Genomic DNA, 72,089 nt, shown 5'->3' with positions numbered 1-72,089 from the left:
ATTTTCTAAAGCAAAATCCTACAGCTAAAATGAAGGAGGGTACAATTACTGATAGCAAAAATTTGTGTTTTATGAGATTGTCTCTTATCATATGTTTCATGGGCAAGGGGTACATTTGTAAGAGACGAAATTAAATATATGTACATATATGTGTAATATATATACACATATGTCCACATAAATATCTAGATATAATACATGTGCATAGATATATTTCATCTCTCAGCAATGCACCGTTTGGCCATACGATATATAGAGAACTGGACTTTTAAAATCAGGTCAGCCCATAAGAAGACACTTGTTTTAAAGACAAGGAAACTGGAATTTAGTTACTCAAAACTTAAATGGTAAATGAGCCCATTAGAACACTGTCCTTCGAACTCATTCCCAGGGATTCTTGTCTTATTAAGGTATTTCATGTGTCCTGAAAGCATTTGATTCAAATTTGTGAAAACGAATGTTGAAATTAGATTGCACCTGTTACCCATTATTCAAACTTCTAATTTCCACATTTGTCAAAAAAAATCACTTTTCATTGACTGATCTTATGAAGCCACATTATAAAATTTAAGCTAAAAAAAAAAAAGTGCATTCACAAAAATAACCCGTTTACTCTTTTATATTTTGAGCACATGCAAATGGGTTCATTTGGCAGCATGTGAAGAATCCAGGAAGACACACACCATCCAAGGTACACGGCTTTCCCAGGGCAGTAATGCTCCCGCTTCTTGTGTAGAGTCATTCAAGACAATAAACTGGAATGTTCAGCTCTGCTTGGGATAGTAGTTACAGCATGGATTGCCCCGAGTCCCCGCAGAGCACTGGGCATTATGTCATGCCATAAACATCTTTTATAAGCCTTGCAGGTGTTTGTCTTGCAGGTGTTAGCACACCAAGTCAAGTGACTGCAAAAATAAATAAAAATTGGGGACTGAGGAACATCATCAATTTCTGCTTGCCATGATCCACTGTTACCGTCTCAAAGCCTGCTTTCAACTGTTTTGGTTTTGGTATCAGCTTTATTGCCATAAAATTCACAAAACATACATTCCACCCATCCAAAGTGTACAATTGAATGGTTTCTAGAATATATGCAGTCTTGTGTAACCACCATCACAACCAGTTATACAACATTCTCATCACCCCCCAAAACACACTCTGCCTCCCTCAATCTCCCTCATTAACCCCCCAACCCTATGCAACTATCGATCTACTTTCCGTGTCTATATGGATTTGCCTGTTCTGTACATTTCATATAAATGGAATCATACAGTACTGTCATGTGACTGACTGCTTTCACTTAGAATAATGTTTTCAACAAGTGTTGGTGAGGATGAGGAGAGAAAGGATCCCTCTTGCACTGTTGGTGGGCATGCAAACCGGAGCAGCCACCCTGGAAAAGAGTATGGAGTCTCCTCAAAAAGTTAAAACTACAACTACCATATATTCCAATAATTCCACTACTGGGTATTACTCAAGGAATATAATAGCCATGAACCCAAAAGATATATGCACCCCATATTTATTGCAGTATTATTTACAATAGCCAAATCATGGAAGCAGCCTAAGTGTCCATCGAAAGATGAATGGATAAAGAAGATATTACTCCACCATAAAGAGAATGAAATCTGGCCATTTGCAACGATATGGGTGGATCTAGAGGATACAATGCTAAGTAGGATAAGTCAGTCAGAGAAAGATAAATACCATATCATTTTACTTATATGTGCAGTTAAACAAAACAAAGAAAAGACAAACAAACAAAAAAAACCCAGACTCTTAACCCTAGAGAGTTAATGGTTACCAGAGGGGAGGTGGGTGGGGATGAGTGAAATAGGTAAAGGGAATGAAGAGTACACTTATCATGATGAGCACTGAGTCATGTACAGAATTGTTGAATCACTGTATTATATACCTGAAACTAATACAACACTGTATGTTAATTGTACTGGAATTAAAAGAATATATCCAAGGTCTACCCATGTTGTAGGATGTATCAGTCCTTCATTCCTTTTTATGGCCGGATACCATTCCGTTGTATGGATACACCATATTATTTACTCATTTGTCCATTGATGGGCATCCAGCTTCAGCAATGTGTTTTGCACTGAGTAGAAATTTGTCCCTGCTGACACAGATCAGCCGTGCCTGGTTGTCATGGCATGGTTCCCCATCAGTCCTCAGAAAAACCCAGAGGGATTTGGCGGTGGATGACGTGAAAGCTACAGTGAATTCTAGGTCAGCTTCCCATTTATGAGCTCTTCATCCCGGTCCACGTGCTCTCACTAAATGAAGGCAACTGCACAGCCATGGGAGGATGGGAGTTCTCTGGACGTGGGTGCTTAAAACAGAATCAGACCTTGAGCACAGAACTTGGCGAGTGTTGCCGGCAGGAGACTGGGGGATGGAAAACAGGACAGAAGGGGAAAGCTAATAAAATAGGCAATGATTTTGAAAACAACATCAACTGGAGGTTGGAAACAATGTGGCTACGCTTCTCACATTTATTCCAATCAAGAAAATAAGAATTAATTCATAAGGTTCCCATGACTCAAGACTAGAGGTATTCTTGGTGGTTATGGGAAAAAAATGCCCTTAGAAAAGCCACTCACCAATGAATATGAAAATTGTATTATCACCCTATCCTTCAGAGTCCTTAGCTGTATCGCCTGCCAGTTCCCCCAAATAGTTGCCATGGACGAATGTTCTGTTGAAAATCCCATCCTCTGCCCAAACCCATCCACTGAAAATTGCATTTTTATTCCACCTATAGTGAATTCGTATTTGCTCTTGAGCAATTTCACTCCACTCCACTTCATGAATATCCCACTTCTTAGCAACTTCTAGAAAATCACTTGAAGCTTTTATCACTTGTGAACATAAGTGTGTTTGTACATACAAATGGAACTCTACACAGATGCATGATGGATCACTTAAAGCAATTCTCTTAAAATAATGGACCAAACTTATGGATCCAAGTGCTATTTGTCAAGGTGCTCTCTACCATTTTTGAAATTCCTTTGGTATAAATTGTTTTAGAAAGACAACATTTCCCATACCCCCCCCAAAAATAAAATCCAGTTTTTTTTTTTTTTGCTTTAAAAATCTCTTGATTTTCACGAAGGCAATATGTTCCAGTTTGCTAAAATTGGTTATACTTATCAGTTGCATTACACTTACGAGCCCCATTATTAATCTTGAGCTTTACCAACTGAACACACTTTTATGTGCATTATTGTGTTGACTCACTAACAGGCATAGAGGGAAACTGAGGCACAAAGCTACTTGCCTAATGTCACATGATAAGTCTTTAACTTGAGCCAGAACTCACAGGCTTTATCTTCCAAATCTCTTCCCATTCTCTCCCTGCTCTGTCATGCTGCCATTTTGGTTACCCTGTATTGACTCACTAACAGGCATAGAGGGAAACTGAGGCACAAAGCTACTTGCCTAATGTCACACAATGAGTCTTTAACTTGAGCCAGAACTCACAGGCTTTATCTTCCAAATCTCTTCCCATTCTCTCCCTGCTCTGTCGTGCTGCCATTTTGGTTACCCACCATATTCACCATAGTCAGCTCTGAGTGAATTTGGCTATTTCCCAGAGACTTAAAGAAAAAGTCATCATCAATGAAGACAGAAAAATAATGAGTTGCTACCTCTGAAAACAATAGTGCTTATATAAAAATATATAGGCCACATGGTGTAAGGGAACTACAATTAGCTGGACAGAGAAGGGCACCCACAGGAGGGTGCCCACAGGAAGTGCTAACTAACTTCTATTTATGCTCTCCATGAACATCAGAACTGCATTTCACTCCCCCTCGTGCTTTTATTTTGAAAATGTCAAAACTACAGCAACGTTGTAATGGTAATACAATGAACACTTATATACCCTTCATTGAGAGTCGCTATTAATATTTACCCTTTTTTCCCACATTTGTTCTCTCTCTACTCTTTTGGATTATGCATGCTCTCAAACATATATATACAAATACGTAAATACATAGGCAAGTATATAATGCACATATATGAATACATATGAAATACATAAACATTGTGTACATATACATATACACACATCCTTCTGAATCCATTGGAAGTAACTACATTTTACTGATAAATACTTTAGTGTGCATCTCCTAAGAACAAAGACATCCTCCCACATATCCATAATACATCTCAGGTATTTAAGATCGATAAAATAACATCCAGTGTTCCATCCCATATTAAAATTGTCCAATTGTCACAAGATTTCATATTTGTATTATATATAATGAGATTACATCTATACTGCAATTACGTACATAAAGACTGTACATCTATCTAATCGGACTCTAGTTAATAATCATGCTTGGCATTTGCTTGTAATGCCTTTTTGCCCTCTATAAATCTAAAATTGCCCCTCTGCCATTTTGGTTCATTTCCAAAAAATTGACATTTTTGAAGAGTCCATCCTGCTTGTTTCATAGACTACTCTTCAATTTGGATTTGTCTAATTGCTTCCTTCTCGTGATTAGATTCAGGTTAAGCTTTTTGGCAAGAATATTGCTTATGTAATTTTGAGCAAATCCTATCAGGAGCCTGATAATGTCATTTCCTGCGTTTGTTCCAAGATCGTACCTTTGATCTAAGATATGTATCGACTCAAACAGGGTAAGAGGGGCTGAGGAAACATTAGTCTCATCACAATTGCTTGTCTTACCATTCCGTCTTTCAAAGAAAAGAAAAGAGACATAATGGAATATTTTAATTAAGAAACACATTGACGTGGTTTAGGTTAATAGCTCACTGACTCTGGAACAAGTTCTGACATTTTCTAATCGAGATCTACAAAATACTAGAGCATTAGCTTAGCTGTGACATGAAGATCCACCCAATGTGTGTGCACTCAGTATTAGAAATCCCAAGTTCTCTGTGTGACTCTAATTGCCCCAAATTGCTGCAATTTTCTGTAATACCTCCATGGCACTTAATCTCACCTCTAATCCTCATACAAGGCAAAATGGGAATTTTCTTATGGCCCAACTGGAAATTAGGCAGGTTTCTGTGAAGGTTGCTGACTTCACTTTACCTTCTGGGGTAGTCAGAAGGAGTTAATCATAAATAAATGAGCATCAAGTGCCTGGCCTAGTCCATCCCTGAAAATTGCATTCAGTGCATACTCATCCTTTCAAACATCCTTGAGCATTTATCCAGGGACATTTAAAAATCTGTAGCAATCACAGAGAGTGTGCATGTTATGATAAAAAGCATCAAGGTGAGAAAGAGAAAGGGACCATTGTTGGTTTTCATAATCAAGGAGTAAAGTTGAGAGCCTATCATTCTCATGTGAACAATGATGTATTAATACATTTAGCAGTGTGCCCATATGTCTGCCAAAACCTTGAATGTTGGACAAGCAAAATCTGGGGATTCATTCACAGTATTCACATCACAAAGAAAGACATCAGAAAACTTAACTATTAAGCAGGTAAATACAGTCTCTGTGTGTGTATGTGTGTGTGTGTGTGTGCGTGCACACACCGAACATCTATATTGTAGCTTTATTACTAAAGCATATATGTAAAATATAAATAATTGCCAGGATACCTTGTGTAACCCTCTGTTTCCATTTTTGGAAAAAAACAAAAGTGTCTAGACTTGCGCATAATTGCATTGTGTCTAGACTTGCCCATAAATACACACTAAAAATGCAGAGATTCCTGCAAGTTGAAACTTACAAAAATTTGTGTGATAGGATATATTCCTCCTAAATACCGATCATCATGCATTTATTTTCGCAACCAATTTTGACTCAGAGATCAGTGGGCATTCATTTAAGTGACACATTAAAATATCCTCTGGACTGAAGACAGCATTGGTTGAATTATGAGAGACCGTGGTAAAGAGAAAATGCATCCTTTCTGAAGCTCATTTCTAGCATCACTGCCTTCAAGCATGTCATAATTTTAAGTCTTCTCTTCTTTTACGATTTCCTCCTGGTGAAAATGTAGAATGCCGGCCACAGGGGGCTCAACAATCCTTGTTAAATCATCTCTCTTCTTCAGGCCACAGATGTGTGATTCATATTCCTGTAGTTTTGGGTTTTCCAGTGTCACTAGGGTAGCGGGGTTCTTGGATTCCTCGTTGGAGGTTACCTTCTTTCCAGAATTAAATAGCCAAAGCAGGTTTCGGTATCTTCATATTTTCATGAAAAAACATTATTTTTTGTCTTTAAAAAATTTCTAATTCCAAGTATAATTAACATAAAAGTTAATGTTAGTTTCAGGTGTGTAATATAGTGATTTAACAATTCTGTACATTGTTAAATGTACTGTACAGTGCTCATCATGATTAAATGTGCTCTTCAACCCCTTCACTTGTTTCTCCCATCTCCCCGCCCACCTCCCCTCTGGTGACCACCAGTGTGTTCTCTAGAGTCAAGAGGCTGTTTCTTGATTTGATTCTTTTTTTCTTGTTCCTTAAATCTCACATATGAATGAAATCATATGGCATTTGTGTTTCTCGGACTGACTCATTTCACTTAGCATTAAATCCTCTAGACCCATCCACGTTGCTGCAAATGGCAAGATGTAATCCTCTTTGATGGCTGAACAATATTGATTTGTATATATATGCCACATCTTTCTCCATTCATCTATAGATGCACACTCTGGCTTCTTCCATAATGCTTCCATAAAGTTATTAACTTCCATAAAGTTATTGTAAATAATGCTGCTATAAACACAAGCGTGCATATCGCTTTTCAGTTTGGTGTTTTTGTATTCTTTGGGTAAATACCCAGTGGTGCAATTGCGGGATGATAGGGTAGTTCTATTTTTAACTTTCTGAGGAGCCTCCACACTGTTTTCCAGAGTGGCTGTACCAGCTTGCATTCCCACCAACAGTGCACGAGGCTTCCCCTTTCTCCACATCCTTGACAACACTTGCTGTTTCTTGTGTTTTTATTTTAGTCATTGAAAAACACTATTTTTTAAGTCACTAGGTTGGAATAAGCTTTTGATCTCGAAGCCATGGGTCTTCAATCTGTATCAACTATAGCAGGTTGATGGCAAACGATGGAGTTACCTTCCCAGGATGAATTCTCTTCCTAAGGCAAAAGCCCTCCCCACCTCCTTTTTTTTTTTTTTCCCCCTCTTTGGGAAATACATTCTCTTACTTTCTATAAGTCTTTTGATTCCCACAATGAGTTTCCACATGGGAAATGTTTTAATATACTTAGACCAGAAATTTTCTTCATTTTAAGCTCCATATCGGTCTCCCTGAGACTTTTTCACCCAATAATACAAAGCCCCCTCTGCTCTCTGAAATAAGACTTTTTCATACATAGATTATATGAGTTAGACTTTATGGAGTGGATCTTTCTATCCCCATGCCATCATTCAGGAATAGATTTGCAGAAAGGTAGAATTTTTGGTGAACTGAAATACACACCTTTAAAGATCTCAAGGAGAACCTTACACGGTGTGATTTTGATCATTCCTTCCAGTACTATCTTTATCTAAACCCCAATCTCCTTTACACTTAAGATTCAAGTGACTCTCTTCTTGTGATGAGCACCGGGTGTTGTATGGAAGTGTTGAATCACTAAATGCTACACCTGAAACTAATATTACACTGTATGTTAACTAACTGGAATTTAAGTAAAAACTTGGAGAAGAAAAAAAAAGATTTGAGTGACTCTCCTTTTCCAGACTGACTTCGGGTTCTGTCTCAAGACAGATCTTGGCTCTGGTCAAACTGGTCAGTTTTCGAAAGCTTCAGTGTGGGTTGAGTTTTCCTTCACCCCATGCATTGAAGCCACCAAATCCTAATGTTCCACTTATCCTAATGAAGGTAGACTGGTTGTTCTGCTGATCCATCGCCATGCATTCATGGAGAGCCAGCTAAGGCAAAATATCAACAGAGCCCACCCAGCTGAGTCTTCTATGCTCTGTATTCATGCATGTGTGTGTACATGCAGTGTGTATGTGCTCTGCATTTGTATGCACACACACACGTGTGCATTTTCCTCTCCACCTTGAAGCCACATCATGCTAGGCATACACGTTGTGGGGTCAAGCAAGCTAGATTTGACGTCACAACTCAGCCATGAGCTGATGTGGCCCCTTCTGTCTGTTTTCTCAGCTCTAAAAAGTAGACCAGTGCACCAACGTTTATGAGACTGTTACGGCTGGAAATCAAATGATATATACATAGGGAAAGAACCTCCTACGTACAAAACATTGTTTCTGTTCCTCCTCCTTGCAGGATTAAATGCCACTCACTTTGTATTAAGTTCAATACTATAACAATAGAAGCTTGATAATTATATGTTGGTGCATTAATTGATTTTTAAAATTGATTAAACATCAACCCAGTTAATTATGCCTCCTCAATTTTCAAACTGCTTAAAATGGCATGTCAACCTGTCATCTCCTTTACCAATTTTAAGACCCAGGTTCCTGGGGCAGAACACAAGACAGCGTTTACAACCCTGTCTTTTGATGATTTCCCTTAAAAAGTCCTTAAATCATCGACAGCCGATAAGTGTATCCTCTTCCATACCCGGACCCCAGATGACTCCCTGCTTCTGACCATGTTTGAGACAATGCTGGTTTTATTCTCTTCTCTTAGATGCACTGTCCCCCGTTTGCCCTCAAGCTACATTGTCTCTTTAAGTAAAAACCAGTCAAGTGAAGAGAGAGAATGAGGTCCCTGTGCCAAGGAAGCCAGGCGCTGGTTGGGAGAGTGGCAGGTTCTCCAGAGTGTATGCAAATAAATTAATTCACTTTACCATTGTGAAAATGGTCTGGGAAGCTTGTTCTTTTTGCCAGCTGGGGAGAGGCCATTAATTTCAGCTCACTGAACTGAGTATTGGATCTTGCTAAGTAGTGAAACACAGCTCGACCTGCCACCCTTTCCCAACACACAATTCTTGAACAGACACAGCAGGTAATTCAGTGGGCGTCGATGGGGAATCAAATCAGTGTGGCCAGAGTTCACGTATCTACCTAATTTCCCCCAAAGTGGGAACCAAATGAGTGATGAATTTCCCACGGATCCGTCCTGGCATTTCGTGCCCTGCTGTCCATTTTAAGGACACTTGTAAACATCACACTTGTAAACAGAATTACATTTGTTTCCATCTGTTGTTTTGTTACTGTTATGAATTAAGTGAGGGCGTAGTAAATTGTTTCTCTTACAACATGCTTAATGTGCTTTCCAAGCAAATGTAGCCTTATTTGTATGTTTATGGTAGGCACAGATACTTTTGGTCGATGGGTCGGAGTCCAAATTCCAATATCCCCTTGGTAAGCTTTTTAAATTCGTCACTTCTCCTTGAGCCTTTGTTCCCAAGATGTCAGAGGAGCAGAGAATACCTGTTATTATTACTGACTATGTTATTGTCAATAAATCTTTTTAAAAATAAAGAATAGACACTGTTACACAACAAAATCAAAGACAGCCACATTAAGAGTTTTAATCGTGAAGGTCTTCTGCTGCACTCCCTGGTGGAGCCATCGTGGTCCTCTGCCATCTGGTTACCCCATCAGCCTTAGATTCCTTTACTTTTTCTCACAAAATCTATGCTTTAGACAAAGGATACTTAGGATTCGGAGAATAAGCTGCAATATGTCCAATATTTCTGACCTTGAACATGACCTTCTCTGTGATATTACAAATCAAGGAATTGTCTTCCCCCAAAGCACATGGTGCATTCACCCCTCTTTTTGGAGACCCGATCAAATGCCTTATCCCAACAGACTTTCCCACTCCCTACAGTGAGAATACACTAGGCTTCTAAAAACACTTGTCAATTTATATGCCTTCCCCTTTTAAACCGCTAGGGTCCTTTTCTTTGTATTGTTGAGATATTTTTGTTCCAAGTTGGGGTAACTGGACCACAAGAATGAACACAACAGTACTCCCTAATTCTTAGAGCCTCAGTTTGGTCAATCACGACACCTTAGGGTTTCTTTTTGGGAAGATGACCTGATGTGTGGCGATGATCTTTCTTCCAAACCAGATTCAGAGCCTTAGGAACTAAGGCTGGAGCCTGGCGGCTTAGGGTCTACTAGTCTAGCGTGATTTAATTCAGCCTAGGTTATATACCCTTTTGGTCACCTTGACCACCTTTATCTATTTTAACTCTGAGCCCTGTTGCAGAACCTAGTGGAAGACTTTGTCCAAGTAGTATGTCTCCCTCATACAGCATTCTCTCTGAATGACATTGACACAGTTACATTCAGGGCCAGAAGCTGAACTATTTATAGGAGCACATTGGAAAATGTAAAGGAGGGACTGTCCACTGTCCTAGCAGATCCACGGGCATCACTCGCATTCATCATCACAAGGGTGGCCAAGTCTCCTGCCTATTGCTATTCCAGGTGCATCCCCTTTTCACCATTAACCTGGTTTTCTGTGCCCATGACTCACCCAGGAGAAGGCTGAGATGTGCAGTAGAATCTTCCAAGATGTTTGAAATGTGTGCACAATAGTACAGCATTTGCCCAGCTCACTGGTGCCCTCCTCCACCTTCAGATGCCAAAGGATAAAGCAACAATATGATACTAACATCTGCTTGATGGATCCAAAGCCCAGAGCTTCTCCCCTACACCACCACAGAGAGAAGTTCTTCCACTTTTGGTACGTTAATTTTGTACTTCATGAACTGTTTCAAGGCAGACAATTCTTATATAATGCCAAGCAGAGGACGGTGAAGGGGTTCTCTGCTGTTCTTCCTGAAGGACCTGAGAAATGGGAAATGCCCATTTATGTTCATTGAACACACTGAAGGTATTGCCTGCCCTGTGTATTATAGGTATTTGCCTAAAACATTGATTTCTTCTATGAAAATGTGAAGCTCATTTCATACTGGGACTGTCTTATTTTATACATTTCTCAGAAGATGCCTTTTGTATAGGGGGGCACTCCTCAACTGTTTATAAAGGGGCAGCCTGTTTCTAAATATCACATGCCATCCATGTCAGAATGAATCATAATTCCGGGCTGTCCTCCTTGTGGAACAGCCTGAGCCATTAATTTGCCATTCCTGAGATGCTCACTTATTTGAGGAAATAACAGGTGTTTGGAGGAACAGAGATGCAGGCAGCACCGAAAGGCAGTTTTCATATAGTTTTAGAACTACCTGCATTTCAATCATAAGGATTCCCCAGATGCAATTTTTACGTGAGAAATAAAGACGTAGAAAATACGCTTCATTCAGCTACATTGGTTTTTTTTTTCCTAGCCTGCGTCTGCAGGACCACAGTGATTATAGTAAGAACAGCTGAAATAAAATGTCTGCTACAGATTGGCTTTGCTCCCCGGTACAGCATTGTGGAATAGAATCCGGAAGCATGATGCTCTTCATCTTGAACAATGCAAGTAGTGTAGGCTGATGTGCTTTATATTCTAACCACAAAAAAAAAAAAAAAAAAAACAAAAAAAAACAGAAGAAATACATGCCAACAGTTAAGTTAGCATAATCACTTGGTGGGATTTATCTTAAAAACCGCATCGTCCACAAAGGATAAAAACGGCTTCAACGAATCAGTCCTACATGAAACATATTTTGATACTAAAATTTAATGAACTTATATATGCAATTTTTCTTGCTTTGTGCTTTCACTCTGAAAACCTGGGAGATGCCTGCTAATACGTAATCCTTTTCGTGCACGGGAGCCATGAATCAACTGAAAAGGCGCCGTACCAAGAATCCGATGGGTTCCTGGTTCCATAAGCTTCAAGATCATTGCGGGGACTTCAGCCATTCCCTTCAGTTCTGTCTTCTTTTCTGGTTTGTCCTAAGAGGCTGCTAGGATTAGTCCGTGCTTCTGATAGTAAATAAAGGCAGATTTCTATCACCACCACCTAGTGAAAGTTGAATTAGCTCTTTGTTTTTAAGTTCTGCTTTTTTGTAGTTGACACACAATGTTATATTAGTTTCAGGTGTAACACATAGAGATTTGACAATTCTGTGTCTTACTCTGTGCTCACCATCATAAGGATAGTCCCCATTTGCCACCATGCAACACTATTCTAATACCATTGACTATCTTCCCTATGCTGGGAAGACTTAATTATTTTACAATTGGAATTTTACAATTTATACTCCTCAATCCCCGTCACCCCTTTTGCCCATATCACCCCCCACTCAGCAGCCACAAGTTTGTTCTCTGTATTTATAGGTCTATTTCTGCTTTTTCTCTTTGTTCATTTGTGTGTTTTGTTTGTTTGTTTTTTTAGATTCCACATGCAAGTGAATTTTTATGGTATTTGTCTTTCTCTGTCTTATTTCACTTAGCATAACACCCTCTAGGTCCATCCATGTTGTTGCAAATGGCAAGATCTCATTCTTTGTTATGGCTGAGTAATATTCCATTTTGTATATATAGACCCCATCTTCTTTATCCATTCATCTATCAGCAAACACTTGGGCTGCTTCCATATTTTGGTTCTTATGAATACTGCTGCAATAAACATAGGGGTGCATGTAGCTTTTTGAATTGATGTTTCTGTTTCCTTTGGGTAAATACCCAGTATTGGAATTACTGGATCACATGGTAACTCTACTTTTAATTTTTTGAAGAACATCCATACTGTTTTCCACAGTGGCTGCACCAGCTTGCATTCCCACCAACAGTGCACAAGGGTTCCTTTTTCTCCCCACCCTCATCAACACCTGTTGTTTCTTGTGTTTCTGATTCTAGCCATTCTGACAGGTGTGAAGTGATATATCCTTGTGGTTTTGATTTGTGTTTCCCTGATGATGAGTGATGTTGGGCATCTTTTCATGAGCGTGTTGGCCACCTGGATGTCTTCTTTGGAAAAATGTCTGTTCGGGTCCTGTGGCCATTTTTAAAATCAGATTATTTGATTTGTGGTTTTGGTGTTGAGTTGTATAAGTTCTTCATATATTTGGGATATTAACCCCTTATTGAATACAACATTTGCAAATATCTTCTCCCATTCCATAGGTTGCCTTTTCATTTCTTCTCAGTTCATTTTGATTCGCTGAGCAAAGCTTTTTTATTTCGATGAAGTCCCAGTAGTTTATTTTTGCTTTTGTTTCCCTTGTGTCTGGAGACATATCCAGAAATATGTTGCTACGGCCAGAGTCAGAGACATTCCTGCCTATATTTTCTTCTAGGAGTTTACGGTTTTAGGCCTCACATTTAAATGTCAGCTAATGTTAGCTAATAGTCAAGTTAGCTCATGACTTACATTTTCTCTCTTAACCCCTCAGAAAGTGTATGAGGTAAGAATTGTGAGTCCATTTTACAGATGAGGTATAGGGCTGTAAAGCAGGTGTTGGTGAGGTCACATGGTCTATATTGAGACCGCTCGATTCTGCTTCGTTGGGCCAGCAGCCATAGAAGATGCTAAATGAATGGGCGTGTCTGTGTTCCAATAAATCTTTATTTATAACAACAGGCAGTGGGAAGGATTCAGTTCATGGCTCATAGTTTACAGACCCGTTTTCTAAACGATCATAAGTCATAACCTTAGTTGGGTTGCTAAGCAAGGTTTTGAGCATTCCTGAGTATGTGTTTTTATTTATTACATAAGATCCACGGTGAAAATGTTGGAAACCACAGAAAACTCTAGAAAATGGCAGTCATGCATCTTCCAGAGACAGTCCCTCATAACAGGTGTATTTCTGTCTCATCTTGGTGGTACTGCTGGTAGATTCCTGTATATACATTGGTTTTGCTTCACACACATCATATCATTTTTCTTTGCCATTAAAATCCTTCATGAATATGGTCTCCGTGTGGATGCCACCATCACCCGCTGCCTTATGCCTGCATCCAATGACATGCTGAACCCTAGATACAGAAGGCTGTCTCTTTTGCCTCAGGGTGCGTGCTATAGACTCAATATTGGTGGTTCTTCACAACCCTGCAAAAAAAAAAAAAAAAAATCCATATGCTAGAATCTAATCCCCAGTGGAATGGTACCAGGAGGTGGAAGGTGATTAGTTCTCACAAATAGGATTAGTGTCCTTATAAAAGAGATCTCAGAACCTCTGTTACCCCTTCCTCCATGTGAGGACACGGCAAGAAGATGGCCATCTATGAACCAGGAAGCATGTCTCACTGACCAGGAATCTGCCAGCACCTGGATCCTGGACTTCCAGCTTCCAGAGCTGAGAAATCAATGTCTACTGTTTATAGACATCTCCCTATCCCCCCCTAAGTCCCCTGTTAGAGCAGCATGAACGGACTAACACAGTGGTACTGAGTGACGTGTGGGTCATGCTCCAAACCTCCCCATGGGATCAGGTTGAAGTAGACGTACATTGAGATCACATCAACCTTGCTTCTCCCACCCCAGCCCTATCCTCCTCTCCTGAGAGCTTGTCTTCCAAAATTCACATGCACACGTGAGAATAATCCTCACATGCTCTTCCAGAAAACCTGACCTAAGATACTGGTTTTATATATATATATAGAGAGAGAGAGACAGACACCTATTTGGATCTTGGCCTTAAAAACCTCATTTTAAAAGATCCTAGGTCTAAAATTCTAATTCTTAATTCCCATTGTTTTGTATATTTTGAAAACGAACAGGAAAAAAGATCCCTGTGATTTCCTAAGAAAATCTAACAAGGTGTTATAAAAGCTTACAATGCTAATCACTTGTCTTTAGGTATGAGATAATCCATTTGCTGAGTAAGATAACGGGTCTGTCTTCTGAGTATTCAACATCATCTCAAAGTACAGTGGTGAGCTGAAGGCTTTACAGTTGGGAAAAATAAACCAGGGGATTAAAATAAATATAATAGCCGGAGACCAACGTAATTTAAAAGTTCTCCCTGGGAGGGACATAAAAGTAAAATGTTTAGTTTTGATCTTCGGTATAGAATTCAAAGAATGTTACATGTGTGGGAAGGAAAGAACACATTTCTACTGATAAAAAAAAACAAATCATGGGTCTAGCTACTGTACTCAAGTCACCATGCGATCAACCCTCGGAATCCATTGCCCCAACTCCAAAGAACTTCTTAAAACCACCGTTTCCCTTGCTTTTCCCTCAAGCCATCCAGGCTGTGTCTCTGTTACTGATGTGGGTGTGTTTGTTTGAATGTTCCCAAGCAACTATTTTCACCAACATTCTAAACAAAATGGAGGAATAATCTAACTCCTTATCATCTTTCTTAAGGGTTTTGTTTTCTTTTTAAGTCACCTGAATACACGTTTAAAGTAATAGAAACATGACTTTTTTTCTTTTCCACAACAAACACAAATGCTTGTCTTGAGGCAGAATTTTCCCCTAAGGCATAAAAAGCTGGAAGCGTTTCAAACCTGTTTGTTTTTCATGAATGCCCCGATCTACTCCGTGAAACCTTAGTAGGGTTTACTTGAGCATGAATTACCTTATCGTTTGCCTCTCTGTCACTGTAATTCTAGTAGACAGCTATAAGGCTGTCAGCACTTCATTCATTTCCGTGATCGCAAGTGCCAACAACTTCTTGGCATCAGAAACGCTGTGGATCTCCCACGAATCCACGCTGGTGGGTGTTCGCTACCAGAACCGACCCCGGTCCGTAGGATTCTACGCTGTGTCAGCCGTGTTTTTTGTGTGTCCAAATCATATACCGACACACTCAGTGTAGAACCTCCTGGTCCTAACTTTAGTGGAGTCATTAATATAAATTGTGCAGGCTTCTTAGACTTCCGTGTGTTTTGGAGTGAGCCTTACAGACAGGTGCTATGCTGTTTGACTTCAGTCAGCAATGCCTGGTATTGCTTTACGTTCAGTGAGCACTGGAGCTGGCTCCCAGAAATGCAACAGGGTGCATCTCTTCCCATTTCCCCACTGAGTGACATCACATGCATAGCTTGACATCAGCCCCAGTAGGACTACTTACACCCCAGAAATTGGTAAGCACGACGAATCCGAGTTCTCCCCCAGCTCCTTTGGAGAGTCTGTTTTGAAGCGCTTGCTAGTCTTCTGCTGTCTAAACCTCTGACACAGCAAGAATGATTAAGAATAAGGCCAAAAGCATATTTTGCATTATTTGTTTCAGAGGTACAGATCTGAGATTCAACAGTCTTGCACAATTCACAGCACTCACCATAGCACATACCCTCCCCAGTGTCCATCACCCAGCCACCCCATCCCTCCCACCCCTCCCCACTCCAGCAACCCTCAGTTTGTTTCCTGAGACTAAGAATTCCTCATATCAGTGAGGTCATATGATACATGTCTTTCTCTGATTGACTTATTTCACTCAGCATAACACCCTCCAGTTCTATCCACGTCGTTGCAAATGGCAAGATCTCATTCCTTTTGATGGCTGCATAATATTCCATTGTATATATCTACACCACATCTTCTTTATCCATTCATCTGTCGATGGACACCTTGGCTCTTTCCATAGTTTGGCTATTGTGGACATTGCTGCTATAAACATTGGGGAGCACGTACCCCTTTGGATCACTACATTTGTATCTTTGGGGTAAATAACCCAGTAGTACAATTGCTGGGTCATATGGTAGCTCTATTTTCAACTTTTTGAGGAACCTCCATACTGTTTTCCAGAGTGGCTGCACCAGCTTGCATTCCCACCAACAGTGTAAGAGGGTTCCCCTTTCTCTGCATCCCCACCAGCATCCGTCGTTTCCTGACTTGTTAATTTTAGCCATTCTGACTGGTGTGAGGTGGTATCTCATTGAGGTTTTGATTTGGATTTCCCTGATGCCGAGTGATGTTGAGCACTTTTTCATGTGTCTGTTGGCCATTTGGATGTCGTCTTTGGAAAAATGTTCATGTCTTCTGCCCGTTTCTTGATTGGATTATTTGTTCTTTGGGTGTTGAGTTTGATAAGTTCTTTATAGATTTTGGATACTAGCCCCTGTCATTTGCAAATATCTTCTCCCATTCTGTCAGTTGTCTTTTGGTTTTGTTGACTGTTTCTTTTGCTGTGCAAAAGCTTTTTATCTTGATGAAGTCCCAATAGTTCATTTTTGCCCTTGCTTCCCTTGCCTTTGGCGATGTTTCTAGGAAGAAGTTGCTGTGGCTGAGGTCGAAGAGGTTGCTGCCTGTGTTCTCCTTTAGGATTTTTATGGATTCCTGTCTCACCTTTAGGTCTTTCAACAATTTGGAGTCTATTTTCATGTGTGGTGTAAGGAAATGGTCCAGTTTCATTCTTCTGCATGTGGCTATCCAATTTTCCCAACACCATTTGTTGAAGAGACTGTCTTTTTTCCATTGGACATTCTTTCCTGCTTTGTCGAAGATTAGTTGACCATAGAGTTGAGGGCCCATTTCTGGGCTCTCTATTCTGTTCCATTGATCTATGTGTCTGTTTTTGTGCCAGTACATACTGTCTTGATGACAGCTTTGTAATAGAGCTGGAAGTCCAGAATTGTGATGCCACCAGCTTTGCTTTTCTTTTTCAACATTCCTCTGGCTATTCAGGGTCTTTTCTGGTTCCATAAAAATTTTAGGATTATTTGTTCCATTTCTTTGAAAAAAGTGGATGGTATTTTGATGGGGATTGCATTGAATGTGTAAATTGCTCTAGGTAGCATTGACATCTTCACAATATTTGTTCTTCCAATCCATGAGCATGGAACATTTTTCCATTTCTTTGTGTCTTCCTCAATTTCTTTCATGAGTATTTTATAGTTTTCTGAGTACAGATCCTTTGCCTCTTTGGTTAGATTTATTCCTAGGTATCTTGTGGTTTGGGTGCAATTGTAAATGGGATCGACTCCTTAATTTCTCTTTCTTCTGCCTTGTTGGTGTATAGGAATGCCACTGATTTTTGTGCATTGATTTTATATCCTGCCACTTTACTGAATTCCTGTATGAGTTCTAGCAGTTTTGGGGTGGAGTCTTTTGGGTTTTCCACACAAAGTATCATATCATCTGCAAAGAGTGAGAGTTTGACTTCTTCTTTGCTGATTTGGATGCCTTTTATTTCTTTTTGTTGTCTGATTGCCGTGGCTAGGACTTCTAATACTATGTTGAATAGCAGTGGTGATAGTGGACATCCCTGTCGCATTCCTGACCTTAGGGGGAAAGCTCTCAGTTTTTCCCCACTGAGAATGATATTCGCTGTAGGTTTTTCATAGATGGCTTTTATGATATTGAGGTATGTACCCTCGATCCCTATACTCTGAAGAGTTTTGATCAAGAAAGGATGCTGTGCTTTGTCAAATGCTTTTCCTGCATCTATTGAGAGGATCATATGGTTCTTGTCCTTTCTTTTGTTAATGTATTGTATCACATTGATTGATTTGCGGGTGTTGAACCAACCTTGCAGCCCAGGGATAAATCCCACTTGGTCGTGGTGAATAATCCTTTTAATGTACTGTTGGATCCCATTGTCTAGTATTTTGGTGAGAATTTTTGCATCCATGTTCATCAAGAATATTGGTCTGTAATTCTCCTTTTTGATGGGGTCTTTGTCTGGTTTTGGGATCAAGGTAATGGTGGCCTCATAAAACAAGTTTGGAAGTTTTCCTTCCATTTCTATTTTTTGGAACAGTTTCAGAAGAATAGGTATTAGTTCTTCTTTAAATGTTTGGTAGAATTCCCCTGGGAAGCCATCTGGCCCTGGGCTTTTGTTTGTTGGGAGATTTTTGATGACTGTTTCAATTTCCTTAATGGTTATAGGTGTGTTCAGGTTTTCTATTTCTTCCTGGTTCAGTTTTGGTAGTTGATACATCTCTAGGAATGCATCCATTTCTTCCAGGTTATCTAATTTGCTGGCATATAGCTGCTCATAATATGTTCTTATAATTGTTTGTATTTCTTTGGTGTTGGTTGTGATCTCTCCTCTTTTGTTCATGATTTTGTTGATTTGGGTCATTTCTCTTTTCTTTTTGATAAGTCTGGCCAGGGGTTTATCAATCTTGCTAATTCTTTCAAAGAACCAGCTCCTAGTTTCGTTGATCTGTTCTACTGTTCTTTTGGTTTCTATTTCATTGATTTCTGCTCTGATCTTTATTATTTCTCTTCTCCTGCTGGGTTTAAGCTTTATTTGCTGTTCTTTCTCCAGCTCCTTTAGGTATAGGGTTAGGTTGTGTACTTGAGACCTTTCCTGTTTCTTGAGAAAGGCTTGTATTGCCATATACTTTCCTCTTAGGGCTGCCTTTGCTGCATCCCAAAGATTTTGAACAGTTGTGTTTTCATTTTTGTTGGTTTCCATGAATTTTTTAAATTTTTCTTTAATTTCCTGGATGACCCATTCATTCTTTAGTAGGATGCTCTTTAGCCTCCGTGTATTTAAGTTCTTTCCGACTTTCCTCTTGTGATTGAGTTCTAGTTTCAAAGCATTGTGGTCTGAATATAGGAAGGGAATGATCCCAATATTTTGGTACTGGTTGAGACCTGATTTGTGACCTAGGATGTGATCTGTTCTGGAGAATGTTCCATGGGCACTAGAGAAGAATGTGTATTCCGTTGCTTTGGGATGGAATGTTCTGAATATGTCTGTAAAGTCCATTTGGTCCAGTGTGTCATTTAAAGTCTTTATTTCCTTGTTGATCTTTTGCTTAGATGATCTGTCCATTTCAGTGAAGGGGGTGTTAAAGTCCCCCACTATTATTGTATTGTTGTCAATGTGTTTCTTTGCTTTTGTTATTAATTGCCTTATATAATTGGCTGCTCCCATGTTAGGGGCATAGATATTTACAATTGTTAGATCTTCTTGTTGGATAGACCCTTCAAGTAGGATATAGTGTCCTTCCTCATCTCTTATTACAGTCTTTGTTTTAAAATCTAATTTGTCTGATATAAGGATTGCCACCCCAGCTTTCTTTTGGTGTCCATTAGCATGGTAAATGGTTTTCCACCCCCTCACTTTCAATCTGGGGGTGTCTTTGGGTCTAAAATGAGTCTCTTGCAGACAGCATATTGATGGATCTTGTTTTTTAATCCAATCTGATAGCCTGTGTCTTTTGATTGGGGCATTTAGCCCATTTACATTCAGGGTAACTATTGAAAGATATGAATTTAGTGCCATTGTATTGCCTGTAAGGTGACTGCTGTGGGATGAGGAAGGACACTATATGGTGTATTTTAGAGTCCAGCAACATAAACGAATCCCACTTGGTCGTGGTGAATAATCCTTTTAATGTACTGTTGGATCCCATTGTCTAGTATTTTGGTGAGAATTTTTGCATCCATGTTCATCAAGAATATTGGTCTGTAATTCTCCTTTTTGATGGGGTCTTTGTCTGGTTAGGGTTAGGGTTAGGGTTAGGGTTAGGGTTAGGGTTTGGGTTTGGGTTAGGGTTAGGGGTTAGGGGTTAGGGGTTAGGGGTTAGGGTTAGGGTTAGGGTTAGGGTTAGGGTTAGGGTTATTCACATATTTAGTTTCCTTTTTACCCATGAGCCTCTTGTGAACAGCCCAAGGAGCCCTACTCATCTTTTTAATCCCTGAGCATGATACCGTGCCTGGTACCTGCTGTTAAGTGCGTGACAGGAGTTTGATTAATAAATAAAATCATCTTTATGACTCATCTGCCATCTTGTTCATAGGGAAACAGAAACAAAACTCAAGAGACTAAATATCACTCAGTATGTGGAAGAACCAAATTTAACATCAACTCTCTGAGTGTTACACTATCTCCAGAGAATATTAACATTCATGGTGATGAATTCTGGAGCAAACCATCCTATAAAGAAACACATCTGGATCTTCAATATTTGAAGAAAAGATAATTATCATTGGGAAGTTCACTCAATTTACGATAGAACTTTTCAAGAGAACATAAGATACACAAAATGTTCTTATTTCCTTTTCCGTGGGTCCTTTTAGCATTAGATCCTCAGTTCATTGCAGGTCCCTCTGAGAAAGAATGGGACGAGCCAGAGAAACACTTAGGCATGGATTGTTATAATGTGTCTTGGTATTCATATTGAATTTCACTTTATGATACCTTCTTTTAACCCAAATTAGTACATAATGATTTAAATACACACAATTATATGTTTTTATTCAAAGTGCTCATTTCCTTTCTAAATTGAATTCCGTTCATCCAAGCACTGGCAGAGTGTTTATTTTCAATATGTGTGATTATTCCAAATTCTGCTTTCTCTTACAACCAGTTTTTTTGTGAACATAAAGTAAGTCCTACACAGTTTCCTGGAAAACCAAATTAGTTGTCTGTTGGTGAAGTTGTAAACCATAGATATCTGGAAAGAAAAAAAGTTGTATTTGTCAAATTAAATGCAGCTATTCAAGGCAATATCAAAGTTTGTTATGTGTTCTGGAAAGCTGTGAAAAAATTGTGAAAGTTGCATAATGATGTAGGTTTACAAAGTCCTTCATAAAATGACATGGATTATTTGCACTGCATGCTCACAATTTTAAAATATATATATTTTTAAATTTCATTAGTTTTTTTGACAAATAATAAAAGGTACGGGTAGAAAGGCATTGACAGGAGAGCATAAAGAACAGAAAACACAATCCCCATGACTCCTGAATTTCTTGAAATAATGTCAAGTATCTTTTGGCTTATTTCAAGTATCTTTTTTCTATGTTCGTTTTCGGTTATTTCATTTCATTATTTTATACATTTCATTGTTAAATACACAGTGTCTAACATTCTCATTAAATAGAATGTAATCTAGTGATTGTGATTTCAATCCTGTGTATTTTTAAAATCTTCATTGCTTGTGGCTGTCCAGTTCTCCCAACACCATTTATTGAAGAGACTGTCTTTTTTCCATTGGATAGTCTTTCCTGCTTTGTCGAAGATTAGTTGACCATAGAGTTGAGGGTCCATTTCTGAATTCTCTGTTCTGTTCCACTGATCTATGTGTCTGTTTTTTGCCAGTACCATACTGTCTTGATGATTATAGCTTTGTAATCGAGCTTGAAGTTCAGAATTGTGATGCCTCTAGCTTTGGTTTTCTTTTTCAACATTCCTTTGGCTATTTGGGGTCTTTAATGGTTCCATACAAATTTTAGAATTATTTGTTCCAGTTCTGTGAGAAAAGTTGGTGGTATTTTTTTTTTTTTTAAGCGTCCGAAGTTGGTGGTATTTTGATAGGGATTGCTTTGGATGTGTAGATTGCTCTAGGTAGCATAGACATTTTAACAATATTTGTTCTTCTAATGCATGAGCATGGAACGTTTTTCCGTTTCATTGTGTCTTCCTGGGGAGGGTATGTGTTGTAATGATCACTTGGTATTATAAAAGACAGATGAATGACAGACCTGTACCCCTGAAACAAATAATACATTGTATGTTAATTAATTGAAAAAAATTTTATTGCTTAGTTATTTCTTCCCAGAATCAAAACCGTGACTTTCGAATATATGAAAATTTAGTACTTTTAAAGGGGACCTTACATTAAGTATGAGTCAGATTTGGAAGCAAAGTTACTCACCTGAGCACTGAGTGTCCAAGGACTTCTGCTTTTCAGGTTGTCAGATTGTACAAACACCCCTTCGGGACACCTGTCCCTCTAGACTATAATCTCCTTCCTGGGCTAAAGTGTGTCCTTCTTTGTCATGACATTGGACAGATCAAGTTAATTCTAGAACATGTGATTATTATGCAGTCTTAGTCTCTAGCATAGATTCCATGTCTCCCTTCTCCACTTCTGCCCCCTCCCATCAGAAACTGCCTATTTTTATCTGTTTCCCCCCACTCTTCCTGCTCTGTCTGAAAGGGCCCCTATGTCCATTTGAGTATTTCAGTTCAGATATTTCCATGGCCAACCAAGGCACTGAGTGGGCATTTTGAAAGACACCAAGGCAAGCAAAAAAAACTGCAATCAAGGGGTTTAAATCGAGAAGGAGATGAAATAGAAGATTGCCTTATAAATAAATGATGGGAGTATGCCCCTCCTTTTCATCTCCATGTAGCTTACCCTAATTAATGTGCATGTTGTCACTATTCATCATTCAGTAAAGATAAGGATTTGATTCCCAATAATGAGTAGAATGTCCATGTGATATCCATGTTTATAATTGACCCTAGGCTGATTAGTATTGTAGCAAATTAGTAACAATATATTATTAATGACTTAGTGCTAACCGATGGAGAAGGTCGGTCTAAATTAGTGAAAATCATTTATTTCTAGAGTACTCATTTACAAATTAAGTGCTTGCAGATTTTGTCCACACTGCTGACGGATAATGAACAAAATATGCTCATTTGTCATATGAAATTAATTATGGCTGAATATATAGCCTTTTTTTTCCCCCTCACCCAACCTAGGCTGATTTAGCCACTTAGCAATGCCCTCATACTTTGGATAGATATCAGGACTTTCTGGCCCTCCAAAGCAGCCCAGCAACTTGGCTGTCAGGTGGTAGGATTCCAATGAAGGCCAACTCTGCCAACAATATGAATATTTATAGACACATTTTGATGAACTCAAGAAACCCTCTACTCTCTGTTTCTGGACACAAACCCTCTTCACGAAAGATGAACAGAGAGATAGAATGATACTCCAAAGGCAGGATTAAGCAAGCATTAGGGTTGGTTTGGACAAAGTGTCCCTTTGAAATGTGAAGGATGGGGACACATGACACAAGACATATGGGACTGTAGATCAAGAACATTGTCCCAAAGGCATTGGGGGGGAGATGGCTAGTTTCCCTTAACCATGTAAGCTTGCTGTGTGTATTCGTTCTTCGTGGCAGCTGAAGCATATAGCCACACTCATGGTGGCTCCAAACAACGCAGATTCACTTATCTTAGAGTTCTGTAGCTCAGCTGTCCACCATGGGCCTCAGGGGGCTGATAGCAAGGCATCTGCGGGGCTGCGATCCTTCTGGAGGCTCCAGCAGGGAATCTGTTTCCTCGTCCTTCCATCCTCCAGAGGCTCCTACATTCCTTACTTGTGGCCCTTTCCTTCCCCTTCAAAGACAGGAATAACAGTTGGAGTCCGCACAACTCAAGTCTGATCTGTTCTATGTCCGTCTTTAAAAGTGGGTGATTCCATTTTTTATTCCAGTGAGCCCACCTGGATAAACCAGGATAATCTCCCTATTTTAAGGTCAGCTGATAGGCTTTAACACCATGTACAGCCTTAACGATGCCTTGTCAGGCAAAGGAACATTTTCACAGGTGCTGGGAATTTCAGTATGTAAACAGGTGGGAGCAGGGCATTATTCTGACTACCATACTCTAGAAGCACATGTCTTGTCTACACCCATCACCAGAGAAAAAGTATTTCTTATATCCCCTATAAATAAGGAATCTCTGTTGTAGATTTCAAAAAGGACGTTTGGAATATATCCTTTATGGGTACTTGTGGATTTCCGATTAGTGACTTAGAGCGCTCACTTCTTATACTAGGGAGCAAGTAAAGTTAATTTTCGTACACAAATACATCATTCAGGATATAATGAGGCGATTTAAAGCGAAATGTCAAAAAACGATAAAACACCATGCATGAAATGCAGTTTCTACTAGGAAGTAAGCTGAATGTTATCTCTTCAATTTATTGGGCAAATGCTTTCTGAGTCACAAGTGCCCAAAATACAGGATTAAGAAAGAAATCTCAGAGTAGGAATAGCTCACAGACAGCTTTCGTCCAATTTCCTCATTTTAAAGATGAGATATGTAAACTGAGAGAATTGATGTAACCTGCTGAAAATCACAGATATAGTTAGTGACAGACAGAGGTGTGACCAAGATCCTCTTAATCCAAGTCTGGTTTTAGTAGCAGAAATAAAAGTTCACCCCTCATCTCTGATAATAACCCTCAAGGAATTTTTATTTAGAATTATTTAAAAATTTCAAATTAGAATTATTAAAAAAGGATGCTGAGGGAAAAAAAAGGAGGGAACAAAAGGCCTTTACCAACAAACTCTACTGAATTCAAAAAAATCCAAGTACAACTCAGTAGTTTGTGAATTATTAAAGTCTGTATCATTAATCTTAGGAGCCGTTACATGATGGGCAGGATGGCAATAGATATTTATTTAATAAATATATATTAATTAATAGATATTAATAGATATTAATATTTAATATAGATATTAAATAAATCCTTTGCAGGGAGTTCATCTGTCTCTTAGATTCAAAAATCTCTTTTCCCCTCTTTTGAGCTATAACATGAATGCATCAACTTTCCATGCAAATAGAATGAGTCTACCAAGTTCAGTCTTAAATACTCAAGTGGGTTTCAAAAGGGCTAACCACAGAATTTAAAAGTTGAGACCTGTGAATGAAAGCGGGTAACTGGGCGCCTGAGTGGCTCAGTCGTTAAGCATCTGCCTTCGGCTCAGGTCATGATCCCGGGGTTCTGGGATCGAGCCCCGCATCGGGCTCCCTGCTTGGCGGGAAGCCTGCTTCTCCCTCTCCCACTCCCCCTGCTTGTGTTCCCTCTCTTACTGTGTCTCTCTCTGTCAAATAAATAAAAATCTTTAAAAAAAAAAAAAGAAAGAAAGCGGGTAACTTCATGAACCCTCGTTAAAAATGTAAAATTTCAACAAAAATTCCTACGAAAAGTCTTAATAGCACACAATGAAAAGAGTTTGCTCATGCAAATTGTAAATGTGACTGAGGGGGAAAAGTATAAAAGTGTGTGACGTGTCCCCCAAGTTACGAAATATTTCAAGATAGGTGCTTGTGATAGCATTCTTTATTAAGGCAAAATTTTTACCGACAGATCTTCTGAATGAAAAGACACCCAAATATGTATTTGGACTCTCAGCCTCTTTTCTACAATGTGAAAATTACACCATCATGTAGAAACTGAAATCGCTATTTATATCCTATGTTAGTAGAAACTATATGTTGTTATATCTAGGAAATTCCTGATACAAAAGCAACCCCTCAAAAGGGTAACCATAGATCGAGAATATTTTTGTATGTGTTTTTTTTAATAGCTTTGCTGGGGCATAATGATATATAAACGTTCCACCTCTGATTCAAACAATGACCACCTGATATTATAATACTTATGGCAATGCATATTTCCCAAATATTGTCAAGTATGAACAAGAAACTGTGCACTTTAATTATATTTTTCCACATATAACTCGTACACATCACCTCAAATGTGCTAAACAAACAATATGCATATTCAGTGGGTTCAAAGGAAGAGTGAAGAAGTAGAGATTTATACAGTGATTTGAGAATCTTTCCACTCAACCACTTCAGTAATATAACATCCAAACTATGTTCTCCAGAAAACAGAATGCTAAATTCCAGGCGTTTTCCATGATAGGTGATCATTTTGTGCAAAGTAAGTTTGCTTTCCTCATATGGGAAGCCTCTGAGGCCTGCCCGCTGGTTTAAACTTATAGAAAAATCATGAATAAATTGTGGGTTTCAACTTCTCAGATCCATGTGTCAGTAAAAAGCATAAAAAAAAAAAAAAGGCAGGAAAGCACTCTTGATTCTCCACTTAGCCACTGACATAGAGTGAGCCCGTTCTTTGGGAAACAAAGGGAAAATGGTTTAAAATCCACATCCTCCTAGAAAGGGTAATTTGTTAGGGCAATTAAGAAGGCAAGTGATTCCGGTATTCTGTAGGGTTGAGAGTGTATTAAGGTGAGCCCCAGGTGAGCGGAAGCAATGCACATTGTCCGTGCCCTGCTGCACCTCACAGGATTATTCCAGACTTTCTGTTTGGGTTCTTGGGAACACAGAAACAAATTGACGTTCCTTAACCTGCGTTCATACGCATTGTGAATAGAAAAGAGTTCTTGCCAGCAATGTTCTGCAGGTTGCTGAAAGGGCTTCCCTGTCCCTCCAGCTCACTCCAACCCCCACCAACCCATGCACACACCTCGACTGGTCACATGGGCCGACGTTCATCTCCACCAGTAATTTCTGAATGACAGACTTCTGTTTCACACAAAAGGGCTCCGTTGAGAATCAGTCTTGCAGATTTTTCAGAATGAGATGTTTCTATTCCATAATTTCAAGCTTGGCCAGCTCTGAGCATTATTCTTTCAGGTAAATAGGAGCCCACGCAAGGAACACATGTGGACTCATTATAGACGAAGGGAAGTGAAAAGGATTTTCTCATTTGGAGTTTATCCAGCTGGATTTATAGTTGATCCAATAATTGCTTTAAAAGGGGTGCATGATTCAGAGCACATCTTCAAACATCCCTGTACTTTTGATCATTCCCTGGAACTCGGCCCTTAGAAATCACCTGAGTTGTAATCACCAGGGCTGAACGACGTGAGCAAAGGGTACTCTGGAGACTTGTGTGGTCCCGAGTTAACAAGCGAAGCGTTGGTACTGCTGTGAATATTGGGATGGTAGATTCTAACTTTAAATGAAATTTAAGATCAGTTTGAAGGGCAATTTTTTTAGGGAGCACATTTTTAAGAACAAGTACACAACTGGATAAGGGAATGCGATTGGAGCCCGTTGATGCCTCCAAGAGGAACTCATCGCTTTGTGTGGTAGAAGAAGTCACCGTACTTTATTCAAATCCTTGCAGATAATTTTCAGAGCACTTGTGGGAACTCTTCACTGTCTTCGGACCAGCATTCCTGATGCGTTCTCCAGATTACTATTCCTAGAGTATTAGTCGGTATTTGTTATGGATGGGCTGGATTGTGAGCCCACCCCCTTCCAAATTCAGATGTTGAATTTCTAACCCCAACTACCTTGTTTGGAGGTAGGACCTTTAAAGAGGGGATTAAAGTAAAATGAGGTCAGAAGGGTAGACCCTAATGCAATATGACTCATGCCCTTATAAGAAGAGGAGATTAGAACACAGGGACAGAGGGACGACCATGTGTGGACACTGAGACAAGATGGCATCTACATGACGAGGAGAGGGGCTTCAAGAGGAACCAGCCTCTGCCATGCCTGGATCTCAGACTCCCAGCCCTGAGGATTAAATTGTGAGAAATAACTGTTGTTTAAGCGCCCCCAATCTGCATTCTTTGTCACAGCAGCCCTAGCAAACAAATATCACATAAAAGAAGCAATCCCCATTGCCATGAAAGGTTGGGAAGCCGAAGGGAAATGCAATCCAACACAAGTTCTTCGGGTGAGCATTTTGAACAGCATTGTGTTTTCTTGTGACCCTACAAGAAACAATGATTATATGCAGTGCATTCCAAACTTCTCTGGCCACAGATCCTTTTAACTCTGAGAACTCGGAGAAACCTTTGTTCTGATACATATCCTTTTGGAAACATTGCCCTGCACTGAAGTGCTCTAATTAATAGAAATATCCATTCATCTCCGAATACCCGCTGTTTGCATATCACATTTTGCCAGCATCCCATTTAGTGTTGCTGTGTGGAATTATCAACCAGGAAGAGTCGTCTGAAAAGAGGTAAAGTCCTGATTTCTCTTCCAAGACACATCTTCCGACATAAATGAAAAAAAAATTGCCTGTAAGCATAACTAAAAAAGCAACACCTCTTATTGGCATAGTGGTTTGAAGTTTACTGTGCTTTGACACATCTTCCTCCATCCCGGAAATTGTCTGAAAGAAAGAACTTTCTCTTCTTTCCTTCTCTCCTCCCTTTCTTCCTTCCTTCTTTCGACAGAGAAAGAGATGAGGAATAAATGAAGCAATTTTAGGCAGCTTATTGGAGTATTTAAGACCGTAACTTTGGAGTCCATTCAAGCTGCCTAGAATACTCTGCCTAGGAGAATCCATTAACCCATCTGAATCTCAACTTTACATCTACTCAGTGAGAGAAAATACAGGACACGCTTGGCGCCTCTCCGGGTCAAATTGAGAATTAAATGGGCTGATAAAAATAAGCAAGTAACAAAGAGCCTCGCATAGCAAATACTCAGGAAGCACTAGGTGTTGTCTCTATCAAGTTTATCTTAGCCCACAAAGGAATGGTGCAGATGACTCCCAAATGGTATCCTCTGATATTCCATCTCCTCTGCTTTTCCACTGCAGATAAATCACTTTTTTGAGACTGGCGAATAGGGACTGATTGCCCAGAGCTTAATCAGAGCTAAGTGATCTGATAAAACTACTATTTTTATCCTACAAAGAAAGATAAGCTCATTGGAATGCAAATCAGCAAAACTGTGGGATCCCCCCCACATTTATGAAGAAACTTAGAACTTCAAAACATATCCCCCCAAAATAGTGATGCCCACCAGTGTGTCAGTGAAATATATTAAAGGGGTGTTGGTGAAAACACCAGAGAAAGCACAATTTACACTCAGCATATGAAAGTCGAGCCCCCAATTCTGCTTTATGACCTTCAAAATCTATCATCCAAATAAAGTGCAATTCCACCTTTGTTTTGTTTTGTTTTTTTAATGGGTTTTGGGCATGCGTGTTTGGGTCTTTGATATGAGTTTCTTCTGTCTTGCATCTACAGATCTTGGGTTCCTTTTCATGGCTCCGTGTTTACTTTGTATTAGAGACAATCCCAGCAAGCTAGTTACACACCAGTTAGCACATCGAACACTCACATATTATTCAGTGATGCACAGGTGTGCATGACAAATATGCTTCTCTTTGCCAAATTTAAATTTCAGGCCTTTCATGAGGTCAAGTCATTTTCAAGAATAAACACATGTTGCCACAGGCAAACAAAAGAACACAACCCTATTCCAGCAATTCAACCCACAGTCAACTTTTCATACATCAATGTAACACAAAGGTTGCAGGCTGCCCGGTGTAAGCATGGAGCTGGTCTGCATGGTGTTTTCTTGTATTTGTTTTTTCATTTAAACTTTTTATTTTGAAATAATCATAAATTCACCTGCAATTGCACGAAAGAGTAGAGAGAGATTTTGTGTACCTCGCATCCATTTTTTCCCAAATGTAACTGCTGCTTTTTATTTTTAATTTAAATTCAATTAATTGGGGCGCTTGGGTGGCTCAGTCAGTTAAACATCTGCCTTCAGTTCAGGTCATGATCTTGGGGTCCTGGGATTGAGCCCCATGTCCAGCTCCCTGCTCAGCAGGAAACCTGTTTCTCGCTCTCCCTCTGCCCTTACCCCTGCTTGCTCTCTCTCTCTCTCTCAAATAAATAAAATCTTTTAAAAACTAAATTCAATTAATTAACATAGTGTATTATTAGTTTCGTAGGTGGAGTTTAGTGATTCATCAGTTGCATATAACACCCAGTACTCATTACATCATGTGCCCTCCTTAATGCCCATCACCCACTTACCCATCACCCCTATGTTTATAGCACCAATGTTCACAATAGCCAAACTATGGAAAGAGCTCAGATGTCCAATGACAGATGAATGGATAAAGAAGATGTGGTGTGTATACACACACACACACACACACACACACACACACAATGGATATTACTCAGCCATCAAAAAGGATGAAAGATATTACTCAGCCATCAAAAAGGATGAAATCTTACCATTTGTAACAATGTGGATGGAACTAGAGGGTATTATGCTAATGAAATAAGTCAATCAGAGAAAGATAATTATATGATTTCACTCATATGTGGAATTTAAGAAACAAAACAGATGAACATAGGGGAAGGAAAGAAAAAATAAAATATGATCAAAAGAGAGAGGGAGACAAACCATAAGGGACTTTTAACTCTAGGACACAAACTGAGAGTTGCTGGAGGGGAGGTGGGTAGGTTTTTATTTTTATTTTTTACACACTCATTCATTTAAAGAAAGCAATGATGAACACATTACACATTGTTAATAACATCTTCATATTATGATGAAATTAGTACTGCCCCTGTGGGAGCCCCTAAACTCTGGTTTAAAGTATCAGTTTGTTCCATAATATGAAAGAGCTGATGAAAGATGAGATTTGGAAAGTAAATTTTATTGACCTGATTTATAACACCTAAGTTTGACAAAAACATATAAAATTTATTAAAAATCTTAGTGTTTTCAGTTTTGATGGTTTTATTTCCTTGGTTTATTGCTTATTGCCTTTGCCTACAATATAAAGGATTATTTTTTAGTTTCTGGACAGCAGAGATTCTCTATCTAGCCAGAATAATTTCCTATACTTTATGTTGACTTTATTATATTCTTCATTATTTAAGAAATAAAAAGAACAAAGATTTCCTTTTCCTCACTTGTAAAAGAACTAAGATTCTTTATAATCATGTTACTTTCTTTTTGTATTACTTTACAATGTTTTATTGACATTACCTGTGGTCTTTTTCAAATGTGATTTATTGAACATCTAAAATTGGCTAGATTTAGATTTTAGAATTTGATGTCTTGTTTCCCTTAAAAATTGAAAGATTCAGCCACAGAAGACGTATATTTTCACAGGCAAACAGGGTGTGGTGCTCTGTGATTCCGAATCAAATAGACACAGAGATTTGTCAGATTTTCAGCAAGAAGTATTTGAGTTTCTGTGTGACCCCTAATCTCATGCAGATTGCTTAGGAGAGGGGTCACTAGAGCCCTAGGTGGATCCCTAGCTCCCCAGTCGTGTTCTTTCCCTGCCTAAAGTCTGGCGCTGCGCTTCTGCATGCTTGCCCCATTGACCTTCTCGCACCCAGCTTATTCTTTTTTTAAATTTTTTTAATTTAAATTCAATTAATATATAGTGTATTATTAGTTTCAGAGGTAGAGGTCAGTGATTCATTAGTTGTGCATAACACCCAGTGCTCATTATATCAGGTGCCCTCCTCGATGCCCGTCACCCAGTTACCCCTTCCCCCCACCCACCTCCCCTCCAGCAACCCTCAGACTTACTCTTCACTTATTCTTCATGTCAGTTTTACCCTCTGACCTCACTGGCATTTAAGTATGAGACTCTTGGCTCAAGGTTACTCTGACGTAATTCATAACCAAATGCACATTGGTTATACGTCTGAGAAGTAGAAAGACATATCAAGACTGTTGATTGCCCATCAGAGAATATGTGCTTGATCTTGCGCAAAACGACAGAAATCAGAAAGAGTGAAAGAAAATCACTGGAGAATTTTTGACATTGCCTTTCGGTATGAGACCAGATCTGTGTGTGGGCCCTCGCCATGGCTCAGGTTGCTATGTGTTCTGTTGACTCCACAGGTCGTCCACTCTTCAAACCTGCTCCGGAACAAAAAGAGTGTCCCAGCTGCCTGTTTGGTGGTACAGATATTGAGGATGAGTCTACAGAAGTCCCCTTTAAAGGAGTCAGTATGGAGGACCACTGACCTGCCTCGGTGGTAAGCAAATATCGATGAAGTTGGCTTGGTTTGGGTATGGGCCAAGATAGAACATTTGTCATCACGTGGGACGCAGGTTCCTGGTTTTCATGTTCCAGGATGGGCTCACGTTCTTTGGTGATGGAGATGACGTTGCGAATGCCAACCTTAAGTTCCCCTGGGTCACTGTGGCTTCATCCGCCACAGGTGTACGAACAACCGACTCATTAAGAGCCTTCCCGGATGTAGCCTATTTGAAACGGCTCTGGACCCCCTTTTATGTCCCTAATGCTGGAGGAACTTGTGCCCATCACCTAGAATCAGCAAACCTCTAGTGCCCCCCATTTATAGGGACACTCTGCTATTGCATTTCCTTCCTTTTGCTATATGAGTATCCAACCTCACGGAACTGTGCACCTGACCTGGGGCCAACCTCTGAGCTATTTAGCAGGGAGGTATTTGTGGGTGTGGAGTTCTCTATATATGCATTATATAATATATAATGTAAATATAAATATATATAATTATACAATAATATATATAATATTGTATATAAATATATAATATATAAAACATACACAGGTTGCTTTTCATTCAACCTTTGCTCTTATTCATAATTCATAATCCTCGTCTTGTGGGTTCTGATGGGTATGTGCTGTCCAAACTATCCCTTAGATGATCAGGTCAGACTAAACACATTCATCTCCCTCTTACCATATTGAAGCTCTTTTGAGGCTTAGCTCGGTGTCCTTACAGCCCCATGGCATGTTATTTTTGGTACTCAGTTTGGCAAAATGCTGACACTCTTTGAACTTTAGTATAAAGACATCATGTCTTAATTCTGTTGACAGATTATCTTAGTACATGTAATATTTAATTCGATTGAGCATGTGGAAAAAAAGTATCAATATTCTCAAAATAGAAATAGACTAATATTAACCCTAAATAAAGAAGAAAGGCGTAAAGTATGATTTTTTCTTCCTGATGCAGATGCTTATATTTGTAATTGAAAAATTTAATCTGTCTTTAGATTACCTGAGAGAATTCCAAGAAGTTTTAGCTACTTTAAATAACAATAATTTTATAAAATGCTCTGAAGTATTTGCCAATACACAATAGTAGTAATCAATCTTTCTAAACTTTCGTTAAGTTACTTGGATTCTGGGTCTTTAATTGATGGATATTATAAGCGATAATGCTATTTCATTTGCTCTTCAAAGAATGAAGATAGGAGCGAGATATAGCCCTAAATTCATAATTACTTCCACTTATTTTTTCTAATTTACTTTTAGAATTCAGCATTTTGTATTAGGTAGGAAGTCTTTTTTTTTTTTTTTTTTTTTTGCTGGTGGCAGGAAAATGGATTTCAACCTTTTAATTTACCTCTTTCTTATAAATCTGGACTGCGGGGGACTTAGCATGTTTAATAACTATTTCTAGAAAGAACATGTATGACTTCCCTGGGTTCTTTTTCTTAACACTAAGTAAACATCAATAATAGCAAATCTCGTAATCATACATAAATCCCATTACTGGAATTCAAATTACTTTGTGAAGTTTTGGGAAAGGTGAATGATCATATTTCCCCAAATAATCCACTTTATTATAACTGTGGATTAATTTTTCAGTCAATGCACATTTATTAATTACCATGTTCCTCTTATAAAATATCTTAAATTGACTCAGAGTAGAAATATAGAGAGAAAATTCTGAAAAACAATTAATCTCAGTATAACATATCATATGTACTTATTTATGCACTTTTGTTCCCCATATATTTTCAAAAGGACTTTGCTACCTTTGGGCTTTTGCTAACTGTGGTCGTTAATTTCATCTCAGGGTAGATATATTTTGGTAGGAGCCTACTTATCCAGAATTTACTCTGTTCTGCATTACAGTTTAAAATCAAGTTTGGGCATATCTAATTCCACAGCAATGGTGTTGTATGCACATTTCTTAGAGTCCAACTGTGTGTTTTCTTGAAATAATGTGTGTCGACCCTGTCACTAGAACCTTTTTTGCTTGCATGACCTACATGATAACATGGACCTACATCCCTACCACAGATGGTTTGGGTCTTTTTTTTTTTTTTTTTTTTTAGGGACAAGGAACAGAGAGGAGCACAATTAATTCACTGTTCCCTTGACTAGTACAAGTTCTGTATATCTTAGATTGTAGTTCTTTTGGAGTTGCAGACTATTGCATTTCTGCATGGTTTGCAATAATTATTGAGCTTCCTGAATTCAGTCCTTATGTGGAATCCCTGGAAAGATCATTCTGACAAGGGGTATAGTTTCTCTTACATTGAACTCAAGTTAAGACGCTCCCTGGTGATAGACAATCAAACTTGACTTTACACCTAAAGGAAAAATACAGAGCCCATGCTAAAGTAATGAATGAACATGAGTCACAGAAGTACATTTCAAACCATTATGGGTGATAGCATTTTAAATTTGGGGCTAAGTTAGCAAGACAGATGGCAATCAATGACATATCTTTTTTCCTTGACATTTCACATAATCTCCCTGATACTTTACCTGGAAATTAAATTATATTTTCTTGGATATAAGAAAAGCCACACACACAATGAAATGATAGAAAGCATTTGTGATAGATGGTTGAGGAGTATGGGTTACGGGAGGTGAGCATGGGTAGGCAAAAGGGTAAAAACTATAGAAAGATGCCATCTTCCGTAAAGTATGGCACAAGAGGGACACATAAGATTTCTGACAGATTCCATATTAATTCTATTTGTTGGTATTTTTATAAATGATGCACCCAGGCATGTTTAGCTCAAGGGGACCAGCAGCAGCAGCTTATTCGTAAGGTGGAACTCTTTACAGGGAGGTTACGCATCATGCATTTTGCATATTATGTGAGAGGCTGGGAGGGCGAATCAGAGCAAAACTGAGCTGCTGGGATTTTTGCATCTTTGTGGATCACTCCTTCGCAGCTGAGGTTTTGCTACAAATATTAATGCTTCAAATGGTTTCCCTTCTGCTGAAGGGCATGTTACACTGCAAATTTTCAAGGTAGATAGATAGAATAACAAATGTGCAAAGAGGAAGAAGTCTAGCTCCACAGTGACGGTGGCTGTTGAAAGAGTGGTTCTGCCTAAGGCTCTTTGGAAAGAATACCACTGAGATTGAGCAACACGAATGAAAGGAGAGAATATTGGTATACCTTCCTTCTCTGGTTCTCCAGAAAGAGTACGTCTGTAGTGTGTGAGGTAGGGATTCAACATGGCTGGGCACAAACAGAGACCATGGTCCCTAAAGCACATAAAGAATATATTTTAATTTCTGGATTGGTTAACATTTCTTTCCACACACCAGTTCTCGGATGTGCTTATAGTTGCACTGAATATCTGCATGACATAATGCCCCAATACTGATTTTATTATAGCAGCATGATCATATCTGAGTCATGAACACTATCCTCTTTCTGAGAAAAACAAAATAATGAATCAAAACTCACATGATATTTAAGAGAATGACTCCTAGGCAGGCGGGTGTCAAAACTGAGAAAGTAATGCAAAACTCCCTCTCTCCCTCCCACTCTAGAAATAAAGACATAATTGATCACTGAATGTGTTTATGGAATTAAGCAATGAGGGTCAGAGAATGGAATAAGTTTCAAATAGCTGGATTTAAAAGAAAGGGAATCATTTTGGGGGATTGTATGATAAATAAATGCTTTTAGGCAAGTATATCTCAGGGTGACAGTGGCCCCTAACTGGTTGCTTATGGAAAGTAACTAAGAATCCATGCAAACAGACCATTTCCACAGCAGGAGAAATGAATCTGCCCACCAGGATAAAGACACAATAGTTTGAAAGAGAATTCTTTTGCATCCTCACCTTGAACTTGGCATTTGATGGCTAAATTTGCGGCTTATTTCCAAATCCCTCAAAACAGTTGCCAGACATGGGGTTTGTAAGGTAAATCCCGTATTGTGGAAGCAAGCATAAAAGAATAAAACATATGTACAAAAAGATTTGCTGTATCTGAGTGATCAGCACCCACATCATGGGCTCAGTGGACTGAGATGTAGGCTCAAATGCAGACAGATACAATACCATCCCTGCCATTGAGCAAGGCACAAAAAATTAATGTGGGACAAACGCGCCTAATAGTAGAACCATATATTTATCAACTTGATAACATTTTCTTGATTCACTGTGTTTCACCCATAAAATGAAAGAAGGTGGGACACCTCGGTGGCTCAGTCGGTTAAGCATCCAACTCTTCATTTCAGCTCAGGTCATGATCTCAGGGTCCTGGGATTGAGCCCTGCGTCGGGCTCCACACTGAGCGCGAAGTCTGCTTGAGATTCTCTCTCCCTCTCTCCCTCCCACTCATGCTGTCTCTCTCTAAAATAAATAAATAAATCTTTAAAAGAAAGAATGGACACAGCCCACTTGTAAGATCCTTTGCAACTCTGAAATTCTGTGATCATGAAGGGCCATGATGGGTGCTATGATTATCCTAAGAGCTCAGAAGGGGGGGAAGTAAGGGGAGCTGGTCCAGTTAAAGATGATTTCCGTAGTCGGTGGGTTTGGGGCTAAACCTCAAAGGTGCTTGGCACCCAGGTGGACAAAATGGAAACGGGGAGGGTGATTCTTTGGATGAGAATATTAGCAGAGATTGAGGGAAGGACTGTTGATTGGTGAGACCATAAGACACAGTTTAACACAGAGTGTTCATTGAGAGGCACAAGTTCTAGAAGCAGACACAAATGTGGGAGCAAGACTTAACATGGCCTTGAGGGACACGCCAACAGGTTGCTTTTGGATATGTAGCAACAGCAAGGAAGTAATGCAACATAGAGAGCAATTGGAAAAGACGTGGCTTGGCCAAGTGGCGCAAACAGAAGAAAGACAAACCATGCATTCCTGTGAGGGGTCCTCCTCTCCTGGAAATGCCGTTATAACGAGAAAAAAAAACATGCACATGTGGTCAAAAGGGACAAGATGACCCTCATGTGGTCCAGCCAGCTCTGCCGTGGGGGTGGGGGGGGGGCCTAGAGGGGATTTGGGTGGAAAATGGGATTTCCCTAAGCATGCGTAATTCGCCCCATTTTAGCTTCTGCAAACCTACCTGCTGCATCTGCCGCTGCTAACTATAAAGGATATTGAGATAACCGGTCTACAGCATGGTCCATGCAACTCTCAACAGACCTCAGATTGAGTTTAGATAGTGCAGTGTCATCTGCTAATGTGATTTCCCAAGGCCGAGCTAGCTGCTTCCTGCTTGGTCTGCCCCCGGGTTTCCCCGTCTCGGCACTGATGGTATTTGGGGTCCGATATGTCTTTGCTGTGTGGCTATCCTGGGGAATGTTTAGCAGCATCTCTAGTCTCTACCCACCAGAAGCCAGTAGTGAGCGTCCCAGTCAGGACAGTGAAAACGTCTCTAGACATTGTCAAAATCCCCTAAGGGACCCCATTGCTGCTCCTTTCCCCCTTCTCAGCTAAATGCAGCAAGACACCTCACTTTTGTGTTAATGAATTAAAGACTGCAGGCTCTGAGTTTTCCGTGCTAGGCTCCGCATCTCCCATGCCTTTATGAACCCAGAGATAATTCGGAAAAAGCCTAGGCATTAAAATTTCCGACTAGGTAGCCTCGGTTATGTGCAAAAACCCTATTCCCTCCTTCGATATTTTGGGCGCTAAAACTGCCGGACAGAAAGGCTCTAGTCAAGCTGCTCCTCCTTTCCCTCATAAAGGACATTTTAGAAAACAGTGTCACTTCTCTGAAATGATTGCTTTCATCGTCCCGTGACACTTTGGAAGATGCCTTTCCCAGGTGGTCCCCAGGACTCTGTGCTTTGGGGGCCATGCTTTAACCCAGAGCCTCCGAAGGCCCTTGTGGTCCCCGTGACACGCCAGCCCGGGAATGCAGGCCTGAGCCAAGCAGTGCCGCGCGCTTGCCTCTCCTGTCCCTGGCACCGGGGCGCACACACCCGGAGCAGGCCTCCAAGGCACGTCGAGGGCTGTGGGAAAGCCCGGCTGAATGAGCTCATTGAAGGGCAGTGATTACAGTGAGGACACTCTGAAGCTGGCAGAGCCTTCAAAGGGTTCCACGGGGGCATTCCTCTGCCAGGGAGAGCGAGGAGGTAAGAGACCTAAAGCCCTAGGACCCTCCTGCTTATTAGCAAAGCCCTGGAAAGCGGCAGTCTCTCCTCCCCCATAAAATGAAGTTAGTCGGGATCCTTCACGGGCCAGACAGCACAACAAATCACTTTTCCGAACGTGAGCTTTGAAGTCGAGGACACTCAGCTCCGGAGCGTGCCCTTCTGTGTCTGCTTATCCATCGAAGAGGCTCTGCAATTAGGGTGTTTACCCAAGTGCGCCATACACCCCAGGGTCACAACAGAAGGGGTACGGCAAGCAACAATTAGGCGCTGACTGTCTTCACTGTGCCGAAGGGGATATGGAAATGCTCCTGGAGCTTGGGTCATTTGCATCACACAGTCCATGAATGGGATTCAAAGGGTTTGGATATTTCGAGGTGGAATTCCTTTCACTTTTGGAGATTATGAGCTCTGTCCTCATCAGTCCTTCCCTTGGAAAGAACACCGGGGACGACGCCCAAGCCCTTCATCCTCTGGGCGCCATGGAGACTGGTTAGATTTTCTGGAAGACAATCGAGTTGGGTGCCCTCCTTGCATGTCCCGCTCTGACACTGGGTGAGCACATCTAGCACCCCAAATACTGCTGGCTGACCTTGTTTCTGTAACTCCTCCAGTCCCGGAACCCGCAGTAGGCATCAGTGAGATTGGCAACACTCGCATCTCTGGCTATGGCTCAACGCTCCCATAGTCTGTGGTGCCCCGTCACCCCTGATTCCTTCTGAAGTTACTTTTATACCATCAGGCATCTTGCCCTTCAGCCTGGGTGAATGCATTCCGCCCAACATGTACACATCAGCACTTTGAGTTCTCAGTAGAGAGAACCGCAAACCTCATGTCCCCACCAGACAATTGTTGTCTTGCCTACTGGACAGCATCCCCAAGGCCAGCAGAGCACACCATTGTGATATCTGGATACCAACACGTTTCCAGGGTCAACGGGCAGCCTCGGTTCTAAGGGGAAGCCATTGGCCATTGGGGAAGCCATTGGTCCTTGCAGCGGATGCGCTGTGGAGCTTGAGCTCAGTGGCTCTACCCAAGGATGCTGCAGACTTGAAATCCTACCGCTATTTGAAAACTCCAAATTGCTACTTCCTTCTCCCCAGAGAGTGAGTCCTCTACTCCACTGAGACTGGTATTTGAGGGAACCTCACACAATGCATTCTGTGGACACTGGAGAAACGTAAGACACGGTTTGACTTTCAGAGGCTCCATGGAAGAGCCATGCATAGATGCAGCTTGACAGCACCGAGTTCCTTTTTCGTGTGTTCTTCATGAGTGCTCATCTCCTGAACCTGCAGGAGAAGGAAGCTGTCCTAAATACCTTCCCCTAGGCACATCACTTGGCCTTCAAAAACATAAAGCCAAGGGATAGTAGAACAAAAGTGAAGGATTTGAATCCTGGGAAGGAGTTTGCTTTGGCAGCCTTTTACACCTGTGTTATTAGCATAGGACATAAAGTTAGTTATTTCCAACTTTTGTTTTGTTTTGTTTTTTTAAAGAGCAAGACAGGTATAAAGTCAATAAACACCTGCTAGATCAATACTTGCTTCTCAATGACACCAGATGACAGATCAATATCTCCACAAGATCATTTCTTAAATGTCAAGTGACCAGTTAATTTTCTTGTACTTACTTTTTTGCAGTGAGATTGATGGGAGCATTGTTTTTGTTTTGCTTTAAGAAGTACCTGAACTTAGGTTAATGTTTAAGGAAACCCCCTTTGGGGACACCTGGGTGGCTCAGTCGGTTAAGCATCTGCCTTTGGCTCAGGTCAGGATCTTGGGGGTCCTGAGATTGAGCCCCCAAGTCCAGCCGCATGTTGGCCTCTATGCTCAGCACAGAGCCTGCTTCTTTCTCTACCTCAGCTTCTCCTCCTGCCCATGCTCTGTCTCTCAAATAAATAAATAAAATCAAAAAAAAAAAAAAGAAAGAAAGAAACCCCCTTTGGCATGTCTGTACATGCCCGTCCATCCCCAGAGCTGTGCACAGACTACCTGTGCTTTCTTAGCAGCCTGTGAGCTCGTGAAGTTTGGTCCTGGCCTGCCGTTTTTTCCCAGAAAGCCCAGAGTAATTAGTGGAGAGAGCCTGTTTTGTTAACTGGTGCCAAGAAAAAAGATCAGATAAGGAAAGGTCACTGTGAGGAGGAGGGGTGGGCTGTGGCTTCATTTTTAGCAAACACTGTGCCTTCCTTAACGTCGCTGTCTTCCGACACTGCATCATTTGTCAAACGTTCTTAGAATCAAGGGGTGATTTAAACAAAGCAAAACGTGGCACCAAAAAGAATGTTCCTTTTGTTATTGGTGAGAGTAGCCCCAAGATCAGAGAATGATGGGGTCTCCAAAGGACAGAAAGAAACACAACTAAGTTTATTTTACATTGGACCCAATCTCTGGGTATTTGGGGAGATGCCAATGTGTGTGTGTGTGTGTGTGTGTGTCTGTGTATATATAATTTTTTTTTTTTTTTTGAGAGAGAGCACATGAGTGGGTGATTGGGGTGGTGCAGAGGGAGAGGGAGAGAGAGAATCTTAAGCAGACTCCACGCTCAGTATGGAACTCACTCTGGGCTCGATCTCATGACCCTGAGATCACAACATGAGCCAAAACCAAGAGTCAGACGCTTAACCGACTGAGCCCCTCAGGCACCTCTAATTTTTAAAAAGAAATATTTCTGCTTTGGCACCATTTATGTTTTCCATAGGCATTTCTTTGGAAGACGGAATATAAAGGAAAAGTGAAGGACTAACTGCTAGACCCCAAATATGCCTGGTGTGGGGACTAAGAAAGGACATATAGTATCCTTTTTTTCAGTTACAAGCCATTATCCTTCTCCTTTGTTACAGCTTCCCTGTTCTGAAAAGGCTCACGGGCCATCGCTAAAAATTGGAATTGTTAAAAATAAAATAGGCAGATCAATAGAGGACATAAAGTTGCCCATGTGATCAGGCAGGTTGCTGGGGGTGGCAAGGAGAATCAGAACCTTACCGGTGCGTATACCTAAAATCTAACATACGTTGCCATTTGTAGCATTTCACACGCCTATGTGGCCCCTCCAAGACAAAACGGTGTATGTCATTAAAAAGAAAGGCAAGGAACCACAAAAGTGGAAGAAAGTAGTAGAATGAGAAGATCTCAAAAGAGATGAGAAGATGCAATTTGTGAATCCTGACTGTATCCTGCAGAGGAGGAGGAAGAAGGTATTTTCAGAACAAATGGGTATATTTGGACGAGCACTTGATAGCGCATAATGAGATCAAACTACTGTGATTTTTCATAAGTGAGAAAATGTGGAAGCCAGAGAACATCGTCCTTCCAAGGAGAAGCACACCGCGAGCATGTGAGGCTCACAGCAAAAACATCCGAATGCCAAACCAAAGTCGTCACATTTCACGTGTATCCAGGGTGCATGGTTGGTGTGGCTCCAGGTTGAGCTGGGCATCAGGGACATGTGATGAGCTCTATGGGAAACCCCTGCCCGTCTCCAAGGGATCCATGCAGTACGTGGGTCTGAGTTCACGCCTGATGAACAAGGATACAAGGCTGAGAGAAGCCAAGTAGGGGACACTCCAAACAGATGGACATGGAGGTTCAGTGGCAGGACCGAGAGAGAATGACCCATGTGTGGGGCGCCAAGTAGGCTGGTATTGCTGTGTTCCAGCCAGCACACAGGTTGCATGGCACGGGGTAGCACTCAGCCCATAACTCTTACAAGACCACGAATTCAGCAGATCACCTTGTCCTTGTCTCATCTCCACACCCAAAACTGGAAATCAGGATCCCACCCAAGGTAGGCATCTCCCAGGTCCTGCAGGAGGGGTAGCCACACCGTGCAGTAAAGCTCTGTTGGAAAGCAGGCCAGTGAGACCCAAGGAACAATCATGGCGCATACCCTGCCCCTTTGTGGCCTGTGCCCTTGATGGTTGGGGGTGCCCTGTCTCAGCAGGCATGCCATGCAGACTCACAAGGGATGCCATTCATGGAAATATTTATACCCGGAGTGAAATCCATGCATTGCACGCATTGGTTATCATTCCTGAATGGAACTCTACAAGCATGCATTGGTTATCATTCCTGAATGGAACTCTACAAGCACAAATTGGTTATCATTCCTGAATGAAACCTCTACAAGCACAAATTGGTTATCATTCCTGAATGAAACCTCTACAAGCACGCATTGGTTATCATTCCTGAATGGAATTCTACAAGCATGCATTGCTTATCATTCCTGAATGGAACTCTACAAGCACGCATTGCTTATCATTCCTGAATGGAACTCTACAAGCATGCATTGCTTATCATTCCTGAATGGAACTCTACAAGCACGCATTGCTTATCATTCCTGAATGGAACCTCTACAAGCAGGAAAGACTCCGCACCCTGAAATTATTACCAGGGTGTGGATCTAGTCCCTTACTCCATGAGTCAGGTGCAACCCGCAAACATACATCAAGTAACATTGAGCCCCGGAAGACACTGCAGAAAGCAGAGGATCCAAGAAGACGGAGCCATGCAGAGTTTTCACAGGTGCATGTGGGAATGAGCCAAGCCCACACAAAAAGGTTCCAGAACAATGGGTTTGAACACTGAAATCCAGCATTGGGTGTTGCAGATAAAAAGCCCAGAGCCATTATTTATAAGCACGTTTATGAAGACTTTGATGGAGGACAGACCTCTCCTGCTTTGAAGGCAGACGGCTTTCACTGCAGGCCAGGAGTCCCTCCTTTGTGGGAAGGGACAGGCTTGAGCGCTCCTAAGACGGGGGATAAAATGGAGGGGAGGCATGCAAGGTGGGACTTGGCCGAATGACTGTGAGTCCTGAGAAGACAGAGGTGTGTGTGAGTCGGAAATGCCCGGGAGCCAGGAACGCTGACAGTATCACTCCCAGTGGGAGGGCACGAGAACATCAGTCAGGCAGAGAGCCAATTCAACCTTCCCCTGCCCTTTGGTGTAGACAGACCCTCAACAGATTGCACGAGCCCCACCAACGTTGGGAGGGCCATGTGTTTTATTGGATGCACCAATTCAAATGCTCTTCTCATCCACAAATACCCTCACACACACACCCAGAAATAACACCTGACCAGCTAGCTGGGCATCATGACCCCTTGGGTGGACACACAAAATTAGCGGTCAGCCTGCCAGGGTGGATTCGGACGGTGCCGTATGCCCCCCTCTCTTCCCTGTGATGCTACACGGACATTGCAGAGTTCCCGAAACCCCTTTAAAAAAAAAAAAAAATCACGGATGTCCATTTATAACACTGCGCTGAGACATTGGCCGTCCTGAATCAACAGTTGCTATGGTAACAATTAACAGTTCAGATCAAAATGCTATTAACGTGGAGGCAAAAGAGCATTTCTTTGAAAATTAATAAAAAAGGGTTTCATGGAGTATGAACCATCATTTAGGCTCTGTTCAGAACAGACCTCACTCCGGACCGGCCGCAAGCATACATGATCTAGAAGCTCTCCTTGCAAACTTGCCAAACCTGAGTGCTTTCTCTACAAGTGCGTTGTTTCCGTGGTTGTGTGTGTGTGTGTGTGTGTGTGTGTGTGTGTGTGCATGCACTCATTCTCGGGGTTCAAGTGCAGAGTGATGTAAGAGGTTTATCAACAGGGGCACCTGGGTGGCTCCGTCGGTTAAGCATCTGCCTTCAGCTCAGGTCATGACCTCAGGGTCCTGGGATCAAGCCCTTGCACTGAGCTCTCTGCTCCCCCCGGGAGCCTGCTTCTCCCCCTCCCTCTGCCTGCCACTCCCCCTGCTTGTGCTCTCTCTGTCAAACAAATAAATAAAATCTCTTAAAAAATAAAAAAGAGGTTTATTAACAGATAGGTGTGAATCTTTCAAAATTAGATCTCCCGAAAGGAAGGGACATTTCCTCACAGCCACCTGCATAACGCATCGGTCCTTGCTTAAAAGTGCTCCTGAGTAATTAGAAACTGTCCTGATATTACCCACCACCCTCTTTAGAAAGTTATTAAGCTGATTCCTTAGTAAGAACAGTGTAAATAGCATTAGCAGAAGGACTAAAATTGTTTCCTTCTGAAGACTAACTCCTGGGTAACTAAAGCACTTTACTCGTAATTATTTCAGAGGGAAATTATCACCGGAGCAGAACAAAAGTGAAATTCTTTACGTTACAAAATGTTTTTCATAGGCTGTAGGGGGAAACAAAAAAGTACATTCGCATCCTTGGGGGTTTCCTTTGTAAATCATCCAGTGGCATTGGCCTGATTCTATAAATGCTCAGACTCATTCTGAAATGATTTTTGACCTGGGTGCATGATCCACCCCACCCTCTGGGGTTCTTTATAGAATCTGTTGAGGCCCCCTTTTTTGAATTAAATATACACGTATCAAACCAAAATTGTAAGGCGGGTTTCTGCAAATTTCTTCTTGAAGGGCTACATAGTAAATATTTCAGACTTTCAACTTTTACAAACCAAGAAGCAACACTGGAGAGATTATGTAGTTACGTATGCTATGCAGCCATTTAAAACTTAACCATTTAAAAATGCATCTGACGCTTGAATTCGGCTGAGGTCATGATCTCAGGGTCGTGAGCTTGAGCCCCGAGCTGGTGGACTCTGCGCTGGGCGTGGAGTCTGCTTGTGATTCTCTCTCTCTCCTTCTCCTTCTGCCCCTCCCCTGCTCCCACTCTCTCTCTCTCTCGAAAATAAATAAATAAATCTTTTTTAAAAAATAAAATTTTAACCATTTAGAAATGTAAAGGCCACTCTTAACTCACCAACCATGACAAAAACAAAGAAACATAGATGGCTGGTCAGATTTGGCCCCTGATCTAAAGTATCAAAAATGCCCTAATACAGAGATGTTAGTAGTAATAAAAGTATTAATAAAGTCACTGAAACTTAGAGGTCCAAGCTTATGAAATTATTTCACACATTTTACCTTGTTTAATTTACAGAGTTCCTACTTCCCTACCATCATTTTAAGTGATACCCCCAGGGGGAGTTTTTAGGGAACCGTTTGATTTAATGCCAAGGGGACAGAACCGTCTTTTTTGTCTGAAATGTTCATAAAAGGGACATGATTTGTGGCATCGGCTGGCATGTGAATGAGGGCCAAGCAGCTCTGTATGCTGTTTTATTGACATTGCCCTCAACGAGAAAGGATTTAGAGTAAACCAATAGGTAATGCACAATACCACCAAACCCTTAGAAGGATTTTCAAGGATGAAAGACATGTGATCAGGTTTCCAGTACGGACTTTGGAGTTTTTTTTTTACCTACTTGCATGTAGGGTCCTCTACTGACTAGCCTGTTCCAACCATTGTTGAAGAAATAAAACTTCCATTGTAGACATTTCTGTGTATTTTTTGGAAGCCCCAATGAGAGTCACCCCAACTCAGTTTTGCAGAAATCATCCTAATGTGTGAGACTGTGGACATTGCCAAATTAAGTACTGAGTGTCAAAAAAGAAAGGAAACTGGAAAATGCGTGTCCTGCTCAACCTCGTAAATAATGTTATATAGAAAAATAATGGGCGTCACGTCCAACGTCATCTCAACACTGAGACAGAAGACAGAAATCAGTAAAAATCATGGCAGAAGATGCTTGACTTGCTTCTTGACAATGAAGTAAACTGTAACCGTGGGGTCAGGAGGTCCATCCAGCCTTCTGGCCCTATCACTGACCATTCATCATTCTGTGGTTAGTAACCTGTTTCCCCTTCTCCCCTCGCCCCCACCTCCCGCCAGCCACAGGAATTTGATATCGAACTGAGGAATTCTAACATTCCAGCCGGCTGTAAACATTTCTAGAATGCCTACCTTTTTTTTTTTTTCCCCAACCCATACGTTTGGCTCAAATGCTCCTTGATTCTCAGGACCCGGTCTTGATTCTTGGAATACCATCATGATGACTATTCCACAAAAAAAGTATCTTGAAAAGAAACGATCATTAGAGGATGTAATAGAGAGAGGTGCTAACCAAAGTTACAATGGCAATTCTATTACAGGATATCAAGACATCACACACCCTAAATGTACACAATGCTCTCTGTCAAATATTTTTAAAATTTTAAAAACCTCAGAAAATATCTTGGCAATGGCTATGTTTTTTCTCTTGTGACCCATATAAACCCAGAGCAGTATAAACCACAAGCATGATGGTCCAGCCAGAAAGAGTGCTTCTCCCTCTCCCTCTGCCTCTCCGCCCATCATGTGCACTGTCTCAAATAAATAAACAAAATCTCTGTTACTATTAAAATGAGAGAAGTTTATAAACTTACTTGTGAAATACACATAACATAAAATGTACCGTCTCAGCTATTTTTAAGTGAACAGGTCGGGGGCGTTGAGTACATTCCCATGATTGGGCGATCATCACCCCCCACCCATCGCCACAACACTCTGTATGTTGCTAAACTGGACGTCTGTACCCGTTAAACACTACCTTCCCGTCCGCCCCTCCTCCCAGCCCCTGGCAACCACTGCGAATGTGTCTCTATGGATTTGATGATGTTAAGTACTTCCCATAAGTGGAATCATACTAATGTGTCCTTTTGTGACTGTCTTATTACACTCCAGCATAATGTCCTCAAGGTTAGCAAAGGGAGTTTTTAAAAGCTCGTTTCACAAGGCACAAAACTGTAGAATACAATAACCCCAATTTAGGATCCTTTAGAACAAGCTCGGGTAGAATTAGTGCTTCTGGGATCCAGTGATTGGTTCCTCTGCATGCAAAGATGAACAACATAATTAAAATGCATGTTTCCCTCCTTCCAACAGTGTCCACTTCCTGTAAAGACATGGGGGCAGGTTCAGACTTTAGTCTGGGGATTTAATTAGAAACTTTGTCCTGAGAGGGAATATCTCCCAATTAAAAAAACAGGACACAGGGTAATAACGAATAAAAATGATTTAAAAGTGCATTGGAAACGTACCCTGATCTATCTGTGCAAAGTGATAAAGATGATTTGGGTGTTTATGGGCGGCTGTGTCCGATAATAGCCAAATGTGCTCAATGCTGAGAAACAACATAACGTGCTTTTGATATTGTCGTTTTCTGAAATGGTCATCTTGTTTTGTGGTTATGTAAAGCCTTATTAGGCACTCTGTTTAACAAAGATGGAACGGCTACTGTTTCGCGGCGTTGGGAAGGACTCTTCTTCCCTACGTGTTTTTACATCTTCTTGCTTCATGGCTTCTTACCTGATTATTGATTTTAAAGAGCAGTAGTGCATCCCACACTTGGGTATCAGGAAGAATAATGAGTTTGTTTGGCCTTAATACAGTAGGCCAAACCTGCACGTAAGTGTAAAGGGCACTAATTTCTAACACACCGTGACTCCTGAATTTTACTTCGAGCTTCTTCAGCAATTCTCTAACCTCAGATGAGACGCGCGGCTTTTCATGCACAATGTGAAATGAAGCACCTGGGTAGATCGTGAGTCTTCAAAGGAGATGGTAGCTGAAACTGCAATCCATTAAAAAAAATGGAGACAAAAAGCCAGAAAGTGAGCAATGCATAAAACAGCCAGATAGTATGTCTGCTTCTCATCCCTGCCCCTCCTCACTCCTGGGGGGGCTCAGTACCACCCTTGGGTCTCCAAGCACAGTTTGAAGACTACTGGTAGTCTCTAAAGGGCCACCACACTCGGTTGTAAAACACACACAAAATAATACACAATTATATTAAAATGATGTAAATTAATTTGAAAATGAATGATTAATATTTCTTTTTTAAGATTTTATTTATTTATTTGAGAGAGAGAGCGAACATGACAACAGGGGGAGGAGCAGAGGCAGAGGCAGAAGCAGGCTTCCCACTGAGCAGGGAGCCCGATGTGGGACTCGATCCCAGGACCCTGGGATCATGACCTGAGCCGAAGGCAGACGCTTAACCAACTGAGCCACTTAGGTGTCCCCAGATGATTAATATTTCTAAAAATAAAAGTTACCATCAACAAAGAAGAAAGTCAAGAATGTGAAAGACTATTTGGAACACATAGTTTATAAGTGTTTATAAGTGATATCAAGAATAAAATAATTCGGGGCACCTGAGTGGCTCAGTTGTTTGAGCGTCTGCTTTTGGCTCAGGTCATGATCCCAGGGTCTTGGGTTCAGGCCCTGCATCGGGCTCCCTGCTCACGGGGGAGCCTGCTTCTCCCTTTCCCTCCATGCTCTCTTGCTCTCTCTGTCAAATGAATAAATAAAATCTTTAAAAAATTATTTTAAAAAGAATATAATAATGCAATGTATTATAATGAATTCATATACATAAAAATATGTGTATATTATTATATCATCTACAAAGAGAAAAGCCAGGAATGCACAAAGACTATTTAAAACATGTTTTACTCCAAACATATCAAGAACATAAGAATGTGTTGTATTATAATACCTTTATATACATAAGAATGTAAATGAATATCTGTGTATATAAGAATATATAAAAGTACACACACATATACACACAGTCTGATAAATCCGTAAGAAAAGTGGCGGAAAGGGCACCTGGCTGGCTCAGTTGGTGGAGTGTGGGACTCTTGATCTCAGGGTTATGTGTTCAAGCCCCATGTTGGGGATTACTTAAAATCTTAAAAGGAAGAAAAGTGGGGGAAAACTCCATACAAAGTAGGCAAGAAACCAAATAGCACTTGGAAGAAAAAACCCAAATGGCCAATAACACATGAACAGCTGTCTTTTACTCGCAGACAGAGAAATTCAAGTTAAAACATGAATAAAACTCCCTTAAGTTGAGCAAAAAATTACATCACTGTGTAAAGTACTAAGGAAAACATGAAGCAAAAAAAGAAAAGGATCCTCTTACTGTTAGAGGGAGCATGGATTGACACACCTCTTTGGGAAGCCTTCTGGAAGCTTCCATAGAACTGAAGATGCATTCAGCCTTCCAGCTAGCTGTCTACTTTTGAGAATCTTGTGTGCACAGAATCATGGACAAGAATGTCCCCAGTACTGCTTGTAATAATGAAAAATTAGAAATCAGCCACATTGGAATAATCCATTTTAAGTAAAATGAATGAACTGTGATTGCAGGTATCAATCCAATCCATGTCAAACTTAATTATGAATGAAAGATGACCTTCAGCATACCATTTACATATGTTTTAAAATAGATGTATGGATGGTAGGTAGGTAGGTAGGTAGGTAGATAGATAGATAGATAGATAGATAGATAGATCGATAGATCTAGATGAATGGATGGATGGATAGATAGATGGATAGATACATAGATATATTGGATGATGGATGATGGATGGATAGAGATGATAGATAGATACATAGATTGGGTGGATGGATGGATGGATGGATGGATGGATGGATGGATGGATGAACAGACAGACAGATGCATATGTATTAGAATGATAAGAAAACCCAGGGATCCAAGAGAATGTTAAACCAAACTGATTAAGGTCTGCTGGGAAGAGAGCTAGGGAAATAAAATCAAGGGCATGTACATAGGGGATTTAAAAATATTTCTCAAGGACGCCTGGGTGGCTCAGTCTTAAGGTTAAGCGGCTGCCTTCAGCTCGGGTCATGATCCCAGGGTCCTGGGATGGAGCCCCGCATCGGGCTCCCTACTTGGCGGGGAGCCTGCTTCTCCCTCTGCAGCTCCCTCTTCTTGTGCACGCTCTCTCTCTCCCCCTGACAAATAAATAAAATTAAAAAATCTTTAAAAAATATTTCTCTAACATGTTTTAAGACCCATCATAGAGAAAGCATAAAGGAAATATGGCAAAGCTGTTGACACTGCTCTGTCCTCCGCAATATCAAACCTGCTAACATTATCTCTTCAAAAGTATATTTCTAGGATATGAGGAAAATTACATTATTTTCCTAGTGAGAAATGGTGGCTCATAAGTCTCAAGTGTCTTAAGTAATTTCAAGTGGAATATGCAATTAATAATTGATATGTTTATTTTCCTCGTTCATTCATTTCATGTTTTTCCCCCCTGTTTAAATGTGATTGTTTTTATATATCAGCAAACACTATCAAGCAACAAATAGTTGAGATCTTCCCATTTGAAAATATGAATTTTTTTAAGGAATAAGTTAGCTTGTATGTGTTTTATCGCTAGCCTTGGTTAGTTGCAAGAGTGTAAGTACCAATGTCCCCTGAATGTAGCAAACCTATGCCCCTGTGCATGGTGTCCTCCTGTCCTTGCTGTCTCTTTCTTTCCCGTAATCAGACTTTCTGGTCTGGACTTTGTATCCCTTTCAGCGAGGGAGGCAATCCCGACTGTGGTGCCCCTGAAATCCTCAATGTATCAGAGACCAGAAAGTCGTATACGATTTGATGTTGAGGGAAGCAAGTCTGGGAAGAGAACACCATACTTCCAGGGAGGAGGAGCAGAGGAATAGCGCCAACCCTTATGGAACCTGCTCAGGTCATCCTTGCTTGAAACGGAAGAATATTAGAGACTTGTTGCCAATGTTTTTAACTACACACATCCTTTATACGTATGTGTATGACACACTCACATGAACAAATATGTCTCTATACATGCCCTACATATATGTCTCTCTCTCCCTCTGTCTCTCTGCATACACACAATTATTTATTACGATATGTAATTAAACCTTATATTATGTTATATATTAACATATTGGTTATTAATATATCAACACTAATACATTCATATCTGTAAGAATGCAAATGAATGTTATGCTAATTAACATATTAGTATGTGCATCATATAATAATATGTTACATGGTATATCATATCACATAATATATAATTTATAATATATAATAATATATCAACCTTTATTATATTCAGATAATATATTATTACTTGATATAATAATATAGTTCATATATTTATATGTATCATATTTATATTAATATAGTATTTGTGTATTAAGAAATACTATGTGCACAATAATTTAGAGTGTTTTATGTCACATAGGGTTCTAAATATGCTACATTTGTTGCTTTCCCAATTCAATCTTCACAACAGCCATGAGCTATTATTATACCCATTTTATACAGAGTACTGATACCCCAAGAGGCAAGTTACATGAGGTTCCATGACAAGAAGTGCTAAGGGCGAGCAGTGATTTGATTCCAGCCTGCGTGGCCTAGAGAGATCCCTTCCTAACTGTTGGAAGTTGCCATTGGTTTCCACTTTTGCCAAGTGCATGATGGCACCTCAGAAGATATGAATGACCCATATATCCAGAAATCTGCCATATTGAATTTAGCATTAACAGCTTTAAGTCCTCACCATATGCATTCAACATCCATTGTCACTATTAGAAGTATTGGACCACATCTCCATGTAACAAGTGCATGTCCACCTCCAAAACCAAAAGACGGAGATGAAGCATCCTTGGTAAATTGCGTTTGTCTCGCTGAGGATATGGATGTTGCAAAGGAAAAGTTGTAGATGCATCTAGGTTAATCACCAAAGAGAATCACGAATAGCCCTGGATCTATTTAAGTAGCTCGTGTATGGAACATTCTCTATGTATTGAATATTTTAAGCCCCATTATTATCATTATCATCTACAGCTACATTTATCATCATCCGCAAGTAATGGAAAATGTTTTTGCGAACTCCCAAAGCGCTGTGTGCTCATTTCAGAACGTCCTGTGCTCTTAATGCATTTCTTAATGGTGGTTCCAAGTTGTGATGGGGAGCAGGGGCTTTGGAAGTCAAAATGCCAGTATCTCATTGCAGCCTCTTCTTCAGGTGGAGACAGCCCTGCCCATCTTACAACAGACACCAATAATACACCAAGCTCAAATTACCAAGACTTCACTTACTGAAACCAAATGAAATATCAATAATCCTTTTTAAGGTAATTATTGCACATATAAAATCCACCTCTGGTTTTTGTACAAACAAGCACAAAATGGGAAGATGAAAAGATATTGCAGATGCATTCAGACGTTGAGTTTCTGACCAAGGAGCTTCACCATAAAATAATTAGTTGCAGCTTTAAAGGAGATCTTATCTTATGCTTATCTTAAATTGGAGTTGGTCATCCAGATGAATTGGAATGGCTATCTGTGTGTGAAGAATTGGTAGAAATACAAGAGCCTTGGGTTGGGTTCTTAAGAAACAGAAGCTGAGACAAGAATGTGGGTGCAGTTGATTCGGGGAAGGAAAAACCAGCAAAGAAGGTTGGTGGGCAGGGGTAGGTAATGCCAGGAAGCAGACAGGCATGACAAAGGGACAGCCTCTGCACAATGCAGCCTTGGTCTGACATCATGGTGGGGCTCGATGTCATGGTCCCCATGGTGGAGAGGTAGGGTGTCACTTTCCGGGTAGGGCAAGTCATTGTCAACCAAGGGCAATGCTCTAGGGGGAGACCAGCTGTGAGCCATCGGCACCTAATTCGGACAGCTGAAAGACAAGTGCACTGGCCCGTGAGGGGGCGCTTGGGCAAGGTACCAAAACAGCATCTATCACACCTACCAACTCCTACACATGGAAGTCTCTTTAAGCATTCATTTACAATAATATGTCTCTTCCTGCTGTGACTCCTAACACCTACCACTCAGAAATTCCAACACCTTGAATTCAGATTAAATCATGATTCTTATGCTGGCCAAAATTGTACATAATTTAAGGCCATGGTTTCTAAATCTGTATGTCTATCCCCACTGTAAGGTACAGATTTGTAAATAGCAGGTTGTTGGTTTGTTGTTTTATGAGATTTATTGGCATGATTTCAAAATCTGTGGTTCGTTTTGTACACGTGTTTTCCTGGCTTATAAATCCATATACTTAGCTAGAGCTGATGCTTAGAATAACGATTTCTCAATAAGAAGTTGAACAGGATTTTTAGCAGGTTTTATAAATCAAGTGCAAAATATATAGTTGGAACTTCTAAAAGCAAGGATTTATGTATCCTCACAATAAATCATGAGTCTAAATATCCAGAGAGTCCCACTGATTTTATGTTAATCTGGTCAATTGCTGGGTAAATATTTCATGCCTTTTAATCCAATTCATATTCATAATTAGAACTCATTATTTCCGTAAATATCTGTCGGTTTATGGTTATCCTAAATGCATGCGTTTGGAGGAGGTTGGAAGCTTCCTCGCATATTAACAGTTACCGAGGATAAGAAATGCTATCACCATGAGAATGAATGAAAAATGTACAACAATAATATTAAGTCCCATATGTAAAGGATAAAGCAGAATTTGAAATCTCTCCACTTCCGTTCTCAAAAATACACCATACAGTAATTATTCTTATGTGATATTAATTCAACTTTATAACTATAGAATGTTTTATGATTGACTTAACATTTTTATGCCTACGTCTTTATTTTATTCTGACACTAGGAAATAGGCAGGGTCCGTAGAATTGTCTATTGACTCCAGTTGAGAAACCGAGCCTCAGACACTCCATGCATTTCCGAACGTCACGGAGGCAGTCTGGATATCACGGCTGCTCGCTCTGGGTCCTGCCCTCCAGCTGTCCTCACACTCAACCCCGTGCGCTTTAGCATGGACCCAAATGCTAATCAGGAGGGAAGCCTCTTTATGGAGACTCTCCTCCCTTTCCTCAAAGTCTCTATACTCCAAGAATCATGCAAAAGGTTGGAAAGTTCATTGCTTTATACCCTTCTCCATCACCATGGGAGGGGACAATGTGTCGGCAACTCACTGTCAACATAAGCCACATCTATAATTGTTATTACAACTTACCTCTCAGCATTATATGTGTTGCCAAATGCCAGAGGACACTGACCAGGGCTCACCTGTTATGGTTGACGCACGGACTAACAGTTATGCCCACAGAGAAATCCCATCAGCCTTGCAACTGGGGAGCTGGTTCACTAGCGGTCTTACTGTCATAAAAAAAGAAATATGGATTTAATTTTCAATAAAGAATTAAATACTTTGTTAATATTATTAAACATGAAGGTAATGTCTTAAAATTTTAATCAATGATTAATGTCATGATGGGAAGGCTGTATGCAAGGGGCCTGTCACAGAAAATGTGTTCAGTATTCTATATAAATGACTAAGTGACCATTTAAAAAGATGAAATACAGGGAGGAATTGGAATTTGGGTGTGACTAGGTCAGGAGGATGTTGAACAAGGTGACTATATAATTTCATCATTCATGCAGGACTAGGGAGAAATAGGGACAGAGAAATTTTAGAATTTTATGAATTTTATAATTGTAAAAATATTAATTAAAAAGAAAAATTTGATCAAATTGTTGGAGCTGTGTATTAGTCCTATTTAAAAGTATATGTTAAAAAAAAAAAAGAAGATAGTAGGAAGGGAAAAATGAAGGGGTGGGAATCAGAGGGGGAGACTAACCATGAGAGACTATGGACTCTGAGAAACAAACTGAGGGTTTTAGAGGGGAGGGTGTGGGGGGATGGGTTAACCCGGTGATGGGTATTAAAGAGGGCATGTACTGCATGGAGCACTGGGTGTTATACACAAACAATGAATCATGGAACACTACATCAAAAACTAATGATATACTGTATGGTGACATAACATAATAAAATAAAATTTAAAAAATATATATATGTTTTATTTATTTATTTATCTGAGAGAGAGAGCACAGGCAGGGGGAGAAGCAGGCTCCCCGCTGAGCAAGGAACCAGATGAGGGACTCTATCCCAGGACCCTGGGATCATGACCTAAGCTGAAGGCAGATGATTAACCAACTGAGCCACCCAGGCATCCCTAAAAGTATTTCTTTAGGGGAGCCTGGGTTTCTCAGTTGGTTGAGAATCCAACTCTTGATCTCAGCTCAGGTCTTGATCTCAGGGTCATGAGTTCAAACCCTGAGGTAGGCCTGAATAAATTAAAAAAATAAAAATAAAAGTATTTTTTATCTATATACAGAGACACATGCATCATTAAAAAATATTTCTTGGGGTGCCTGGGTGGCTCAGTTGGTTAAGTATCCAACTCTTGTTTTCGACTCAGGTCATGATCTCATGGTTGTAGGATGGAGCCCCATGTCAGGCTCTGTGCTCAGTGTGGACTCAGCTTCAGATTCTCTCTCTGTCTCCCTCTCATTTACTCTCTCTCAAATAAATAAATAAAATGTTTTAAATATATATATTTCTTGCATCCTGGTTCTGGGTAAGATGTATATTAGCCTGCTTGGGCTACCATAACAAGATACCCCAGAATGGTTGGCTTAAATAACAGATTTATTTTCTCATGGTTCTAGAGGCTGGAAGTCCAAGATCAAGGCGGTGGCAGGGTTGGTACCTTCTGAGGATTCTATCCTCAGCTTGTTGATTGCTGTCTTCCCGTGTCCTCACATGGCCCTTTCTCTGCGTGTGCTCATGCCTGGTGTCTCTTCCTCTTATGCAGACAGCAGTCCCACTGGATTAGGGCCCCACCTTTCTGATTTCCTTGAACCTTAATTAGCTCTTTATATAGACCCCCAAGAACAGTTATACTGGGGGTTGGGTTTCAACACATGAATTTTGAGGAGATACAATTCCATCTGTAAAATGGGGAGAGTGCATTGTATGCTGACTCTCCCTGGACAAGATGCACAAAACAGCAATTTGGAGACTCTGAAGACTGTATGGCCAGTACATGGTCATTAGAATGGCCCAAATCCAACATTAAATGCAGGCAAGGGTGTGGAGAAAAGAGACTCTCATGCATTTCTGGTGAGAACATAAAATGGTATGGTCACATTGGAAGACAGATGGTTAGTTTCTTAGAAAATGAGACATCCTCTCATCGTGCAATCCAGTAATCCTGCTCCTTGGTATTCATTCAGGACACTGAAAACATGTCCACTGGATGCTGATGGCAGATTTATTCATAATTGTCAAAACCACGGTTTGCTAATATCATCAGTCCAATCTGGAAAGATGTTAGGTATGGAAAGCTCTCAGTAGCAGATAAAAATTAGATTTTTCTCTGAAGCCAATGGCTCACTCTGTTCATTTTTGAACTACCTAGGCGGGTGCATCAGACATTCTTTTCATCTGTTCTTCCACGAAAACAGCCGCTACCTCAGTTTGCAACTCAAGTAACTGCACATATGCTTCCCTGCAAGACAGCAATCATACTTCAGTATGTAGAAGACCTTCATGTGCACCTCTTTTCACCATGCAGGTGACTAGCGGACCTGCGGAAGGGTTGAGATTTAATAAAATCAAGTTTTTTTTTATTTCATAAAGGTCGCTCTTAAGTGAAGCTGTCTTCCCCCCCCCCCCCCCCCATTGTCTCTGAGGCTGGAAGGTACTGAATAACACAGTGACTAACAGTACATATTGATGCCATTGCTTTGACTGGTTCTAAGTCAACAGTAGTGTTACTTACTATGTTTTGCATCTTAAGTACAAATATCAACATTGAGAGAAAGGCACAAAACATGATGATGTTCTGAAAATTGTTCTGATCTCCTGTTTTGATCTCCTTCTGATGCTCTTGGGAAATCCAAGGGTCCAGAAACTACATTTTGATCATGGCTGCTTTAGCCCTAGAATGTTCATTTGTAATTATCCACAATCACAGCTTGAATTTTGGTATTTTGATACATTTTGCTAGAGCAGCTGCTCCTGTTGCAATGATGAGTGATTTGTGGACCACAGACGCTGCTGAGGACAAGTCTACCCCATTGCTTTTCCATTTTCTACGAACGTCACCTACCAAGACATGCATGCACTTCCCTAAAATTTGTCTTCATATTATGACAGCAAAACAAACGAGTGCATCTTCCACGTTGAACACAGCATTCATAATACACCAGGTGTTTCAACGAAAACACAACAAACTTGGAAAATCTCTACTGTTATTCCTTGAATTGGCTGAACGATTCGACCAGTGTTAGAATTCCCGGATATTTCAATATTCTCAAGTTGTGAATATAAAACTGATGTCATTCCTCTGCTCAGGAAGGTGAGGCTTTGCCAATAGAACCAGCATGCTAACAATCTTCATGTTACTTTTCGTACATGCACAAGAAAACTGGGGAAAAGGATGGATAATTTCCAAAAGTCATTTGATCTAAATGAAAGATCATGCTTCCCAAAATGGCATGCAAATTCATTTTCTGCAGGTCTACATGTTAAATCCACTTGCAGTCACAGGCTTACAAAATAACTACAAAATTTTGAAATAAATGCTGTTACGTCTACAGATCTGTATCTTCTGCTTTTCATGTGCCTTGTGAGATCCCAACAGCATTCATGCTGAATTGTAGATATTGACAAATTTTTTTCCAGCAGGTTACAACTTCAGCGTCAAATTTCTTGAGAAATGGAAATTTAATTCCTAATTTGTCCTTAATCATGGTCTGTTTTGGAGTTTGTTCTTGTCAAAAGGGTTTATTACAAAATTTTTTATGTTTGATCAAAGACATAAATACTTGTAGATTTATGCTACAATATTGTTAACACCTACTATAACAAAATATTCAGATGACTATTTATACACCCTAAGGCAGGACTACTGAGCCTTCTTTTCCAGCACACATTTGCTATATACTTAACCAATGATGACCTGTTGCCACACTGAACCTTGCCCTGAGGGCTTCACATATATTTTGGGTAGCAGCACCAGCTACGACTCAGTGGATGGGTACACCAAATGGCCAATACCACTGGCCATTATCATCAGAGTATTCAGCTTCTTCTGTTCCAACACTATTTGCATTACCTGTGAGCACCCTGCCATTTGAAGGACAGTGTTAATTACTTAGCACCTAGGAGGGTGCTTGTATTTCAGGTAGAACCACTCACGAAACTACCTGTTTATTGCACACACCACCAGAGAAAATCACAGCAGAATCTGGAACTTCAGAGTGGAAGAATACCCCACCTATCATAGCTTATTTTAATGTAATGATGAGCAATGATGCAATTAACTAAAAATTAAAAATCCACCGTGAATACTAAATTAAAAATGATGCTGAGGAAGTAGACAAAAACATGCACATTTGGAACATGCAAGAGAAGTCCCATGCAAACCAGAAAATGTGGTTACCAGATGTAGAAAGAATTGGGGGAAAAAATAGTCTCAAATGTCATGGAGTACCCATCCTCAGTCGTTCTTGACTTCTGGGAGAAGCGATGATCATCATGATTTGAGAACTTGTTAAAATGTATCGATTGCATGCCCCAGGAGAATGCGCCTATACTTAACATTTTGCCTAGAATTTCAGTGTCCGAGGAGATCCTGATTCTATCGATAGATTCCATAAAACCAACTCTTCAACGGTGGCTATAGATTGAGTTGTTGTGACTGTTGTTATAAGAATTTACTGTCACTATTGTCATTTACTGGACAGAAGCCAGGAATGATAAAAACTTCAGCAATGTACATTGAGAAGAGAAGAAACAAAATAAAACAAAAATGGTACCATTCCCCACACAACTTTGAAATATCCCACCAGGTATTCATTTACATTTTAAAAAAAAGAGCTCCAATAATTATCTGAATCTAGAACCTGACTCGATTTTATATCTAAACTCAAGGAGTACTTTTTTTCACACAGTTTTAATAGGCACTGAACTTTCCAGGAACACAGCTACCAAGTAATTAGGGGGAAAATTGTCATTTATTTGTTTGGAAATGTACCAAGAGTTGTTAACAATTTCAGAAAAATTTCAACACTGCTCATAGTGTTTGAGTCACGGCCATGAGCAACTCACCCACCAGAGCTTTGGGCTACTTCATTATGTCAGTAGTGAAGATATATATTATATTATTGCATTTTTTTTTTTTTAAAGATTTATTTATTTGACACAGAGAGAGAGACAGCTAGAGAGGAAACACAAGCAGGGGGAGTGGAAGAGGGAGAAGCAGGCTCCTGGCTGAGCAGGGAGCCCGATGCGGGGCTCGATCCCAGGACCCTGGGATCATGACCTGAGCCGAAGGCAGACGCTTAACGACTGAGCCACCCAGGCGCCCCTATATTATTGCATTTTGGTTCCCATTTATTGCTTGTGTGAATTAGGGAATTCAACCTCATCATTAATATTATTAAATTAAGTATATAGGTAAGTTATAGCATAATGGGTAAGATTTCATCCTTTATCAGATTTGCAGTCTTGGTCAAGTTGTGTACCTCTCTCTGACTCTGTTCCATCATACGTAGAATGGTGATAAAAAGGACTCCCTTCACAAAGCTTGAGAATTAAGTGAGTTACCACTTTGTGTGAAAAGTGCTTGTGCCTGAGACTTTGTATACACCATATAAAGTTAGCTATCATTAACATCGTCATTATTAGTTATTGCTATACATGTGTGAGCACCAGGGGTATATTTTAAATATTTGATATATAATAAATAGAAAAATATTATTATAGAAGTGGGAGATTTATGTCTCTTAAATCGACAGAAGGAATTTAAGGAGCCCAGTTGAGAGACAATGAAAATTGCCTTCAGTGAGAGACGTGACTTTAGGTCTACCTTTTTAAAAGAGGCATGCTTTACTCCTCTTTCCTGAAATTTATCCTTTTGTTGTTATCATCGAAATGTTCCTCCAAACTAGAGAAGCAATCTTAATTATGCTTGGACCTGTAGATAAATTAAACATTCTATCACTCAGTACTAGAATGCATTTCCTTTACATTCACTAAGCGTTGATTGAAAGGATTTTCTACATATGAGGGAACAGAGTCAGAGAGAGGTATACAACTTGACCAAGACTGCAAATCGATAAAGGATAAAATCTTACCCATTATGCTATAACTTCCCTAATTCACATTTACAGAGATGTCTTCAGACATCTGAATTACATTTTCGCTCCCACAAAAGCAACATCATGGAGTCACACCGCAAACTATGGCCATGCCACCTTCCTTCGTGCGGCTATTCACGAAGTCTTCGCTTGTCATGTCTGCTCAACGCACATCCAACTGATACTGCAACCTAATCTGTCAAAACTTTTCATAATCAACTGATTTCTTCCTCTGTGCTCTCCTAGGTGCCCTGGGCATTCAGCACCACCACAGTGGTGGTAATACTTCAGTGTCTTGGGGTTGCTGAGATGCAAATCTATTTGATTTCTGCTGGTAAGCATTGGCAACCCTAAGACAAAAGAGATTCTGAGAAATGGCAGGGGTTTCATAACTTCTTGTAATACAAGTCAAATCATGCGTGATTTTCTTGGCTCTGTTTTAGGGAGTAGAAGCAGGGACTCTTGCTAGCTGTATGAAAAAATATGATTGCTTACATTTTTTCCCTCATTCTCTGGATCTCCCGAGCTTAACTAATGCCTATTTGCCCTCTGCCCACCCCCAAAATTACTCTTTAAAGTCTTGCAATATTGGATGTGGATACTGCTCTTTGGTTCATGAGCCTTAAAGCAAATAGATCCACTGTCTTTCCATATCAGGAAAGAGCAAACTGCAATGACTTATCAGAAAAAAAAAAAAAAAAAATCCACACTGTCTCCTACCCAAGTTATCAACAAACCCTGTCTGAAGAATTCACTTAATGAAGATTGATGGAAGGAGAAATAGCCCACCTACAATCTAGCTTTGTGAAACATCAGGAGTTTGTGTTCTCTGATTGTTTGCACAACACTGTTTTGGACATGGCCAAATGGCATTCAAATTTGGCTTGGGTGCTCTACCATCTGCTTGGGTTGAGGACGCCACACAAAAATGTCCTTATAGCCCGCCATCTCAGTGGTTGTAGAGATGCTGTGGTCAATGTTGACCCCTTTGTCTTTTAACCTCACCATATTAAAGCCCATCTAAAAAAATTACAGCTTCATGTTGCAGAACACTGTTTGTTTCTGCTAATGAATCCATTGACTCTGTTGTTTTTAATGGAATGGCAAATGCTGAGTTCACTCCGATTAACTTAATGGACTAGATTATGGTTTATTTCTATAATTCTAATTTTTATTTACATGTGTTTTTTTCATTTTTATCATATGTATTATAACAGGTGTAGGAAATATCCCTTTTTTCATGTTGCCCATCCCCAGCCCACCCTCCTCTAGCAACCAACAGTTTGTTCTCTATATTTATGGGTCTGTTTCTGTTTGTGCTTGTTTGTTCATTTGTTTTGTTTTTTACATTCCATATATAAGTGAAATCATACAGTATTTGTCTTTCTCTGTCTGGTTTATTTCACTTAGCATAATACCCCCTAGGTCCATCCATGTTGTTGCAAATGGTAAGACCTCATTTCTTTGGTAAGACTGCATAATATTCCATCACACACGTTCCACTTCTGTACCCATTCACCTATTGATGGACACTTGGGCTGCTTCCCCGTGTTGGCCACTGTTAGAATGCTGCAGTAAACGCAGGGCTACATATATCTTTTCAAATTGGTGTTTTCATTTTCTGTGGGTACATGCCCAGAAGTAGAACTGCTGGGTCACATGACAATTTTATTTTTAATTTTTCAAGGAAACTCCTTACTGTTTTCCACGGTCACTGCACCAGTTTGCATGCCCACCAACAGTGCACAGGGGTTCCTTTTTCTCCACATCATCACCAACACTTGTTATTTTTTGTGTTTTTGATACTAGTCATTCAGACTGGTGTACAGTGATACCTCATTGTGAATTTAATTTGCATTTTCCTCGTGATTAGTGACATTGAACATCTTTTCATGTGTTTATTGGCCATCTGGATGTCTTCTTTGGAAATGTCCATTGAGGTCCTCTGCCCATTTTTTATTTGGATTATTTGGGTTTTTATGGTGTTGAGTTTTGTAAGTTCTTGTGTATTTTGGATATTAATCCCTTATTGGATATATCACTTCCAAATATCTTCTCCCATGCAGTAGGTTGTCTTTTTGTTTTGTTGATGGTTCCCTTCACTGTGAAAAAGCTTTTTGTTTGGTGTAGTCCCAATTGTTTATTTTTGCTTTCGTTTCCCTTGCCTCAGAAGACATATCTAGAAAAGTGTTTCTATGGCTGATGTCAAAGAGATTACCACCTATGTTTTCTTCTAGGAATTTTATGGTTTCATGTCTCACATTTAGGTCTTTCATCCATTTTGAATTTATTTTTGTGTGGTATAAGAAAGTGGTCCAGTTTCATTCTGGTGCATGTCCAGTTTTCCCACCACTACTTGTTGATGAGACTGTCTTCTCCCCATTGTGTATTCTTGTCACCTTTGTTATAGATTAATGGATCATAGAATGTGTGTTTATTTCTGGGCTCTCAATTCCAGTGATCTATGTGTCTACTTTTGTGCCAGGATCATATTGTTTTGATGATTACAGCTTTGTGGTATATCTTGAAATCTGGGATTGTGATATGTCCAGTTTTGTTCTTCTTTCTCAAGATTGCTTTGGCTATTTGTGGTCTTTTGTGAATCCATACCAATTTTAGGGTTATTTGTTCTGGTGCTGTGAAAAATGCTATTAGTATTTTAATAGGGATTGCACTCAATCTGTAGATTGCTTTGGGCGTGTCTCCTCTGTAGTATTTTTCCTTGATTCTTGATGTACGTGGCTCTGAAGTTGGAAGGTCCTGACTCTCCTGAGAATGTTAAAATGCCCTGTGGTGCAAAGCACAGGGCCACGTCTGGAAATTGATTTCCTTTCCTTCCAACATCAGAACAAAGCCATGCCAATACCCATGTGAGGAGCAGTGTGAGCCCCAAACCTCCCTGTTGGCTTGAGATCATTTTAAAGTAATTGGTGCCTGAGACAGAAGCCTGCAGAACCAGCCTCCCTCCACCCTTACCTCCAGGAGCAGGAGCTAAGGAGATTTCCATTTCCATCCAGAAGAAAGATACACACTTGCCTTTGCCATGAGTGAAGGGAACTAGCAAAGAAACTGCAAATATGTCCATGAGACAAGACGTTAGCCTTGAAATCAGCTATTTCCAGAGAGCAAGAAAATAGAGTATGATTAGTGCCTGCCAAGTAACCATGTCCTGAGATCCTTACCAACTCCCCTTTCCTTATAGACCCTAGTGTAAAACAAAAACAAACACATCAGCCCCCAGGTAGGGAAGAAGGTGAGGCAGAAAAACAGAAATACCATCACTCCATATACTCTAGTTGGCCAGTCTACAACAGACTCCAGCTGGGGAAAAAGAAACGTTTTAAATTAAAGTCAAAGGTTTTTTTTTTTTTTAATTTTTGTCTGTAATTGGATAATTTAAACAACTGAATTAACAGTAGATTATATGACCAAAACCAGTTGAAGGGGAGAGACTCCTCTCGTTGAAGGTGTTCATAGACACAGAAAGAGCAACATTAGGATGGATTCTGATTCCATGTTAGGAGTCCAAGTGGTAAGGATCCCAACAATGTGCTCAATGAATATTTATCAAGTTCTGACTAAAGCTACAGACAATGCCAAGTACTAGGGAATCCGAGAGAAATGGGACATGGTGCATCTACTGGATGAGGTCATGGTCTTGGAGAGAAGTACAAACAGAGAGACCTGGGCCCACGGAGAATGCCTCACCCTCTCTGCTTCATGTTCAGCAATAGATCTCCTATGAACCCAGTGGTCACCCATTCTCAACAGAGACAATATCCTAATTAATTGAAGGAGTGATGCCATGTTCTCCACTCTCAGAAAATAAGATAATTAAATGAACACTAGTTGATATTAACTTTAAAGAGGCCATTCTTTTTTTTTTTTTTTTTAAGATTTTATTTACTTATTTGACAGAGTGAGAGATAGTGAGAGCAGGAACACAAGCAGGGGGAGTGGGAGAGGGAGAAGCAGGCTTCCCGCCGAGCAGGGAGCCCGATGTGGGACTCGATCCCAGGACCCCGGGATCATGACCTGAGCCGAAGGCAGACGCTTAACGACTGAGCCACCCAGGCGCCCTTAAAGAGGCCATTCTTAAAGCATTTCTTATGTGGCTCCTCTATTAAGTACAATCAATATTATGCTTTGGGATTAGTGGATCATCTTTTAAAATCTTTGTTACAATTAAAACTGGGAAGACAAAGTGAATGCCCATAAAATAATGAACAATAACAGTCTCAGTGTATTTACCTGTTACTCTGAAGCAATTACAGTAAATGCTGCAGGATTTTACTAGGGTCAGAGGTAACCTGATTAGTAAAAAGCCTCATAAACAAGGTGGGACTTGCAGAATGATTAGGATTTATCCCAAAAGAAGGGGGAAGAGAAGTTGTTCCACAGGAGAAAAGGATAAAATGAGCAAAGGCACTGAAGGTTAGGAGGGAGTGTTTTGAGAGGCTTTGCTTAAATCACACTGATAAAAGTAGACTTTGGTCATTGGAGAATGGTCAACATGAGTTTGCATAACTAAAAAAGTAAAAACTTAAGAGTCCTAAAATCCAGAGGGGAATGGTCAACATGAGTTTGTATAGACAAAGAGGGAAAAACTAGAAGAGTCCTAGAAACCCAAAAATTTGCATCTATGAACAATGGAAGAGCACAGTAAGGTTTGGAGCAGGGAGTTGGGATATAAATAAAACTTAAATGAGATCAAGCTCATAGAAGTCATTACCAGTAGACAGAAATAGGAGAGTCTCCAGCTAATGAAGTTCACTGGGAGGGTGCTGGCATCCTCCAGTCAAGAAGGTGAGTGGGAGAGGTAAAGTCAGGGTGAATGGAAACAAAGGTGTGTCAGATTTTCTCGCTTGCACAAGTATGGCCGACTAGCTATGCCAAACCAACATTCCCCCCAGAAAATACATAGCAATTCCGGATAAAGTGTAGCAAACATTGTTTTAAATACAGAGTTCATTATAAGGAAGTGGAAATAGTTAATTTCTAGGGGTAGAAATGTAACAGCACAAGAAATAAGAGTGTCCAGAGGGATCAAAACTTCTCTAACGGAAGTAGCCATTTCCAGGACAGAGAGTACACAAGACCTTGGTCTGATACCTAGGATGGAGTTGAAATTGAGACCTCTTTTCTGCAACCAAGAACTCAAAAGGCTCTTCTGCTGGTCAAAATTTGCACTAGAAAAAATATCCACCTGTTAATACAAGGAAATAAAGATATGTACTCTTTCGATCTGAAATCGATTGGAAAAATGTCTCCTTTGACAATTTACATAGAACTGCTGTAGTAAAGGTTTGGGAATTCAACCTTATATTTGGTGCATGATTTAAGAAGGCCCAACACAATAAATGATTAAATAGCACTAGTATTGGTACCACACCAGCACCTTAAAGGTGGTTCTTCCGTGGAGCAATGCACCCTCAAAATGAGCAGGATTCTCGCAGAGAAAGCATATGTTAGGTAAATACACAAACCCCAATGACAAAACACACAAGGCAACAAACCACAAACCACTGAGAACAAGAGTTAGTTATGGGAGCAAACAGCAGGTTAGATCTTTAAGAAATAAATCTTTACACCATACCCATCATCCTCTCCCCAATAAGCTGTATCAACTTCCTTCATCTTATTCCCAATAAACTATTCCTACAACCTCCTTCATCCTTTAACACAAGAAATACACCAACTTTCATCATCCTATTGCCCATAAACTATATCAAACATCTTCCATTATTGGGGTGCCCGGGTAGCTCAGTAGGTTAAGTGTATGCCTTCAGCTCAGGTCATGATCTCAGGGTCCTGGGATCGAGCTTTGTGTCAGGCACCTTGCTCAGCAGGGAGTCTGTTTCTCCCTTTGCCCCACCCCCCATGTGTGCTTTCTTTATCTCTCAAATAAATAAAATCTTTAAAAAAAAATCTTCCATTATCTTATTCCAAATAACTATTTATACCAAATTCCATCATCCTACCCCCAGTAAACTATTTCTTCTGGAGATGACTCCATGACTGGGGCACCTCCTACAATCTCATTGCATTTTCACCTCCCCACCTTGGTCTAGCGATTCTTACTTGGAACACCAAGTTTGGCTGCATCCAGAGACAACCTATTTATCAAGCAATCCCCAAGAAGCCAGGCAAAGCCACAGCCCTGGATGATTGAATGATTATGACAGAGGGGCATCCAGAGCCTTGGAGGGAGATTTATACCTTGGTTGAGAACTGGGACAGTTCAGACCAACTCCACAGGAGATCTGATGCTCCATCGTTGACAATTGTGTAAAGACTTCTTTAAGTGACGCAATTGCCCTGTGTGGTGTCCTGTCCACAGGTAGGAAGAGAAATCAAATGTCACTGTTTTTTTTTTTTTTTTTTTCTATTTCCAATGTGGATTCATCATCTTGGACTTTAAGATCCTTTTATACCCACTTATACTCTCCATCTGTTATAGCCCCTTCCAGAAATGAGTCCTGCATCCTTCTTACCTGGCATGTAAAGAATGCTTTTATGTATCGTGAAATGATCATGTTCTGACTTCCAGGAATGCATCCTGGTTCTGCTATTCTGGAATTATGTGAACAAGAAAATATAGGTGTCTACATATACCATGATTTTATAAATGTCAGTCATGACTACTTGCTTCCTTGTATTTTCTAGAACAATCAATATTTAACCTATAGCTCCCTAATAACCTTTACTTTTTCAATTTTATACTGGATCAGTAGAGGAAAATCAGTCTTCAGTTACCTTATTAGTCTTCCCAGGCAGAAGTTCATACAAAGGCACTTGGACATTCTTGAGGTCATTGATCACACATCCTGAAAGCTGCAGATATTAATTTTGGTTTGTAATTCTTTAATATGCAAAGAGCCTTAATATTGTTTTGATTGTTTGCCATGCATTTTGGCTTTGAGACTATCAGCTGATGTTAAACATTGCCCTTTATGGGCTTATGGAGATTCTGGAAGTTTATCGCTTACAGAACTTGCTGAAGGTAGTAAGAGGCAATATGGCCCAGTTTTGTTTTGTTGGTTAAGGGTAATGGAACCCATTTTAGGGGAAAGAAATACAGAGTAAATTCCCAAGAGAGGAAATGCCATAGAAGTTGGATTGGGAGGCAGACGATTTTTAGCAGAGAAGAACTGGAATGGTAAAAGAGTTTGAGAGCTGCCAAATAGAATTCTGCTAAATACATGAAGATTCTTTGTTATATGAAAAAAAAAATACAGTATAAAATAATGTATATAGAAAGGTAACTTTTGTGTTGGAAAGGGGTTTAAAAAGATTACCTATTCATTTTTTATTTGCATAAAAGAAACACTGGAAGGATACCTAAAAATCTAATAAATAATTTGCAAAAAGATGAAATGTGAGCAGGAAGTGTCACAAAGCATACTTTTTATATTATTTTAAGTTTTGAATTATCAGAAAGTCTTACTCATTTTAACATTAAATGAAATTTAAGTGGTTTGTAAAGGTGATAAAGATATAGATTAAATTATTAATCCCTGATTTTCTAGTGTAAATCCACTATTCAGGACATAATTCTGACCAAGATGGAATTAGTTGAGACAGTAACATTTTGTTTTTTGTTTTTGTTTTTGTTTTTTTAATTTTATTATGTTACGTTAGTCACCATACAATACATCATTGGTTTTTGATGTGGTGATCCACGATCCATTGTTTTCGTATAACACCCGGTGCTCCATGCAGGAGACAGTAACATTTTGAAGGTGAGTACAACTCACTCTTTGAAGAGGAGGCAATTTGGATGTGCCCACTGGTTTTAGGCAAATGATTTATTGCTATATATGTTTTCATGGCTTGAGATTCTCCACAGAAAAATTACTCAAGCAGAACAGATTTCCTCAAAAATGAGATCAAAATGAGCCTGAGGATCAGGGAGGTTTTTGACTCTAGAATGTTCAAGGAATGTGTCCAGATTATCTGACAAGCCCTCAGGGGGAAAATACAGAAGTGAGGCAGGGACTGTAATTTGAGTGTAAAGAAAGCTCAGGTTCAGAATAAGCAGACACCTTAAAAATGCCAAGTATACCAGAAAATGTTTCTAATTATCAATTGCTATCAGAGTAACATGGCCTATTGCTTGCTACAGAAGACATGTTTTTCGTCACTGATGTAGAGAAAGCTCAACTGGTCTTCTACTTCTCTTCAGTGAGACTGATGGTTAGGCTAGACAGGATACCGCAGACATGGTTAGATAGGAATGGGAGACTGGGAAGTCTAGAACATTGTCTGCCCAGTGTTCATTGTACTTTCTTTGATACTTGAGTGGTCCTCATACTTTCTTCTGAGTGGCAATATATCCCATCAGGAGAGGACTCCATGGCCCATCCTGCCTTGAAGCTGGGTGATGTCATGTAACATGGTCTAGGCAATGGAATTTAAGTGGAAATCATTGCTTTGGCTTCCACAAGGATGATCTGACATACACTAGAATTGGCTGGCTCATCTCTTTTATTCTCTCCTCTTCTTGCCTTGAAGGGATGGGAGACATGATGGCTGGAGCTACAGCTGTCATCTTGTTACCATCAAGGAAAGAGAGAGCAAGAGAATGGACTAATTGTAGCCTTGACCTTCCTGAACCACTGAGCCAAAGTAAGCACCTCTCCCTTTATAAATGAGAACAGAAACAGTTCATTTATTAATTACATTAACAAGAGCTAACATTTCTTCAGCATCTACCATGTGTTAGGTTCTTCTCTAGAACCTTCCCCTGTACTAACCTATGTAATCCTTACACCATGTCTATGAAATTAATACTACCATTATGCCCATTTGACAGAGGAGGAAATGCAGTGCTAACTCACGTTAACACAGGTCCTAAGAGGCAAGTGGGGATTCCAGGTGGGGATTCACACACTTCTCTACCAGGCCCCACTGCATTCCCAAACCCCCACTGAGCCACCGCTCTGAAAGTCATTGTTGGCTACAATTTGAATAGACCTGGTCCCCAGGGGATAACATGCTAGGAAAGGAGTCCCTGAAGCTGTTATCCTAAATCCTGTGTTCATCATTTTCTGGTTTCCTCTTTGTATCTACCCTTACAGCATAAATTTATCTTTCTAATATGTACACACCCCTAGAGTGACAGAGATGGAAAAGGAGGGAGGTGTGTATTACAAAATGAGTTGTCTTACCTGGAAAATGAATTTTTTTTTCCTGTAAAAAACACAGAAGTAGGACACAGAAGGGTCGCGTGTATACTGACACTAGCCTCTCATCCTCATGACATCTGCTTCTTCCACTTATGTGGGGTTCTAGTGACCCCCGCCCCCATTCCTGTTGTGAGCAAAGAGAATCGCTGAATTAAATGTCTATTTCCCCATCTGCAGGCTTGATTGGACCAATGACTACTTGGAGTAAAAGACGTTCTTCTGTCTCTCAGGAACGCTAGATCTGATGTTATTTCAAGTCACTGGTTCACATGGCAACTCCATTCCCCCCCGCCAACTCCAAACTCTATCAACCCCCATTTCTATTCCATAGCTGGCCATTTGTAAGGCCTTACAAATTATTTAAATCATCTTAAAATATAATGAGCTTTAATTCACTTAAGCTGAGAGAATATTTTATGTGCCCTGTACAGATTATTTTGTTGAGGTGGTGGATGGGCAGGGAGACAGGTGTCATGGAAGAATAAGTTCTCTAACGTCTGTCTCAGAGAGTTGTGTCAGCAAAGAATAATTCCTAGGCACACTGAAAAGTAACAAGGCTCTTTCACATAAACTACTTCTCGCAAGATGAGAGCAGTTGCAGCTTGAAGTAAACGTTAATCATTTCTCCAACGTCTATATCTGCCATATTTATTTTCCTAAAAACCCTGAATAGTCTCTTGAGGGCATTAACAGATACAACCACGGGGAGATGCCTCTGAATTTGGTCCTCCTGCTGCAAAGCAGACATTTGTACAAAACAGCATCTAAGAAATAGGTTAGGGATTCATCCATTCGATCATATTTTATAGTCGATGGGTTCCATATAAAGAAAGGGATGCAATGATAGAACTTACCTTTCTTTCTTGAATACTAAGCTGGTACTTGTTATTTATCAAGGCGCTACAGATTGGCTGTGCTGGGTATATTTATTATGGATGGATGTGCATTCAAGAGTTATTGATTTTATTATAGAACACCCTGGATGTGGGAACTAGGAATACATTTTGGAATTCAAATATGTCAGATTCCAGTTTGAGGGGGGGAAGGTGGATGAGGGCAGGAAGAATCAGTATGAGAAGCTTATGAAGTGGACGTGATAAGGCAGAAGCATTGATTTGCACATTATTCATTTGATGAGCCAGGGGCTTGAAGCAAAGAGCTGCATTGGTTACAGTTTCTATCTTCAAGACCAATACTCATTGTAGCATTGCAGTGATTTGGCTAACATAACATGTGGTGAACTATAGGGTTGGTGAACGTTGGCTGTCCATTCAGAAAATACCAAAACGTATTTCTAATTTGTGGGAAAAATATAAAATTGTATTGCAATGTATTATGACAACACTTAGTCTACTTTTATAGGCAACCCATCTTTGGCAGTTGTCAAAATATTGGAACCCAAATATTATGAGAATGTTTCATTTGAAAAATACTAATTCTGCACTTCTCATATTATGCTGTGTACTTGTTTCCACTCATAGTCATGGAGTTCATTGCTTTTTCTTGGAAGTCACTTCAAATCTGCTTATTTTTTTTAATAAGTTTCTGTCTTCCACACTCTTCCCAAAGAGTGGGTGATAATAAATCATTCTGATTTGATTCCTTAATACATTTCTTGCCATTCCTCACTGAGCCGTGGCATAGCATACTAATTCTTTCATGCCAATCGAATTCACGGATTCTTTTATTTCAATTTTGAATCAAAAAATGAATTTTATTGATCCAAATATTGCGATCTACCAGATTCATTAAACGGTGAGGTTTCTTGTTGATGCTTGGAGAAAAGAAAAGTTTTACAACGTTGCTGTGAAAGAATTTGGTATTTGAAAGTGTGTTGCAGGGTGCCTGGGTTGTTCAGTTGATTGAGTGTCCAACTCTTGATTTTAGCTTGGGTCATGATCTTAGGGTTGTTGGATTGGGCCACGTGTTGGGTTCCGCACTGGGCATGGAGCCTGCTTAGGATTCTTTCTCTCTCCCTCTTTATTAAAAAAAAAAAAAAAGTATGTTGCTTCTACTTCTTCACCATATAATAGTGATTAAAATGCCATCATGTAAACATCACTTGTAAACATTCAAATATCAATTATAAAAAATACACTTTATACACGCATTATATAAATTATAAAGATTTTACATAACCTTAGATAAATTTTAAAATTAGCATGAGTCTTGGTGGCTCACAAAACCTGAGAGGGGGGACTAGAACTCAAAGTGAGAAAAGTGCACAAACCAGCTGATGAAAATTCTCACTCTGTGCAGAAAAACGAAAGTAGCAATACTCTTCAGCTCATCCGAGTCTCCCGAAACACGGAGACAACAATATTTCTACAGAACCCGAATGTGATGATTGACCTAGAGCAGCCCCTGGCAAACACTGCTGCAGAGTCCCAGTTTTCTGGTTTCCTTGTAACAACATCTAACAGCAAGGACGCACCTGCAGGCAGCCAGAATCCCAGGTGCTCACAATTTCATCAGCTGACCTCTTAACCTCTTCACTTTTTTTTTTTTTTTTTTTTCTTTAAAGATGGCGCTTCTCCAAACACAAATCAGTTCTGGCATTTGGGGCAAAAATCCAAATATGTAAAACTCCATGTGTCTCCTGTGGTTTTGGCTAGGAAGTGTAAAACTAGACAACAGGCAATCTTGCTCCTTCCCCTCCTATTTATCGCAGAGGGGAATGAGCAGCTGCAGCAGAGTCATGGAAAGGGAATGTCAGGTGTTTTCAAAATAATGTTTGATAAGAGAGTTTAAGGAATTATCTTCCCTCCCTGCGCATCCTCAAATGGACGCTGGGTGATATCTGACAATTATAGAACTTCTCCCTGTGACTAATTCCAGTCTGTCACTTCCTCTCCTTTTCCCCTCCCTTCTACTCCCTCCCTCTTTTTAGAGAGGCTGTGTATCACACACTGACACTCCTGTGTTTGGACCATGCACCTCCAGGTCCACCGAGCATTTACAAGCTACTGGCTGTCTGGATCATGTTTAATCATGGTGTCTCCACATCAGATCCCACCAAGTGATGCTGGTGACAGGGAAAGCAAACCCAGATCAAGGCTGACTGCATGATACGCAAAGCTTCCGATGATCACCAGTTAAGAATGCAAACATTCCCATTTAGTGATGATGGT

Source organism: Phoca vitulina, unplaced genomic scaffold, assembly GCF_004348235.1.
Source record: "Phoca vitulina isolate PV1807 unplaced genomic scaffold, GSC_HSeal_1.0 scaffold60, whole genome shotgun sequence".
Lineage (NCBI taxonomy): Eukaryota > Metazoa > Chordata > Mammalia > Carnivora > Phocidae > Phoca > Phoca vitulina.
The sequence above is the reverse complement of the archived record's forward strand: the minus strand, read 5'-3'. Positions refer to the sequence as shown.